At 41.5% G+C, this 72,089-nt stretch overlaps 1 protein-coding gene across 1 annotated transcript; it reads right to left on the reverse strand.

Annotated features, from left to right (window-relative positions):
- Positions 1–24,677: 24,677 nt before the first annotated feature.
- si:dkeyp-72h1.1 (uncharacterized protein LOC799956 homolog) lies at positions 24,678–37,877 on the reverse strand. The gene is made up of 4 exons (XM_059958759.1): positions 37,519–37,877; positions 36,066–36,153; positions 30,308–30,515; positions 24,678–28,247 (listed from the first exon to the last, which is right to left on the reverse strand). Exons 2-4 carry the CDS (start codon positions 36,150–36,152, stop codon positions 28,159–28,161), a joined length of 384 nt encoding a protein of 127 aa, XP_059814742.1. The 5' UTR covers position 36,153; positions 37,519–37,877; the 3' UTR covers positions 24,678–28,158.
- Positions 37,878–72,089: the final 34,212 nt, after the last annotated feature.

Below are 72,089 nucleotides of genomic sequence, written 5' to 3' on the forward strand. Positions count from 1 at the left end.
TAAACATTGGAACAGGTGGTGTGACTTTTGTAAGGTACCAGAGACACTGGAACATGTGATCATGGTGTGCCACAGGTATTCGTTAGACTGTTGAAAGTTGTTTAGGCAATTATTGGGTAGATCTGGAATGCATAAGTTGCAGGGTATTCTGGCACCTGAAGCAGGGAGAGTTAAGTTATGTTGAGCCCTAGTGAACTTTTAATTAAAACAGATTAGAGGAAGGATGTGATCCCTGTCTTGGCTCCTGTCATACTGTACTCTACATTACAGTAGGTGATGGTAATTCACCTTCTCGATAGGTGTGGGTCGCCATTAGCACAAAAGAAGAAGAAGGGGATTCAGTTCCTTAAGCTGCAGTAAACCTGAGGAAACTCTGGGAAGGTTAAAATGAGTAATGGCTGAGTGCGGGAGAGAATAGGATCCTGATCTTCTGATGTGATACTGGATAACTTAGTGTTTAGGATGGAGATTAGGAGCTGAGAGCACCGTGCAGGTTCATCATGAAGAGCCGGTGGCAAGGGGGGGTTAATAAGATCAATGGAAGGAGAGAGGCACCACAATATGAATAGTATGCAGCAGCATATTTAATGGTATCACATGCAATGTCACGAACAGTGAGAATATCAAAACATTCATTCTCCCAGCTGCACTACCAAACTCACACTGTGCTTCTTTTTATAAATCTTCTTTCAATTACAATCTTGTCCATCCCCATAAACACACACTTATCACCAGTCAATCAGTCACATACCTTCTCAGAGCAGCCACACAGCATAACATGCACATCTCCCGGACCTAACACAATACTCTCATTCATCTGCTTCCCTCTCTTGCAGACCTAATGACACGCAATGATAGTTGACAACAGCAGTCTAGCATCAGACAATTTCAGCTCCACCAGTTCAAAGGCCTCCAAGGCAGTGGTTTGCCCATTACTGGAGTGGCTGGAATAGAGACTGTGACTTATGGCATCACAGGCATTATTTGAAGATGTCAACTAACTTTTCAATTCATAATATCTGTAACCTACAAGGTGTAGACACAGTAAGCATGTCCAACTCCTGGGACTCTCCTTTCCTCTTCCCTTCGGTCTTACTCATAAGCCTCTAAAAGGACCCAGTTGCCTAGATCCCAGCTGCAGAGCCACAAGATGGTCAGAGGCTCATCCTAATACCTCTTGTCACTTGCAATCACTTCCCAGAGATGGCACAAACATGTTGTTGAGATAAGATTAGATGCCTGTCTTGTAGGTGGAGAGCCAAGAGGCCTCCAACCAGAGTAGAAGAGAAAGATAGGGCAGTTTAAGTGTTGTGGACAGACGGTGTTCATAGAAGAAGCTCTACAAGAGGCTCAGAATTCTGACCCCAGCCTGAAATCCTTTGTGGAATCTCACTGAGCAGCGGCTGGGAGCTGACCTGGATCCCCTTCAATTTGCCAGCCAGCACAGCAGATGTGACTTCTCCGGCTTTTCACTCTGTTCTGGACCATCTGGGCAACAGACTGAAACACCAGGCTGCTGTTCATCGACATGAGCTCTGAATTCAAGACAGGCACCATGGTAGGGCACCATTTGGCGCGGTGCTACCACAGCTTGGTGCGTTCGGTAGTTTGGAGTTCAATTCCAGTGCCGTTCTGTAAGGCTGTAAGGAGTTTCGGTGCGTCCTCCCTGTGGAATGCGTGGGTTTTCCCAGGGTGTTCCAGTTTCCTCCCAGGGTCCAAAGATGTACTGGGTATGCTAAATGGCCGTTGTATGTTGCCCTGTGAATAGGTTAGGATTAATCAGAGTTGTGTAGTTCCTAGGGCAATGTGTCGAGAAGGACCGGTTGGGCCTACACCACCCTCAATCACTAAATAAAATAAAAAAACAAACAATCCTGCTGCCCAAAATCAACATCAATCTTTAAGATTTGGGCTTCTGTACCTTCCTTTGCAACTGGGTATTGGACTTGCTCATCGGCAGACCTCAATCAGTGAGGATTGGTAACAACATCTCCTCCTTTCAGAACATCAATACCGGAGCATGCTTGCTCTCTCTCTATACACACATGACAGTGTGGCTCAGCAGAGCTCCAATGCCTTATATAAATTTGTGGATGGCATCAATGTTTTGGAATGAACTAGAGGTCACAGCCACAGGATAGGACACCTCACAACAACAATGTTTTGCTCAACATTAGTAAAACTAAGTAGCTGATTGCCGACTACAGGGAGGGGAAGGAGTACAGTCGTGAGCCTATCTAAACTAGGGAACTGGTGGTGGAGAGAGTCAGCAGTTTTGAATTCCTGGACTTTAGCAAACTCAAGGATCTGTCCTGGGCCCAGCACGCTGATGCAATCATAAGAAGGCATGACAGCTTTTTTACTTTTTTAGATTAAGGAAGTTTAAGTCATCTCTGAACAGTAACAAACAGATGTACTGTTGAAAGAATCCTGATTGGCTGTGTCCTGGTCTGGAATGGCAATTTGAAAGCTCAGGAATGTAAAAAGCTGCACGAGTTGTGGGCTCACCCTCCCCATCATCAGCAGTATCTACAGGAAGCACTGCCTCAAGAAAGTAGCATCTATCATCAAAGATCCGCACCATTTGAGCCATGCCATTTTATTACAGCTACCATCGAGCAGGAGGTACAGAATCTTGAAATCCCACACCAGCAGGTTCAAGAACAATTACTTCTCTTCAACAATTTGGTTTTTGAATTAACTAGCACAAACCGAGGCACAACAGCATGGCTACTTTGATCAGCTTGCACTAAGATAGACTTTTTTGTTCTAATTGTGTTGTTCTTATAAAAATTGTGTATAATTTATGTTTAATTTTGTTTTACTTGTGAATACTGCTTACTGAATACTACACACCTGTGGTGCTGCTATGTGTAAGTTTTTCATGGTACATATGTGCAGATCACAATAAACTTGACTTTGACTTCTATTCCAAATATGCACATTTTGGAACCCATCCACTCCAGGTGAGCATGTTGACCAAACACATTGGACACTGATGGACCAAATCGTACTGCTAGATAGCCAATCAGTCATCTTCTACTGCAGCCCAAATACCCAGGCTACCTGGATGCAAGGTTATTTAATGACTTCCTGAAGATTCATCCAGTCTTCCACAAGTTTCTCTCCAAATTTTGAGTGACTACTGCAGCAATGTGCAAAGGCACCTTGCAAAGAGGAGATAAAGGGATAATTTTGAACTATAAGTACTATATATGTTGGAATGTTGAGAAGTTGTGTTCGTCAGTTTTGTTCAAGCGATACTCAGATAATCACAGACAAGGAAAGGTTAAATGGAACTTGTAAAGCAGTAGGGAACTTAGTTTCTTTTCAGTTTTTATTCCCTTGTAGGAAATAGGCATTGTTGGCAGTTCAGAATCTGGTGGTCATCCCAGAGAGACCTTGAGAAGAACGCCCTTCTTTTTTGCCTAAGAGTGCTTGTAGCGAACATATTGCATGGTGCTACTTGATACAGAACTGTGGGATTTGAGTCAGGAACAAGGAAGAATTGCTGCTATATTTCCAAGTTTGAATGTTTTGTTACTTGGAATTAAGTTCAAAGATGGTTGTCTTCCAAACCTCGAGTTGCTATTGACCTACTTGATAATAAAGGATATTGGTTTTATATGTCAAAGATCAAAGTTCTCAGGTACAATAAAACCTGAAGATGCTGGAAATCCAAAGCAACATACACAAAATGCTGGAAGAACTCAGCAGGGCAGCCAGCATCTGTGGAAAAGGGCAAACAGTTGACCTTTTGAGGTGAGACTCTTCATCACGACTCCTGACAGAGATAGAGAGGGCCGAAGTATCGACTGTTCACCCTTCCCCGTAGATGCTGCCTGGCCTGCTGCATTCCTCCAGTGCTTTGTGACAGTTCTCAGGTGCAGCCCTCAAGAAGCCTAACCAGGAAGGGCTGTTCAAAGTTCAAAGTAAACTTATTGTCAAAGTACATATATGTCATCATATGCAACCCTGAGATTCATTTTCTTGCGAGCATTCATAGTAGATATAAGGAACACTATGGAATCAATGAAAGGCAGCACCCAACAGGATGTACACACAACCACTGTGCAAAAGACAATGAACTGTACAAATAAGGAAAGAAGAAAATAATAATAATAAATAAATAAGCTATAAATATCAAGAATATGAGATGAAGAGTCCTTAAAAGTGAGTCCATTGGTTGTAGAAACAGTTCATTGATTGGGTGTCAAGTTTTTTGAAGTTATCTACATGGTTCAAGAGCTTGACGTTTGAGGGGTAATAACTGATCCTGAACCTGCTAGCGTGGGTCTTGAGGGTCCTGTACCTTCTTCCTGATGGCAGCAGCGAGAAGAGAGCCTGGCCAAGGTGGCGAGAGTTCTTGATGATGGATGCTGCTTTCCTGTGATAGCACTCCATGTGGATGGGGAGGGATTTACCTGTGATGGACTGGACTATATCCATTACATTTTGCTGGCTTTCACATTCATGGGCACTGGTGTTTCCATTCCAGGCCTTGATGCAACTAGTCAAATTACTCTTCACCACACAACTATCGTAGTTTGTCAAAGTTTTAGATGACACATGCCAAATGTTTGAAAACTTTGCGAGGACAGGCACTGCCATGCTTTCTTCATCATGGCTCTTATGAGCTGGGCTAAAGACAGATCCTTTAAAGTCATAACACTGAGGAATTTAAATTTAATGACCCTTTCCACCTCTGCTCCCCCGATGAGGACTGCCTCACTAATCTCCAGTTTCCTTCTCCTGAGGTCAATAATTAATTTTTTAGTCTTGTTGACATTGAGCAAGCGGCTGTTATTATGACACCACTCAGCCAGAATTTCAATCTCCCTCCTATATGCTGATTTGTCACCATCTTTGATTCAGCCAATGACTGTGTTGTCATCAGCAAGCTTAAATATGGCATTGGAGCTGTGCTTAGCCTCACAGTCATGACTATAAAGTGGGCAAAGCAGGGGCTAAGCACACAACCTTGTGGTGCACCTCTGTTGATGGAGATTGTGGAGGAGATGTTGTTGCCAATCCAAACTGACTGGGGTCTGTAAGTGAGGAAATCAAGGATCCAGTTGCTCAAGAAGATATTGAGGTCAAGGACTTAATGCTTATTGATTAGTTTTGAAGGGATGATAGTATTAAATGCCAAGTATTCCGTCCCTAGTTAATGTGCTTTGTGCTGCAGTTAACAGCAGACTGTACCAGTGGTAGAGTGGGTGGTGAATTGGGTAGCAACAAGACAGTTGCTTCACTTTGAATGTCAAGTTTGTCAAGTGTTATTAGAACTGCTCCCAACCAAACACGCAGAGATTTCCCAAGATGTTACCCATAACAATTATTCAGGTGAGTGGAGTATTCCATTGTGCTATTAGTGTGCCATGTAGATTGGGGAAAGGCTTTGGGAAGTCAGGATTTGGGGTGTGATTGTAAAAGTAGGAGTTAGACTTACAACCATAGAGGTAGGATTGCTGCCAAGTGAGCTGTGGTGGACTTACCTGTGGGTGATATATATAAGGTATCAATCCTTGTAAGCAGATAGGAATAGTCAAAATTTTGAATTAAAAGGTAGTTGCACTTATGTCTGGTTTCTATCATGTTATAAAAATCTATAAATTTCAGCATATTTGGCTGTCTCAAAGGGTAAAATTTTAATGCAACATTAGAATCACTTATCTTTGCCAGTGATAAAGACTACCACATACCTACATCAGGCACGCAGGTAGATGAATCAGGGAGCATGAAAGTTATGTAAGTGTGTATGCATGCAAGAATTGCAAGAATTTAAAAAATGGCAAGTATACAAAATATTGCTAGAAGATTTTTTCTGTGATTCTTTGTGTATTGTGCACAAGATGCATCATTACAAATGGTCATCGTCATGTCCATTTTCTGGAGCTGCTAAGTGGCTGTTTGTCATGAATAAATTGTTGGAGATGTTCACCAGTGGGGGTGCAGGATAGGGTCCAGGCTTCATGTCCACAGCTGGCCACAAATCCCTACACTAACTTGAGGCTGCTGGGTAGGAACATAAGGACACAGCAAGCTGCCAAGGGAGTTGACCAGAGGTAACCATTCAGCTGGATTAATAAAACAAAATGGTAGTGCCTAGCCTCCACCTCAAGGTAAGTGCTGTGTGAGGTAGCTGTAATCCTAAACTCAAAAATGAAATAAATTCTTAACCTCTCGTTGCCCTGTTGTTCTGCTATCTACTTCAAACTACTTACGTCTGTTCTCAGCCCCTTTCTCTAAAGAATGTTTGACCAGTTTTGGCTTGTATTTGTCAGCAGCATCTTCTTCACTACCTTCATGGAGTCTGTTATGTTTACTCCAGCTCTGATTTCTCTTTTCTATTTCTAGCTGCACATTGAAGAAATGTTTACCACATGGGTCAAAAAAATATCCGGACAAAAGCACTCTCACTAGATTTGAGGCAGAGGTCTATCAGCACTATGAACAATGAATAGTTCTAGTGGAAACGGCACGGACTAGGAGGGCCGAGATCACCTGTTTCCGTGCTGTGATTGTTATATGGTTATATGGAAAGAATTTGAACTAATACATACAATGACTCCATCTTTTTCTCTCCACAGTTCATGCCTGACCTACCATATTTCTGGCCTTTTCCATCTTCATTTTGAAACTGTGAATGAGTTAAGTTTTCTCCATTTTAAATGATTTGATAGAATAGTCAAGAGTGGTTTTGAAGAAGAGCATTAACCTCAGCAATTATCTGCGGAATATTTTGTCTCCCATATTGTATTATTTCCCCATTCTGATCGCTGCTGATGAAAAGATAAATGTTCAAAGATAGTTCTACTTACTCTGCACTAGTGCCAGACATTTAGAATGACAAAGTAATATCATTTAAATTTCAAATGCTGTCCTAATTGCATTAAGTTGCATATAAAAGGCAGCAGATGTTTCTACAGTCGTTGCGGGGTGAAAATATTTGTTTACAGGGAAACTATAGGTAGTTACAACATCTTTTACCTCATCTCTGTTTGAAGCCAGAATGCATATGGAGATAAAAGTGACCATAGCTAATGCTGGAGTGTACACTAATATATGCGGAGATGCACATTCATCTGATAGTTCCATTGAGAAGCTTGCCTATTCATGATAAGAAGAATGAATGTCTGCTACATATTGAACAGCTGCACTAAGTTGTGCATAAACAAAACTCTAATTGCTTCAGTCTTATCAAAAGACAATCTAAATTTAGGTTTGAAATTTTAAAAAAATATCATTATCAGTTGGTATTGCCTCATGGTGAATTTATGCTCTTTAGAAAACCTGCACAGGCTTCTGACTCACTTGAGGCAGGTGATCGTCATGGCGACAATCTACAGACGTCATTGAGAGATTAAGGCATGCAAATGCACAAAAGTGAACAAAGCAGCTTGCTCTGAAGCTCTCAGTTGTGGGGTAATAAGCATATAAATAGTACTCTGTTGGCAAATCTTGAAGATTTTGCCTGGAAAATGTATCACAAAAATTTAAGTTTTTGATTTTAATATTGGGCACAGATCGAAGAATGTAATTAATGTTATATGTGCGGTGACTTTCCCAGTGACATTCATACGTTGAAGGGACTAATTTGAATGTTTCCTAGAAACCTTGTATATTATGCAAAGTATATCTCAATGTATCTAGTTATGTTACTTCATTTGAATGGATATTAAGTTTGATTTTGATATTAAATTTCAAAGTCAGATATGGTCAATGACAAGTACTTACATTTTAATAAATATGTAAGTAAGATAAAAATGAACTATCTGATCAGAAAGATTTTTTTCAGCTTGCTGTGCTTTTGGCGCTGTTTAAATATGTTATGCAGATAAATGTGACAGCCAATCAGCATTTGCCATTACACTAGATTTAAGCTTCCTTTAAAATTGCCTTGAATGCAAAAAAATATTCATTTTCCATCATCTGATACAATTTCATTTTGACTGGATACATGCAGGGAATATTCTTACAGATGTAAACCAGTGTAGAGTTTCTCTAAGACTGTTTTTGACAACATCAACCATGGTGAAATGATTTTAGATGGGTTCTAAATAAATGAGAGAACATAAACAGAATTTAGGTACCACTGCACCATTTCTTTACTTGAAAAGAAATGGCCCACAGCTTCCTGTAAGCAATCTCTCCCCAGAAATTGGTCTACTTGGCAGCCACTATCAGTGAAACACGCTGAAGTTGTTCCCTAAGATTTCATATTGAGTTTGATTATGAAATTTACTTCAACAATATTTGTTTGTTCTTGATTTTTTACAATTAAATTAGCAAAGGCACAGATGTACTCTAGGTGGGTGGCTTCAGTGTCCATCACCATGAATGGTTGGACAACACCACAGTACACCCACAAGTATGCTTATCCATTGTGTTAAGTCACTCAATAAATAGTCTCTGCAAATATAGTCTGGGTATTGAGTGACTTAGCACAAGAGATAAGCACACTTGTTCTCATCCTTATCAATCTACCTATGCTAGATACATCAGTACGTGTTAGCATTGGAGAAAGTGACCACTGCACCATCCTTGTGGAGATATACTGTAGTTGAGTTGGGCTAAATGGGGAAAACTGAGAACACATTTACTAGTTCAAAAGTGACCATTCTTGGAGGTACTGTGGGCCATCCACAACAGCTGAAGTATGTCCCACCACAACTTGTAACAATAATCCCTCATTCTATTATAACTGATGAGCCAGGAATCAACAATTGTTCCATGATAATGCATAAGGGCGTTCCCAAAAGCAAGATGCCAGCCTGGTGAAACTTAAGCATAGTTTGTCAACCATCAAATGCTGTATACATTGTACAGAGCTCTGCAGTCTCACAGTCAACAGACCAGATCTCAAACTGTAGTTCTGTATCATTTGGCCATAGATTATGGTGAAGAAGGCTCTAAGATTTTCCCATTCTCGACAATGGTGGGGCCCAACATGTGAACGCAAAAGGCAAGGCCAAAGCATTGTCTTTCAGCCAGAAGTGTCCTATAGATGATTAATTATGGCTTCCTTGTGAGATCCCAGCCATGCACTCATAGAGAGTAATAGAGTTTTACAGCACAGAAACAAGCCCTTCAGCCCACTACATCCATTCTGCCTTTTGTATATCTCTCTACATCAATCCCATTTACCCATGCTTGATCTTTAACTTTCCCAGTGGAATCAGAAGTGCCTAAGAACATTGGAAGCAGCAAAGGTCAAGGGACCAGTCCACCACCCAGCTGTAGTACCGAAGACCTGTCTAACAGAGCCTGTCATATCCCCGGCCAAATAGTTCCATGTAGCTGGAACACAGGCATCCACTGGCAACGTGAAAAATTGCCCAGGTGTGTCCTTTTCATAGCAAGTCAAACAAATCCCAATCAAGCAAATTGTCATTCGGTCAGTCTACTCTCTGTATTAACAGTGTTGGAAGATGTTGCAGATAGTACCATCAAGTGGCACTTACTCACCAAAAATCTAATCACTGATGTCCAGGTAGGAGTTCATCAGTATAGCTTTTCTCCAGGCCATTTCACAACCTCAATCCCAAAACGGGAAAATGAGCCAGAGGAGAGATGAAACTGACAGTTCTCAACACAATGCAGCTTTGACTAAGTAAGAGTTCAAGGAAATCTGTTGAAAGCAAAGTCGATGGGCAACAAGGAGGAAAAACATAAACATTGATGGTTAGATTTTAGAGCATCATTCATTCCAATTTCATGATATCATTGCAGGAGTTCCTCAAGGCAGTTTCCTGGGCCCAATTATGTTCAACTGCTTCATCAGTGGCTTCCCATCCAGCATGAGGCTAGAATGGGGGACACTGGCTGAGAATAGCACAATGTTTGATTCCATTTGCAATACATCATCAAGTGAAGTGGTCCATATCTGCATTCAGGCATGGGTTGTCAGTAACATTCACAGCACAAAAGCTCCAGCCCTGTCCAACGGGGAGAATATATTTATCTTCCATTAACACCAATGGCATTAACTTCACTGGGTTAACTATTAACCAGAAACTCAGTTGGACCAGCCTATAAATAATAATTACAATGGCATATCAAAGGCCTGAGTTTCCTTTTACATCCCAAATGTTTTCCACTGTCCACAAGAAATGTTAGGAATGTGATGCAACACTCTCTGACTACCTGCGTGAGTGTAGCTCCAACATTAGTCTTTAAGCTCGACACCATTCAGGATGAAGCAGCCTGGTTGTTTAGTATCTCTTTCCTCTTAAGAGTCACTCCTACCATTACTGACAACTGGGGGGTGCCATTTAAAAATTGTGCTGCAGTTACTCATGTGGTTTGGTGCAACAGCATCTGCAAATCTACCATTTCTACCACGAAGGAGAACACAGGCACCAGGTGCGTGGAAACGCCAGCAACTGCACGTCACACACTACTCAGACGGAGCTATTGTCTTCCGTCATGAAAAAGTCTAATGACCAGAAGTCATAGAGCATTAGAATCACAGAGCACAGGTGCAGGCCCTTCAGCCCAACTGGTCCATGCTGACCCCAGCCTTCTCCATGTTGGTCCCAGTTCCCGCCATTTGACTCATAATCTTCTGAGTCTCCCCCCCCCCCGTCCCCCATGTACCTATTCAAATGCCTCTTAGATGCTGCAATTGTGCCGGCCTCAGCCTCTTCCTCAGACAGTTCATTCCAGTTACTCACCACCCTCCGTGTGCCTCGTCTCTTTTAAATCTGTCCTCTCTCATCTTGTATCTGTAACCTCTAGTTTTGGACTCCCCAACCCAGGTGAAAAGACTACAGCATCCACCTAATTCATAACCTGCATGTTTTTATAAACTTCTATGATGTTTCCTTTTGTTCTGTGAGGCTCAAAATAAATCCTTTCTCATTAACAATGTGAGAGTACCTGCAAAAGGAGGACCTGAGCAGTTCATGAGTGTGGCTCATCACCAGTTTCTTCAGGGTAATTAGGGACTGATAACAACTCTGTTCTTGCCAAAATACATTAAAAATTAATTTCTTCAAACTTAGCAATAGAACCATATACAGTATGATTCCTGTTGAAAACAGAGGGTCTTTGTGTCAGTATTAGCATCTGGTAGACACATGATCTACAAGTTTCTTGTTGCTGAACTCTGCTGTGCCATATTTGAGACATTCTGTTGAAAGTGTTGTTTTCTCTTTATACCATGTGATTTCACACCCCGATTATTTTAAGTATTCTTGAAGAATTACAATCTTCCTCGTTCTCATGAATATGTAGATCATGTTGGTATCTTGGACAAAAACAGGAAAACAGAGAAGTAGCTAAATTCGTATCTGTACCTCCTCAAGCAAATGAATATATCTTCACTTAGAAAAGGAGGGACATCCCTCTTAAGACTTCAGATTTTTGAATTGAATTGACTTTATTTCTTATGTCCGTCACATACATGAGGAGTAAAAATCTTTATGTTACATCTCTGTCTAAATGTGCAATGTGCAATCATAATAATTTAAAATAATTTATAATAAATAGAACAGTCAGTGTAATATAGAGTACACTCAAATCAGTGTGTGTTAATCAGTCTGATGTCCTGGCGGAAGAAGCTGTCCCGGAACCTGTTGGTCCTGGCTTTTATGCTGTGGTTCCATTTTCTGGATGGTAACAGCTGGAATAGATTGTGGTTGGGATGGCTTGGGTCCCCAATGATCCTACGGGCCCTTTTCACACACCTGTCCTTGTAAATGTCCTGAATCATGGGAAGTTCACAACTACAGATGCACTGGGCTGTCTGCACCACTCTCTGCAGAATCCTGCGATTAAGGGAGGTACAATTCCCATACCAGGCAGTGATGCAGTCAGTCAGGATGTTCTCAATTGTGCCCCTGTAGAAAGTTCTTAGGATTTTGGGACCCATACTAAACTTCCTCAACCGTCTGAAGTGAAAGAGGCGCTGCTGTGCCTTTTTCACCACACAGCTGGTGTGCACAGACCATGAGGTCCTCGGTGATGTGGATGCTGAGCAACTTGAAGCCGTTTACTCTTTCAACCCCAGATCCATTGATGTCAGTAGAGGTTAGCCCGTCTCCATTCCTCCTGTAATCCACAACCAGCTCCTTTGTTTATGCGACTTTGAGGGAGAGGATGTTTTCTTCACTCTGCCCAAAGAAGGAATTATTAACTTCATTCTGATTGATGGCTCTTAGATGGCTCTTCCTGGGCCAAAGGGAAAAGCTATGCCCTCCCCTGACAATTTTCAGCTATACCCAAAAATTTAAATATTGTGAAGGTTAATTTACACTGTCTCCAAAGAAAAAAACATGAGGGTTGCTGGACATGATTAATTCTGGGCTTTTTACTTGAGGGCAGTCTATATTGCTTTAAAGGTTGATGAATTTTGGCTGTAAGAGCTGGGACCTCCTTTGAGAAGTAAGTTTGCATTGAGGTGCTTTGAGGAATTGCTGAATATGTCAGAAAGTAAGCAGCAAGGCTTTCTGAAATAACGATTAACTTGTTGGGGCAATATTGGAAAGAAGATGTATCTGGCGTTCACAGTGGTACAGAAGTGTTGTAGATATTCTCAGGGAACAATGATAGAGGGGAACAACAGACAAAGATGACAATATAATGTCTAGGATATTGATAAAATAGAGGAAGAAGTTTAACAATGTGACATGAGTTATCAAGGTGACCGCATTTTTCAAATGACAAACCTTCACAATTGCACCATCAGACTCAAACACTTCCTTAAACCACCTATCATCAATCTCTATCAATTTGTCCTGAACCCTATCATTCACATGCTTTACCTCACCCTCATGCACTTAACATTATTAGAATGTTCACACCTGGAACTCAGCAGCTTTCGTTCACTGGCAGCTATCCAAACACAAAGGCAAATCACAATGTTGTCCTTGCTTTTTTTTGAGGATCCACTGGTTGCCAGATTTTAGTCACAGTCTCTTCTGTGAATTGAAAGTATGGGATATATGGGACTTCACTGTGCAGGCTGGGCTGTCGCCAACCCTCCCCCCACATTTCCATTTCTAGCAGTTTGTAAAGAACATAAGTAATGAAGTAATGAATATCCACATGGATATTTGAACATACTCTGCCATCAATAAGATCATGGCAAGTTTAATGCATTATCCTCTATCACATTTTATCGCCATTTCCTCTCAGATGTCCAAAAATCTAACATCCCACACTGGAATATTGTTAGTTTCTGAGCTCCCACAGTTCCCTGAAGCAGAGAAATCTAGAGATCTGCACCACCAGACTGAAAAGAGGACTCCTTCTAAATAGGCAATATCTTATCCTGAGATCATGCTCCTGGTCCTATACCCTTAAGTCAGAGGAAGAAGCCTTTTAATCTTTATCTTATTGATCAACTGAGAGTCCAGTTTGCCTCAATGATATCATCTCTAATTGTTCATCAGCTTTACTTGATGTTTCTTAATCCTAGAAATATAATCAGTGAGTCTGCCTTGCAATGACTCCTAGGCAAGTATGTCTTTTCTAGCCTCTGCTCAGTGTTGTTTCTCTATATTTTCCTACTCATTACCAGAAGAAACATTTTCCCATGTTATAGTTAATGTTCTGCTTCTGAAAGCAGAAGTACCCAGAGAGTCAAAATCTCAAGAGTATTTAAAATTTAGCCAAGTTTGTTCAAAAAGAACATAGAATCTCACCAGCAGGCAAAAGAAATAACCAAGCCTATCGCCATACACCATGTTTCTGAATGAAGGTCCATGTTCTGTTTAATACTTTGCTCAGCTGTGTAAGGTTAAGGGCTGGATTTGAGGATGACAACTGGCCTCCAGTCAGAATTGCACACTGATTTGGATAATTATTTTGTTGCTCTGGCTGTTGCCAATCGGAGACACATAAACCATTCAACAAACTGATTTTCCACAAATCCTTTGAAGGATGTACACATATTGCTAAGTCATTTTTCACATCAGTGGCCAAGTAAAATCAAGTTAGACACCTCCGTGTTTCAGTACATGCTAATATTTTAGAAAGAAACAATTTACTTTTGCCACTTTAATTATCTGACTTGGTGTAATGCATATAATGAATGTTACTGCTTTCAAAATGCATTTATTCTTGCTCTTTCCAAGTTAACATAAATGTTACTCAATTGTTCAAGAATCTGAAGGTGACCTAGTGCATCATATGACTGGATTTATCATGAGTAATGTCAAAGTAATTTTCATTACTGCTTTGTCATTATGACTACGGGCCTGATTTGTATCAAATAGAATTTTTGATGGATTTTTAAAGCTGGATACAGTACAACTGGAGAGCACATATTTCAGCAGAAATGTTCTCCTTAGCCTCGATACCTCCTGGTGCAATTGGATCCTCAATTTCTTCACTTACAGACCACAGTCAGTTTGGATTGGCAACATCTCCTCCACAGTCTCCATTAGCACAGGAGCACCACAGGGCTGTGTGCTTAGCCCGCTGCTCTGCTCACTTTACACTTACAACTATGTGACCAAGCACAGATCCAAAGCCATATTCAAGTTTGCTGATGACACCACTGTTGTAGGCCAAGTCAAAGGTGGTGACCTTTATATAGGTGCTTATAGGAGGGAGACTGAAAATCTGGCCTTAACTACAACCTCTCACTCAATGTCAGCAAGATCAAGGAACAGATTATCAACATCAGCAGAAGGAAACAAAAGCCAGTCCTCATTGGCGTATCAGAGGTGGAGAGAGTCAGCAACTTTAAAGATCTCGGTGTTATCATTTCAGAGGACCTGTCCTGGGTTCAACACATGAGTGCAATTATGAAGAAAGCACAACAGCGCCTCTACTTCCTTAGGAGTTGTGTGAAAATTCGGCATAATATCTAAAACTTTAACAAACTTCTATAGATGTGTGGTGGAGAATATATTGGCTGCCTGCATTATAGCCTGGTATGGAAATACCAATACCCTTCAATGGTAAACCCTTCAAAAAGAAGTGGATATGGCCCAATCTGTCATGGCTAATGCCTCCTCACTACTGAGCGTATCTGCACAGAACAATGTTACAAGAAAGTAGCATCTATCATCAGGGAACCACACCACCCAGCCCATGTTCTCTTCTCGCTGCTGCCATCAGGAAGAATGTACAGGAGACTCAGGACCCACTCCACCAGTTTCAGGAACAGTAATTACCCTTCAAACATCTGACTCTTGAACTAGAGAGAATAACTTCACTCAACTTCACTTGCCCCATCACAGAATTGTTTCCACAACTCATGGACTAACTTTCAAGGACTCATCATCTCAGGTTCTCAAAATTTATTGCTGATATATTATTATTATTATTGTTATTATTTCTTTTTTTCTTTCTTTCTTTTTGTACTTACACAGTTTGTTGTCTTTTACACACTAATTGTCCACCCTGTTGGTGTGGTCTTTCATTGATCCTACAATGATCTTTGGATTTATTGAGGATGCCCGCAAGAAAATGAATCTCAGGGTTCTATATAGTGACATATATGTACTTTGATTATACATTTACTTTGAACTTTAATAATACAAAGACCTTAAAATTTCTGAAGGAAAATTGCACTACATCCTTTGATCAGTTCCCTTCAGGTGATCCAACATACAGTATTCAATGCATTTCTGAGCAGTTCAAGTTTAATAAGTATCATTAAGTATTTAAACAGTGGGCTAGTGCCCATTTCAAAATCCAAACAGCACAACTGGGCAGGACCCTTACAGTGCAGACCCTTACATGACACCCCACTGTAGTGCTGCCTCATTATGGTCCTTATAGAGCTTTGACCCGCAGCCAAATGGACATTGGAAGTTTGGAGAGGAGGGGGCTTCAATCAGGTCCACTGACTGAAGATAAAAATCAGGAATGGTTGGTCACATTGTGTGGTGATCTTAAGGCTGTAGTTCTTCGAGGCTTCACTCGGGGAAAACAAAGGAAAGAAAACCAAGTTTTTTCCTTCTCTTCCTTATATCTACTCAGCTCCGTAGAGCTAACAAGTAGGGTAAAACAATACTCCTCTTGTGGAATGGGAGAAAGCAGGGAGACCTCCATTATCCCTGACCACTACAACTGTGAGAAGTGCTTCCATCTGCAGCTTTTAACAAAGCTTGTTAAGGAGTTGGAGCTGGAACTGGATGAACTCCAGATCATTCGGGAAGCTGAAGGGGTGATAGGACATAAAGAGAGGTATTTACACCCAAGGTGCAGGACACAGGAGACTGGGTGACAGTCAGAAAGGGGATAGGGGTTAGGGAGCCAGTGCAGAGTACCCCTGTGGCCATCCCCTCATCAACAGGTATATCACTTTTGAGAGGAGGGGAATGACCTAACAAATGAAAGTCACAGTGGTCAGGTCTCTGGCACTGAATTTTTCTATGTGACTCAGAAGGGAAGGGAGAGAACAGGAATGCTGTGATGATAGCAAACTTGTTAGTTAGAAGGTTCTGTGGGTAAGAACGAGATTCCCAGATGATACGTTGCTTCCCAAGTGCCAGGGTCCGGGATATCTTGGATCAAGTCCTCCACATTCTCAAGTGGGAGGGTGCACAGCCAGAGGTCATGACGACATGGGGAGGACAAGTGATGAGGTTCTGCGTAGGAACTTCAGGGAGTAGCGGGGCCTCCAGGGTTGTGATCTCAGGATTGCTACCCGTTTCATGTGCTAGTGAGGCCAGAACTAGGAAGATTATATAGGTTAAAATGCGGCTAAGGAGTTGGTATAGGAGGGAAGGCACAAGAATTTGAATCATCGGTCTCTCTTCCAGGGAAGGTGGGACTGGCACAGAAGGAACAGTTTACACCCAAACTGGAGAGGAGCTAGTATCTTAGTGGGAAGATTTGTTAATATTGCATGGTGGGGTTTAAATTAGAGATGCAGGGGAATGAAACCAGAGTACCAGAACAGTTAATGGAGATGTTGTGGTGCCAAATGTAGGTAAGACCAAAGACAAAGTTAGGAATCAAAAGGTTGATCATGGCGCAACAAAATCGAAATACAGGATTGAAAGTGTTGTAAATGAATGTGTACACTATACAGAATAAGGTAGATGAACTTGTGGCACAGTTGCAGATTGGCAGGTAAGATGTTCTAGGCATCACTGAATCATGGCTGAAAGGTTATAACTGGGAGCTTAATGTCCAAGAATACAAATTGTATCGAAAGGTCAGGCAGGAAGGCAGAGAGGACGGCATTGCTCTGTTGGTAAAAAATGAAATCAAATCATTAGAAAGAGGTGACACGGGGTTGAGTGTTGAATCATTGTGAGTAGAGCTAAGGAAACGCAAGGGTAAAAAGACCCTGATGGGAGTTGTATACAGACCCCCAAACAGTAGCAAGGATGTTGCCTACAAATTATAATCGGCCAAAAGGACAATGTTACGATAATCATGCAGATAGATTGGGAAAATCAGGTTGATGCTGGATTACAGAAGAGGGAACTTCTAGATTGTTTTTAAGAGCAGCTCATGGTTGAGCCCACTAGGACATCAGCTGTTCTGGACTGGGTGTTGTGCAATGATCCAGAATTGATTAGAGAGCTTAAGATAAAAGAACCCTTAGGGGCAAGTGATCATAATATGATCAAATTCACCCTGAAATTTGAGAAGGAGAAGCTAAAGTCAGATGTATCAGTATTACAGTTGAGTAACGGGAATTACAGAGGCTTGAGAGAGGAGTTGGCCATAATTGATTGGTAAAGAACAATAGCAGGGTTGATGGCAGAGCAGCAATGGCTGGAATTTCTGGAAGCAATTCGGAAGGCACAGGATATATACATTCTGAAGAGGAAGAAGTACACTAAAGGAAAGATGACACATCCATGGCTAACAAGAGAAGGTAAAGCCAACATAAAAGCCAAAGAGTGGGCATATAATAGATCAAAAATAAGTGGGAAGTTAAAAAAGCTTTTAAAAACCAACTGAAGGCAACCATAAAAAGTAATTAAGAAGGTAAAGATGGAATATGAATGTAAGCTAGCTAATAATATAAAAAATGCAGGGCAGACTCAATGGGCCAAGTGGTGTAATTCTACTTCTGTACCTAATATCTTACAGTCTTATCAGGACCAATGCAGGCTTCTTCAAATGCAATTAGCAGTTTTCCTTTGACATTGTTGGACCTGGAGGAGGTATCGCAACAATTTCTTCTATTTCCCTCTTAACACTCCACTTACGCCAATTACACCCATGTGACCAATTAACCTATGAAACCGTACATCCTTGGAATGTAGAGCAATCAGAAGTGGAATCTTATGCCTCCACTCATCCTAAACAAGGGGTGGGACCAACTCAGCTCCCCAATCCCTGCACACAGCAGAGAAAGCTTCACCTTGACTCATTCCACATTCTGTAGCTCAGAGCTGGTCTGTTCATCAACGACAGCAGGCTGCTTGCCTTCATCCATACAGGAACCAATGTAATAAAAACTCCAGTCCTGACGTCCATCTCTTACGTGATCCGAAAACCAAACTTTTCAAAGGGAATGTTGTTTTGCTTATTCTGTCTGTGGATTTACAGGAATTTGTAGTGAAACTATTGGTGCAGCTCCCTCGTGCTTTGAAATGCTTCTCGCCTACCTGTACACTACTGAGAGGTTGTCCAAGTCTCAGGAGTATACAGGTAAGCAAGCATCACTGCTTCCCCATAGTCCATGAGCTTTGTGCCAGTTACATGGTCTTGTTTTCTGTAAGTTCTTTTGCTCAGCTGGCCAAAGACTGTTCTGGTGCATGAAAGGTGGGATATTGGAAGCGGACAGATCAAGAATGACTAGAAACTCAGACTCTAGACTATATATGCAAGGGTCAGCTGTACACTGTTGCTCAGTGATGAATTTTCCCTATTTCCCTATTTTCCTCATCAGTGCCATCAGCAGTACATGGCCTTAACACTGAATGACTGCAACGGACCATATGGTTTGCATGTCTGACTGCAGACCTCTGCAGCCTTTGGATGCTCAGTCATTGAGTATAGGCTACAATAAATAGATCCTTGGCATGAGACCAAGATGCAGGATCAAGCTTGATCTTGTTGAATAAGAGAGCAAGCTCAGGACTTGTGTCTGGCCTACACTTTCTCTTATTTGGTATGTTCATGACTTGAGAAACAAGTTGTTGCTTCATATTTCACTTTCATCATTGTCTCGTCGTCACATTACATTTAAGGTGTGATTGCACTAGAGGAGATCCACACTCTAAAGATGTATGAGTTTATAAGCTAATTACAGGGGCCCCCTCAAGAGTGTCCTGACCAGCTACATCTCCGTCTGGTAGGGGAAGGGCCTGTCATCTGAGTGCAAATCCCTTCAAAGGATTGTGAGGACTGCTGAGAGGGTCATTGGGTCTCCTTTCAACCATCAGAGGTATTTTCCAGGAGTGCTGTGTATGCAGGGCCCTTAGCATTGTCAGTGATACCTCCCATCCATCCAACAATCTCTTGACCCTCCCACCCCCACCATCAGGCAGGAGGTAAGATAGCATTGGGACAAGAACTGTTAGGATAAGAAACAGTTTCTTTCATAAAGTCGTAAGACTATTGAACTCCATGCCACCACCCAAGTCTCATCACATATGAAGCATCAGTTTACTTTTTAACTTGTGCTGTATATGAGCCCATAAGACCATAAGATATAAGAAAAGAATTAAGCTATTTGGCCCATCGAGTCTTCTCTGCCATTTTGTCATGGCTGATCCAATTTTCCTTTCATGCTCTGACCAATCAAGAATCTATCAACCTCTACCTTAAATTTACATAAAAACCTGGCCTCCATAGCTTCCTGTGGCAAAGAATTCCACAGATTCACCACTCTCTGGCTAAATAAATTCTTCCTCATCTCTGTTCTAAAAGAATGTCCCTCTATCTGAGGCTGTGTCCTCTGATCTTAGATTCTCCCACCACAGGAAAATTCTCTCCACATCCACTCTATCAAGGGCTTTCACTATTTTATAGGTTTCAATGAGATCACCCCTCATTCTTCTGAATTCTAGTGAATGCAGGCCCAGAGCCATGAAACACTCTTCATATGAGAAGCATTCAATCCTGGAAGCATTTTCTGAACCTCTTTTGACACTCTCCAGTTTCAGCACATCCTTTCTAAGATGAGGGGCCCAAAACTGCTCACAATACTCCAAGTGAGGCCTCGCCAGTCCTTTATAAAGTGTCAACATTATATCCTTGTTTTTATATTCTAGTCCACTTGAAAAGAATGGTAACATTGCACTAGCCTTCCTCACCACAGACTCAACCTACAAATAAACCTTTTGGGAATCCTACAGAAGGACTGCCAAGTCCACTTGCACCAGGAATTTTAAAATTTTCTTTCCATTTAGAAAATTGTCAACCCTTTCATTTCTTCTACCAAAGTGCATGAGCATACACTTCCAGACATGGTATTCCATCTGCCATTTCTTTGCCCATTCTCCTAATCTGTCTAAGTCCTTCTATAGACTCTCTACTTATTTAAGACTACCTGTCCATCCACCTATCTTCATATTGTCTGCAAATTTTGCAACAAAGCCAACAATTTCATCAACCAAATCATTACCATATAACATAAAAAGAATCGGTCTCATCACAGACTCCTGTGGAATACCGCTAGTCACTGGCAGCCAGCCAGAAAAGGCTCCCTTTATTCTCTCTCTTTGTCTCCTTTCAATCAGCCACTGCTTCATCCATGCTAGAATCTTTCCTGTAATACCATAGGCTCTTAGCTTGTTAAGCAGTCCCATGTCCCAGGCACCAGGTCAAAGGGCTTCTGAAAATCCAAGTATACAACATCAACCTATTCTCCTTTGCTTATCATGCTTGTTACTTCTTCAAAGAATTCCAACAGATTTGTCAGGCAAGGTTTTCCCTTAAGTAAGCCATGCTGACTATGGCCTATTTTATCATGTGCCTCCGAGTACCCTGAAACCTCTTCCTTAAAAATTGACTCCAACATCTTCCCAACCACTGAGGTCAAAGTAACTGGCCTATAGTTTACAGTTTTCCAGACCCATTTTGGAATCTAGTGATCCTTGAAAGTTTACTAATGCCTCCACGATCTCTTCAGCCATCTCTTTTAGAACCCGGGATGCATACCATCTGGTCCAAGTGACTTATTTACCTTCAGACCAATCAGTTTCTTAAGAACCTTCTCTCTAGTTATGGTAACTCTCTCTCTAGTATATGCTCCTTAATATTTGTTAATTGATTTGTGGTAATATTACTTTATGTGTTATGAATATGAGATATATATGAGTTCAAGGCATTGTGCACCTTGGTCCAGAGGAATATTGCCTCATTTGGTGCTTGAATGACAATAAACTTGAACTTGAAGTAGCCTCTGTAAATTACTCCTGGTGTGAGGCCAAATGATGAGCACTTGATGGGGAGATGTAGAAATAAAATGGTATTTGTGTAAATGGGTACTAGGTGGTCACCATGGCTGTAACATTTTATCACTGAATTAACTCTAAGACCATTACTGGAAAGTTGTAGCTATGAGAAAATGTTAGAAAATTAATTTTGTTTTCTCTGGAACAGAGGAAGCTGAGGGGAAGTTTAGCAGTGGTGTATAAAACTATGTATATCTTAGCTAGAACAATCAGAAAGAACATATTTCCCAAAATCTAGGGGCCATATATTTGAAGCATTTGATAATATCAGTTAAAACTCTCCCAGCATTGAATATGTCTACAGGGAGTTCTGTCACAGAAAAGCAGCGTCCATCATCAGGGATCCCCAATGTTCTCTTCTCACCGCTACCATCTGGAAGAAGGTACAGGAGTCTCAGGACTTTCACTACCAGTTCAGGAACAGTTATTATCCCTCAACCATCAGGCTCTTAAACCAGTGGGGATAACTTCACTCAACTTCACTCACCCCCTCACTGAACTGTTCCCACAACCTATGGATTCACTTTCAAGGACTCTTCATCTCATGTTCTCAGTGTTTACTGCTTATTTATTATTATTTGTTTTTAGCACTCACATTGACAGCGGTGAAATGCTTTCAGAGGTTGGTCATGACTAGGCTGGGCTCCTGCCTCAGCAAGGACTTGGACCCATTCCAATTTGCCTATCATCCCAATAGGTCAATGGCAGATGCAATCTCAATGGCTCTCCTCATGTCTTTAGACTACCTGGACAACACAAACACCTATGTAAGGATGCTTTTCATGGACTGTAGCTCAGCATTTAATACCATCATTCACACAATCCTGATTGAGAAGTTGCAGAACCTGGGCCTCTGTACCTCCCTCTGCAACTGGATCCTTGACTTCCTAACCAGAAGACCACAATCTGTGAGGATTGGTGATAACATATCCCCCTTGCCGACAATCAACACTGGCACACCTCAGGGGTGTGTGCTTAGCCCACTGCTCTATTCTCTGTATACCCATGTCTGTGTGGCTAGGCATAGCTCAAATACTATCTATATATTTGCTGACGATACAACCATTGTTGGTAGAATCTCAGGTGGTGACAAGAGGGCTTACAGGAGTGAGATATGCCAATTAGTGGAGTGGTGCCACAGCAACAACCTGGCACTCAACGTCAGTAAGACGAAAGAGCTGATTGTGGACTTCAGGAAGGGTAAGATGAAGGAACACATACCAATCCTCAAAGAGAGTTCAGAAGTGGAGAGAGTGAGCAGTTTCCTGGGTGTCAAGATCTCTGAGGATCTAACCTGGTCCCAACATATCAATGTAGTTATAAAGAAAGCAAGACAGTGACTATACTTCATTATGAGTTTGAAGAGATTTGGCATGTCAACAAATACACTCAAAAACTTCAATAAATGTACCATGGAGAGCATTCTGACAGGCTGCATCACTGTCTGGTATTGGGGGTGGGGGGGGGGGTGCACAGGACCGAAAGAATCTGCAGAAGGTTGTAAATCTAGTCAGCTCCATCTTGGATGCTAGCCTACAAAGTACCCAGGATATCTTCAGGGAGCTGTGTCTCAGAAAGGCAGCATCCATTATTAAGGACCTCCAGCACCCAGGGCATGCCCTTTACTCACTGTTACCATCAGGTAGGAGGTACAGAAGCCTGAAGACACACACTTAGCGATTCAGGAACAGCTTCTTCCCCTCTGCCATCCAATTCCTAAATGGACATTGAGCCGTTGGACACTACCTCACTTTTTTTTATAATGTACAGCATTTCTGATTTTTGCACATTTTTAATCTATTCAGTATACATATACTGTAATTGATTTACTTTTTTATTAATTATTTTATTTTATATTTTTTCTCTCTCTGCTAGATTATGTATTGCATTGAACTGCAGTTGCTAAGTTAACAAAGTTCACGTCACGTGCAGGTGATAATAAACCTGGTCCTGTGTTGTTTTTGCACATTGGTTGTTTGTTCACCCTGTTGGACGCAGCCTTTCACTGATTCTATTATGGGTCTTGGATTTTCTGCATGTGCCAAGAAGACAGCAAATCTCAGGGCTGTATATAGTGACATAGGTGTACTTTGATAAAACATTTATTTTGAACTTTGAATTTAAGTGATCGATCTTGAGGGAAATATTTCCATTCAGAGCATGTTAGGGGTCAAGGTCTCACTACCTGGAAGGTGGGTATAGGCTCAAACCTCATTTCATTTAATGCAAAGTTGGAGGAGTCATCTGAGGAGGAGCCATCACCTGTAGGGTTTTCATCCACGCTGGAGGGTGGCAGGGTGGAGATATATCTCTAACAAGGGAGGTGTAAGGTGCTCCTTCCCTTCTCTAGCCTGCAGGTTACGATCAACTGGTGCATATCTCTAATCCTTGGTTATGCAACCATTGACACCAGACTGACAATCTCTGAAGAGTATTGACAATGGCTGGGGTCCCCTGTCTTGTAAAGACACTGCCCAGAAGAAGGCAATGGCAAACTACTTCTGTAGAAAAATTTGCCTAGAACAATCATGGTCATGGTCATGTGACCATGATTGCCCACATTATACCAGATGGCATATCATGATGATAAACTGGAGAGTATGATTGGGCTGATTTATCATCTTTGATGGCACAGATACAAAGGACTGAATAACCTCATTTAGCATTGTACATTTTCAATGGGATGTGGTTCTCTTTATGTCTGTTCCAGTGGTCAGTTCTACCATCTTTTCAAATAATTGGGTGAGCATGCCCATCGAGTCAGGACCAACCATCAAGTGCATATTTTCAATTACTCTACTTTAATGCTAGTTTGTTCTCCCTATTTACCGTATCCACCCCCACAGTCTACTTTTGTCATATATTTGCTCTGTGCAGCTTATCCCCTATGGGTAGCCATGCTGCTGACTGCCCTGGGAGGTAACAAGGAAAGCATTTATTAAGTTATTGAAGGAATAACATAAAATAATGGACAATAGGATACATTATCAAAGAAAATCACAGACTTATAGGAAGAATACACTGAAAGAAAGAAAAGGCATCAGAATCACAAACAAAATCACAACTAAAGAATGGAATGGAAATAGCAGTCATTGGAAGAAAATAGCTATTTTTGCATGAGTAGTTTCATGAGGAAACTATCCAGCTATTATTCTACATTTTAATATAATCTTCAAACTGTACAATGATCACCTGGAGACTTTCTGTGCTGTACCTTGAAACTTTTCAACCATATTATCTCACCAGTGAAAGAAGAACGTTTATCAGATGTTAAAAAAAACATTTTTCCTTAAACTGGAGTTTTCATTTTTATGCTACATGCATTTATTTCATCTGAATGGAAACAATATTTAAGGCTGTGTTTTTCAATTCATTTTATTTTGAAACCATATGCACAAACAGTGTACTTTAATTACAGCTCAGCGGAGCATCAGAAACTTTGTTGAACCGTAGAAACAAGGAAGTGGCACATACACTTCTTGCTGAACAAACTACTAGAAACAAAGTCAGACCTGTCTTTTGCAGGTTACAGTATCACAAATGTGCATGCCTATTGTAAAGGCTGGTACTAAATAGGAAATGGTCACAGAATTGAGAACTGAGTTATATGCTCTGTTGCCATATGAAGTTCTATTGCTATAGCACAAACATGGTAAATGGATGAGCTCTTTGGAAACAGACAATGATTCAAACAGTGTCTTATTTTTAGACACTTACATTATTTCAAACATATGGAGACTATCCTATTACCTACATCGAATTTCATTGCTCTTCTCTGATCACTGCACAACACCAGTATTGTGTATTTTCAGTATGCAAATAAGTATCAGCCTTTGGAAAAACTTATGTAAATGTTTTGGTATGTCAGCAGAATTTTTACAGATATTTAACCACCAAAGGTATACGGCTCACATATTCAATATCTTCACCTTCCTTTTAATTCTACATTTGTAAACATGATGGTAACCTTGCCCCAACAAAGACAGTGTACGGTGAACTATGAACAGTTCACAAACAAGAGTTGAACTGTGGAAATTATTCTTCCTTCTGACTATATACCTGCAATGTTTAGCACAAGGAAAAGCTGTAAGTCTTTGGCGACTGCTGGCATTTTGCAGAAGGGAGAAAACCTATCATTGTGATATCTTAATTACACTTTTTGAAGGTACCAATCTAAAACTGATTATGTTTTGTTGTAAGCTGTAGTAAATTCAAATTCCACAAATTGAAAGGATTGAAAACAGCATTATGAAAATGTAAACTCAGGATATGTTTAAGAAAATGCTGAATTATGTTTGATTATAAAATTGATCACCATGACATAGAAATGGAATCAAATAAGTAGAATAAATGTAGCCATTGTACACATCAGCAATATGTTGGTTGATCACTGTCTTGCCAAAAGAGGGACAGGGTTCAGCTTCTTGCCCATCTTCTGGTCAAAGTTATTAAGTCAGTCATGTACATATTTTGAACAGACACCTCCACCATTTTGGCACACTGGAGTACTCAACAGGGAGTGGGCAAGAATTTACTGTGGTACTGAGCAGCAGTCTGATAAAGCCAAATAAAAACAAATGAAGGATTTCAAGGTGAATTTCCAGACCTTTAGAAAACAAATTATTTTGAAGTGAGAGGGTCCTGAAATTAAATCCACCATTTTTCTAAGAGGGATGGTAGCATATCTGATGTTTGGAGAGAGAGGGAGAGGAGAGAAGTTCATGCTGACTTACCAAGTGATTTACAACCACAGGAACAAGGGACAAAACCCAGATTGAACAAGCTTCTGCTAAAGATTTGTGCCAGAGTCACTCTTAGTTTGTGTGGTTCCCATTTCCACTTTGCACAAGGTATGTGGAAATCTGATGCTTTGAGGAATCTTCCAACGCAAATATAAACAGCAGCAGACTTCCTTTAATTCAGCTCATTCAAAACTCGTAGATTTGGACAATTCAATGAGATCGCTGGAGATGCAAGTTATCCAGAATTATACAAGTCTTCCTCTGGTGCACTGCACAGATTTGAATCATTTCCATCTGTATTCATCGATTACTGAATATTATATTTCAAGCTTTCCAAATTTAATCCTTAATAAATGATGCACATAAAAGGTCAATTAATGAATGTTAATAAATATATTGGTCAAAGTTTAAATATTGTGGATTCGATTGACACACCAATTATCTTGTTGCTTTTATAATGCATTCATCATGTCAGTTAAATCAATTGTTATTCTGCTGTGCCAATGCCATCAAATCAAAGCAAAGTGCCGGAAAGAATAGTGTAATTCGGTAAAGGGATCTTTTAACGTTATTTTTTCCCCTTTTCAATCAAGAAACCAAATAACATATTTTTTTCCCAAGAGATCTGAAAAATCATTTTGGAATCCTGATTTGTTTGTAGTTGAAACAGAAATCTGCTATGGATAGGCAATGCTGGTTTTCTGAATGTAAGAGAAAGAACTTCAAATTAAAACATTATCTGTCAAAGAATTAACAAAGTATGAGCGCAGAGGTGAATAGCTGTTTCACTGACAGTAAAGTTCAAATTTTTAAACTGAAATGATGAGATTGGAGATGTAACTCACTCCTCGGTTCCCTCAATGTGACTCAATTGGCGCTGCTTCTCTGAATCTCCAGCAATGCTTAAAATGGATATCCGTATCCTCTACCAGTCCATAACATGCCCAATAATTTTGAATAATTTTTAAATTTTGAATAATTCATCCCTAGACTTTTTCATGACACATACGTTTCTCTGCCTTTTATAATATCATACATATATTGTATATCTTTCTGATGACATCTGTTATCCCACCCTGTTAATTCTTTAAGATGAATATAGCAAAGAATTAGAAGAATGAAAGTCTGTCCATTTTTCATCAGTGCTCTGCAAATAAACTGACATTTAAACTTAAGATTTTAATAGTGGCAGCAGTGAAAAAGATCGAAGGCTTTTGACTTCAAAATGAACCCTCATATAAACAGAAAAGACACGTCCCATATAAAATATCACAAATAATATGTGAAGGTTTAGGCAGAGTTTGGCCTTGTAGTACTTTTCCGCTGCTCACTCTATTGATCTCAGTCCTATTCATTTCTTCTGTTGCCTGGGAACAGGCTCTGTACTGTGCCAACTTGCCAGGTTTAAAATAACAAGACCTCAAACTTACATTTTTTCCCTTAAATTACTAATTGATTTCTATCCAGGTTGCCTCAGCTTTATAAATCACAGTGTTAAACAATTGTCGCTTTCCAGAAACCAATATCCTGGCCTACAGATAGCCTCTGGCATTCCAAAGCTGCAAACTCCTCCAAGTTTCCTGCACCAGTGAAAAAATACTAGTGGGTGTTCTTACAGCAGGATTAGTTTAGATTACCTTTTCTTATTCTTAATTGACATTTACACTAATATGCCCGAATACTTGTGAATACTTCATTACAATGACTATTTTAGTCCAATTTAATTAATATTTGGATCAGGTGTGGTGATTGAATTTTAAGAAGAGTTAAAGCAGCTACTACCTCTGTAGCTATGTATACAACTAAATACATTGTTGATCAAATGTGGACATAAAACTTAAATATATACCTCATCCTTGAGGTTTAAGACACAGACAATATAGAAACAATAAATACTATCTCTACGTAACATCAACCACCACATATATAAATAATTGTCAGAAATTCAAGTAACTGCAAAACATTCAGATGAAGCCTTTTGACAAACATGTCTGTTGACTCAGAATTCCTTTTGAGGTTCTCTATCAAATTCCAGTCTGTGACCAAACATTCACAGTGGGGTTCCAGTCAGGTCATGTTTGCTTTTAGCTGCTGTCATTTGAGCTTTCTGATGTTCTTTGACCAGAATAGTTCATTTCGATTTCTGGTATCTGACTGGGTTGTGATGATATATCTAGAATGAACAGAATTAACATTACTGGCTTGGCCGCTAGACAACGGAACACCGTCATTGTCATCAGACAGGCATTTATTGAAAGTGTGAGGCAAAGTTATCACAGTTTTTCTCACCAGTGAAACGAAAGTCAGTCAAAGTGTTTTGCTACATGGCATTTTACTGAATATAGTTTGTATCATGCTTTTTAAGCATAAAACAAACATTATTTACATGGAAAATTGTGACAAAATAGAGCCAAACATGGGGCTCATATAACATTTATCCTCTGCTGATCACTGGCAGGTTCAGCTGCTGCCCCTTCTTCTTCACTATTCCATTTGTTTCCCCCTCTGGAGCTTACTGCTGTAATGATGAGTCCAACTACAAAACAGAAATACTAAAAGAGCAGTCATACACATACGATTATTCCAGCAAATCCCTATTCCTGTGAAAATCCTCAAACACTAACTGCTGCCATTTTGAAATTATTTTTGTTTGTGTTGTTATATTCTCATGTTAAATTCATGTAAGAAGCAGCTTGCTTTCAGACCCCTGCAGAGATTCATTTGAGCTAGTTAATGTGAGGAGAAGTGGATGTCAGCATAAATTATGCTCCGTATTACCCCCACTCTGGAGGAATTGTTCACAAGATAACTGTCTTAGGTGAAAAGTCTACTAGGACAAAAAATGATGTTGAAGTTGTGGCATGGCTAGGGCTGTTGTTATTTAGACACGAATGGTGTAGCAACTTCAAGCAATGGCAGATGGACAACTAAATGGGAAAATGTCCAAGGTGTACTTCTTTCCAGTTAGCTTCATGAGAACAGTACTTGATTGTTTACTCCTCTAGTGAAATTCATTGAACAGCAGTAATTATGATAAGTACAATCTACGGTCTTTTCCATATTATTTGTGTCTCAGGTACCTGGTTTCACTTCAGTAATATTTTCAGCTCATTCTATCTATAGAAATTAAAAACTTTAATATGCAGGGTCAAGTCTAGTTGTTATTGTTACATGCATTCTTCCAACATGTCATACCCCATTATGTAGTAATAACCATAACTGAGTCCAGTTCATATTGCATGAGTACTTCTCCTCAAGAGTACAGTCGGAAAATTGTGCATGTGACTATAGTTAACTACAGAATAGTTGGGTAAGATTTCTAATTCTGATCCAACATTGTGAGAGTTTCAGGAAATTGTTCATGGGTATCAGATGAGAACAGATTGAGTTCTTCTCTTGGGACACATTTGAAAAACTACCAATTAAGAAAATTGGGTGAAGCAGGGAGAGAACTCAAAGGAGGAAATGTGATAAATCAGATGCGTGAATTAAAATAGCATCATTATCAGCTTCCACAGTTCTATTAGCTATACCAAGGCCAAAACAAATTGATTGTAACTTTAATTATAAGCTGTCAGTCAGTTGAGCCAGGATTAACACATAGGATTTAAAGTTATGTTTCCTTCATTATCACTGCACTGTTCCTGAGCACAACTTCCAGTTAGAAGCTGTTCTTCAACTTAACATATGGAAAACCCAATCCAATATATGGTTAGTTAGCTACTCCTTCCATTCAGAAAGAGCAACACACTTCTGAATTGGAATCAAAGAAGTTAAACATTTCTCATTGACGGTTTTCAGTTTCTGAATGAATGTTAATTGACATCCATCAGAATGTGATGAAAAATTTGGCAAATTGATTATTTTTGAAAATGTTTTAAACTGCTAAACAAATTAATATCATATTCATTAGGATTTTGTTGTAATAAAGCAAGTATGTTATCAAGACATGCTATGATATGAATGTAACAACACAGATGATTAAATCTGCCTTTATGTTTACAGATCTACAGCTTACCTTCATTTGAATTCAGTAATTAAGGATGCCAGTATCAGCATTAAATGTATGTAAAATTTATTGTGTTTCAAAGTATTGATTAAAAGCCACAGTTAGATTATATAGAGGAATAGATGACATCTTGTGACATCAGGTTTACTTCATTTGCAATGGAATTCAATTTCGCAAGGTACACTTCGATCTCAGCTGTCCACCAAAAGAAAAGCATGTGTTACCTTCTTCCTCATCTTCCAGTATTTTTGGTTTAGTTGTTAATTCACTTTGGTGACGCCCTTCATCTTCCAGCAGGTTCATTTCATCCGGCGGCCATCGCAGCTCCCCACTCTCAACCTCACCACTCTCAGTTGGTTCAACGACTATTGATGGCAGCCTTTTTGTCATCTTAGGATACCTTTCTGATTTTTCATGGGGATCAGGAAATATCTATTGCAAAAATAAATTATTTCCCATTGGTAATCTTCAATTCTTACTACAGATTTACTTGTAATGTCAAAAAAAAGCTACATGTTGTATTGAATCATGACGGTTTTCAGGATATTGATTACATCAGGAGATGTTATTGTTTGGGATGATCTGTGGTGATTGTACCAACTGGTAGTAGAACTTAGGTTTGAAATCATAATTCTTCACAAAGCAAATATGATTAGGGAAGAAAATGTTCCAAAGTTCTACTGGCAGAGAATGGTCACTGTTAAATTCCTCACATATAAACAATGGTACACAGAATGAAGGGAAACTGAAGGGGAAAAACTCCAAAGGTTGCCTGATATGATGCTGTACAGTTAACTAGGTAATTTTAATTAATATTGAGGTTGGATTTTAATTTATTGTGGCACTGTTGGTTGAAGCTCTTAAATAAATTAAACCTTCAGTTTGATTTATGCTAAATCAGATTTGATACATTTTTAGAGAGAAAAAAAGCCAATAACCAAATGCTATAAATTGCCAATAATGATATGTTCTTCATTGATACAAATCAACAGTTCTGGCTGATGCGTTAGACTTAACATCAGCAGAGTTTATTAAAACCCCAAAAGATGTTATTACATGTTGGAAGCATTAATCTCAATACTTTGACTGCTGGCAGACATAGATTAACAGCAGCTTTCCAAGACTACTGGTCTTTATAATGTTCATCCAAAATATGGTATAAAAGGTGTACCAACTAAATAATGTTTATTGATATGCTTGACTGACTAGTGCTGTATCCCTGAGCACTGATAATATCAATCGTGTTTTATCACAATCAATGTTTACTAAGAAGTACTCTACTAACTATTCATCTGAAATTAACCAGGTTGACAGAGATTGGTAATTCAATACAGTCCTTCTATGATCTGCATGAGTGAACTGCATTCTGACTTTATTCAAGAAACTTTCTAATTCAGTCCTATAAGTGAAAGACTACTATTCCTTAATTCATTTTATGGTACATTATGTATAAAAACAGACATGCTTTAAAAGTACCATAGAGGAACAAAGGAGGAGAGCATATGGGAGATAAACAAAACAATACCAGATACCTGTAACATCTTCCTCCTTACGTACCAACAATTTAATGCAATCATATTTTGTGGTCTATGTTCTAAAGCAGTGAAAAATAGAGTCATCTTTATTTTGCATATATCAACAGCAGATAATGATTGTTAGAACAGTTATATTTATGATGTATGAAGTGTGATTTTTCCCTCTTTATCTCCCCACACAAAGACGTTGTTAGACTATCACGTTTTATAGCTGAATAATCTGCCTTAGGGGCTTGCTCACTCTCCAGCATCAAGTATCCTTCCCCACTCAGTATAGAAATGGAACAAAATGTGGGAAATTCCCTTGGCTGGATGGTACAGCATTCCAGCATATAACTATAACTATAGCATATTTACAGTGGTTATTTTCTGTGTAAAATCTTTATTTAATTCAATTCCATTTTACATTGAATGGAAGATGAGCTTGATATACTATCATGAATAAAAGAGAAAAAAATGATCATTGCTGTATAGTAGAAAAGAGATGAACTATTAAGCAGCTGTGTGCCTTGATTTAATGAATTCCATTGTGGAGTTTAAGGGTGAGTCCGTATTAGCTGCATTTGGAGCTTTCCTTATAATTTACAATCAAACTGTGAACAACATAAAAGCAAAATTATGTTTGACAAATTTGCTAAAGTTCATTGAGTATATAACAAGCAGAGGTGATAGTGGAGGGCCTGTGGATGTAGTGTAAATTTTGAGTAAGCATTCAAAACCGTGTCATATGAAAGGCTAGTGCACAAAGCAAAAGCTTATGGAATTGGGGGGAGTCTGTTCACATAGACGGAGACAGGTTATCACAAAGAAGACAAAGAGTCAAAGAGTTAGACGGACCAGATGTATCCTACTGGAGCCCCCTAGGGAGTAGTCCTTAGTTACTTACTATCTATATTAATGATTTGGAGCGGGGACAGAATATAATTAATCTAAGTTTGCTGATGATACAAAGATAGTTTGGAGGGCAGGCTGTGATGAGAATATTTGGACGGCAAAAAGATATACAGTAGGTTAAATGAACAGCTAAAAACCTGGCAGATGATATTTAATATAGGAAAGTGTGAGGTCATGCACTTCGGTAGAAGGAAACAAAAGGCAGTCTATAGCTAAATGGAGAGAGATTGCAAGCCGCTGGTGCGGTTATTGTGTGAATGAAACACAAAAAGTTAACATGTACGTAGATGAAGCAAGTAATTAAAAAGGTAAATGGTAAAAGGTAAATTAAAAAGGTAAATTGGTCTTTGGAGTTTAAAATTAGAGAAGCTTTATTAAACTTGCATTAGATGTTGGTAAGCTGCATTTTTACTGTGCTGTTTTGGTCCCCTTATTGAAGAAAGGAAACACTGCATTGAAGACAGTTCAAATGAGATTTAAGGGGCTAATTCCTGGTAAAAGGGCCATCTCATTAAAATAGCTAAAACATTTAGGCCTATGTTCTTCGGAGTTTAGAAGAATGAGGGGCAATCTTATTGAAAAATACATAATCTTAAGTGAATATAACAAGATAGATGTTGAAATGCCTCCACTAGTGGAAGAGTCTCAGACACAAGGGCATCATTTAGAAGGTAAAGGGGTAGTCTATTAAAACAGATGTGTAAAGGAATTTCTTCTCACAGTGGGTAATGCCTCTCTGGAATTCTCAAACTAGGGGGATGAGGAAGCTTAGTCGAAGGAATTTTAAAGAGTTTAAACAATTCTTTGAGTGCTGTGTGGAATTTTCACATAGAAATGAAGACAAGGCCTGAGACAGATCAGCCACGATCAAATAGAACGGCACTGCAGGTTTGAGAGGCCAGGTGGTCTACTCCTGTTCCCATGTTCTTGGGTATATTCTGTGTGCTTCTTAGCTTGACTAGCACACTTTGTAATTTCAGCAAGTCAAATTCCAGCATGCAGCGTAGCTTTCTTCTATGTTCCCCACGTACAAGATCTTGTTAGACCATCCTTCCTTTACAGCTGAACTACATGGTGGTAATCTTACTAACAGCTTGATCACTCCACAGCAATGAAAACACCAGAAATTCTAAATTCCTTTCCCGCTCAATGTAGGATTTGAACAAAACTGGGAAATATATTCGATTGGTGCATTATATAGTCATATTAATATATTCCTACAGTACATTTACTGTAATTAGATTCTGCTTATTCAGTCCAGTTCCATTTTACATTGAACAGAAGATGAGCTTATTTAATTGTCATGAATATTTAAAAAAAAGCTTAACTGTTGACTATAGTTATACAACAGAAGAAAGGTGAGTCGTTAGCATCTGTGTGACTTCCCTTAAAGAGTTCATTTGTGCTATGGAGCGGTAGATCTCTCAATTGGTACATATCAGTATTGGCTGTATTTAGAGCCTCCACTGTATAATTTGACTAGCAGGCTGTGTAATTTGAATGAGTCAATGTCCTCATCTTCCTCTTAAACATGGAGAAGGTAACACAATGGCTTTTCTATCCACGTTACACTGATTTATCTAAAGTATGAGATTTAGTGAAGGAATATACATTGCACATTGAACCTACGTGAGTGCACTTTATGTGAGCTTCTCAGTAACTTTCTTCCCAAAACTTCCACTCTTCTTTCTTACTTTAGACCCTACAGTCCAAGCTAATTAAAATGTTTTTGCCATCTGCTGTTATCTTCACTACTATAAGTCCTCTCTTCTCCACTCTGAAACTGCATATAAATTTCCTATGCATCAGTCACACCATCCTACCCCTGCTCTCAATACAGACAAGGTTTTCTCCAAACACTTCACTAATCATATTCCTTCCCCTCCTTTAGTGCCAGCTACTTCTGCGTCCATCTCCAGAGGAGAAACAAACTCCCACCTTCGCCATCTTTCTTACAATCCAATCATGATGTATTTTACGTGCCTGTATCCTACCTTTTAAAAGCCAGTACAGTGAATTTGAGCTTAGCAAATGAACTCCAGCATAGCCTTCCAATATTACTTCACATATTATGCCAAAATGGATCCTTGAGGATCTTCTTGATGAGAAACACTCATCTCCTCTACTACAAACTTCCTCTTCACACCTTCCATTGTCTGCATTAACAGATGGCAGGAACTACTTCTCATCTTCAAAATAGGGACCATCTACAGATACTTCTGTGGCTTTTGTCTCTGCTTGCACTTGAATTGAGGGAAACGTATGATGTAGAATGACGTTATTGTGTCCATGCCAGTCAAAAAAAATACTACCCTCCCTATTCTCAGCTCCCAGTCTGCAGCCTTGCAGATCATAACTTTTCAAGTACCTTTTAAATATGTTGAAGATAGCTTCCTCTGGAAATTTTTCTGTCAGTGAGTTCCCAGTCCCTACAATGTTCTGGTGGAAAGATCTTTGCTCACTACCCCCAACCCCCTAAGTCCCCTTATGCATTATATTTACATCAGTGACTTGTCCAACCTAATCTTTTGCTTTGACTACATCAAGTTTTGCCCAGTCTCTTCTCATGGCTTCTCCAAACTAATTCCATTCATGATCTCCAAGTTATGCTCCCGTATCCTCAAACACAATAAACTCCTGGCCATTCGACAGATTTTCACACATGCAGTTAATGGATTTCCTCCTCAATCTGTTGGCTTTCTTTTAATAGATAACTTCCATCACCCCCTCCATAAAAACACCAGTCCTTCACTCATTAATTGCTATCCCCTCATCTACCACTTTTCTCCCAAACCTTGGAAGTGGTAACATCTTGAAGATGACCAGCCACGTCCCTGACAGATGTTGTGCAACCATCTCCAGATGGTTTTCCATCCCTTCCTACATGAGCAAAAACGTCCGAGAATCTGTAAGGTCATAAATTACATCTTCTGTGGCTGGAACGGAAGTGTATTATCCATCCTTGGCCTCTGCAGATCCAGACACAGGTCAGCACATGATCCTCCTCCTCCCTCAATTCCTTTCATATTTCCAGTTCATCTAGTGACTGCAACCATTTTGTAAAGTATGTAACTGTGATCTAATCTGGGGAATGTGGAGACTAACCATTCTTGGCACAGATGTGTCTGCATTTCCCTTTCCAGGTGGAATGGTATGAATAATCCTGGCAAATATCTTTCCTGTTTAAGTAAGTGAGTATAGGATGCTTCACATCCCTATAACTTACTTGGTTTTATTGGGCTGATGAACATACATTGCTAAAATAATTCTTCACACCAGGTGACTGATACCAGGGACAAAAATAAATTCAGCAAACAACACAAGTGATAAAACTTCCATCAGGGTATTATCCTCAGTACAGCAGGGTTTGTCTCCATTAGGAACTGTAAAGCACTTTGGGACTACAGAGTTAGGAAAGGAGCTATATAATTGTTTTTTTCTTAATAGAGAACTTATGCGGCACTGCCAACACGGCAGATTGTGACCATGAAGCAGAATAGAGTTCTAAGCATTTACTCTTCATGGATTTTATCTTAACACAAACATACATTACCTGGAAAGGTAGTTTCCCTTCCTCTGAAGTCGGGTTTAAAGTAAAATCCTCCATTACAGGCTCGCAGCTACTCATCACTTCTGTCATTCTGAAACACAAAGTACTGAACGAGTTTGGCAAATTCTACAGGCAAACGTACCATTTTACTAACATCGTGTGCCTACAGTGGAGTTTAGTGGAATGGGGAGTCTGAACATTAGGAAACCAAATAACCATGCAGAAAAGACATTCGGAAAGCGATCCCCTTCCTTCTTTTGGGCAGGAACACAGATACACTGTCACCGAACAAACAGGTTTGGGTAGATTTAATGGAACATCAGTCCGTTGGTTGGAATTTTCATACCAGAAGAGGAACAAAGATGTTATTCAATAGGGTGACGAGAACGTGGAGCGCGATCATTGACAAGCGGGACGGCCACTCGCACTCTATACAATCCAATCCCATAGGTTCCGACAAGAAAACATACAGCGAAATTTTGGCTGCAAAGGAATTTGTTGGCAATAAAATGACATTCCAAAACTTCACGCTTCCTAATTGTTTCTGTGCATTATATTTCAAATACCGCCAAGCCTCGGCATTAGCCACCCTGACAACAGGAACGCTGTCGTTGATTCAATCAATCAATCGGTTTGTTTTAAACCGATGGATGAGAGAGGAACGAGAAAATGTTTATGTTTGTTAGGCTCGTTCGCTACAGGGCTGCCACTCTACACCTCTTTGTTGCTGTCGTTATAGCAAAGCATTGGGACTGAACACAGCCACCATTCCTACCTTCAGAGGAGAAATTCACCTGGATGCCGCCCGCGCCTTGAGCTTGTTCCTGTGTCTGGGATGTGGGAAGCTGCTGGAGGTTAATTCGCGCCGAATGGTCTCTGGTTGCCGACTTTGAAGGGTGGCAGCTCCGCGTTAGCTACGGAAGACCTCAGCTCACAGGACGCGGTGAGTGTGAGCCGCCCCAGGAAAAACCACGGCAATTGTCCATACAGCCACAGAGGGAGGGAGGGAGGGAGGGAGAGAGGCTTTCTCACCATATCCACATCATCAGTGAACAGGCATTCTGAGGGAGAGCCGCTGCCGGCCACTTATGACAGGAGGGGCTGGAGGTCTCAGCCCGCCGGTTCGATCGGCAGGATCTTTGAAGGGGGCTGTAAATGTTGGGAAGGGGGTGGCGACGGGAGGAGGGAGAGAGATTAGATCAAAGGAACCCTGATTAAAATATATTATTTATCATTAGGTAGGAATATATGCTCACAAATTATGGTAATCCTCATATCTGAATCAATTGCTCTGCTCTGACATTATTTTGGATTTAAAAAGGCGGCTCATTTACATCCCCCTTTCCCAAAGGTGCCGTGAGTACCTTGATTTGATCTAAAATTGATCAGCAGCTGTTTATAGGGGAGATAGATCGCAGCCGTAAGTTTCCGGTGGCGCGAATGTATAACCACCTACCTTCTAACAAACAGCCTGACATTTAACCACACCAGTGTTTCGGCCGCGTCCTGTTGGCTATGACGCTTTCGGAACTTGCAGTGTCCATGTACTGGACTCTTATTGCATTCGGGTGGGGGTGGGGGTGGTTGCGGCTGATCACTACAACAAAACAATGAAATCGGTTCTCAGAAACGACGAAGAATCTTTTTCGTTCTCCGAAGAGGTTAAAAGATTAAATCGAGTGCGGTGGCTGTGACGTCTTAATGCATCTCTCTCCAGATTTGCCCTTTTTAAAGTTTAAAATATTCACCAGTGTAAGAATTAGACCGATGTGGCGAGGGGAGCTATTTGAGACTAGCATTCAACATGTCATCATCTGACTATCAGCAAGGTTCGAACATGAATCCTCACATAAATATTAACCGATCTGATTTCTACAAGGTTATATTAAAAACAAATGGATGTCACGATACTAGGAATCGTTTGCCTTATTCCCTGCTTGTTTAAAGTATCTATGCATCAGACTATCAATGCAGATAGTTGATAGAGAATATAAATATGAATTGTTTCTTGATGGAGGAGTAAATGCTTATTTCCAGGCTGAAAGCGTCGTCTCTCAGTAATAAACACAGCTGAGAATTTTCAGTTTTATTTGTTTTCAGCTTTTCTCGCTGTCACTGTAACGGCAAGCAGTTGTGGTAAATTAACCCTGCCAAGTGGCCGACACAATGGCTCAGAGACGAGGGTGGCATTAGATGAGGAAAAGAAACTTGAAGAATTGTGCTTAATATTAGGGGTGGGGTTAGACTGAGAAAGAGAGAGAGAGAAAGCATGTTTCTACTGCTAAGATGAGATGTAGTTGTCGGCAAAGGGTGAATAACGATAACATTGCTTCAAGGACGAGCAGCTGTGTTTTCCGCTGGGAATATTACCAGCATATGTTGATGTTATTGCTAATGCCAGAAATAAAACCAATCCAGAGAAGGCAGTGAAAATATCCGCTTCACACTTCAGACGCAACACCAGGGGAATGAAGGGAACCTAACTGCAAGATATTCTCATCTAAACTATGCTTTGAACCTGGAAAGCAGCGCTGTGTTGTCCTCAGATGGACGGCACACAGAAGTGAGCTGATCCTCGGATGTGTAGAAGATGGCTGAGCTCTCAGGACAATTCTCAATGGACGCACGTAGGAGGTGACTTGGCCCGTATTGTCAGCCCATGCTGACCCAGTCTGAGCACACACTCTAAAGAGCACCCGCATTCCATATTACTGCACCTTCAGAACAGCATGTCACAATGAGCTGGGCGGATACTTGTCGCCTTTCATCCGGCGGCCTGTGGGTGGACTGTCTTTTCAGCTGGCCGATGATGTAAATGCGAGGAACGATGAATTTATATAGTAGGATCGCATTAACATTTTAAGGTTGGAAATTTCATTACACCCATTTTTTGATGCAGTAAAACATGGATGGTTTAGCGTTAGCGCCTATCCTCAACAAAATCGCGGGAACACCGAAACCCATTTCGAAACTGCTTCAAAATAGTTTGCAGGTGAAAATAAAAAGTGAACCAGCAACTGCAGAATCTCCAACAGGAGTTCAACCAACTCAACGCATCTCCCTACTACTTCCTGGCTAACACTTTAAGGGCATCGATCCTTCAGGGGATTGGAGGAAACAGGAGGCAGGGAGACCAAAAGACCTGAGGATCTAGGAGAAGAGCTAGGCCGTTTGGTCCATCGAATCTTCTCCGACATTTTATCGTGCCTGATCCTTTTCCTTCTCATCCCCATTTTCAAATGTTAATGTAACATTCACTCAGAGGGAAATTGAGAGCCCATTCAACCAACTTGCCTTCCAAGAGGAAACTCCCAGTAGATAAAGGAAATTATATCAGCCAGGCCCACCATAAAAGTGCTTTGTCTGTAGTCTCCCTCACCAGTAAGAAATAGGTAAAATGGAGCAATACTGATGGAAAATTTCTTACTCCCACAAGAGATCCAAAGTGAACTGCATACCACTGATCTCAGACACACAGTGGAGAACATCACTAAATTTTTATGAGTTCTTTAAATGAGATACAATTCATCTGGAAAAGATAGCAATGTAGTAAGAAGCCATTAAAGTATTAGGAGCAAGGATTTATTCACTTATGAATAAGTGACCTGATAGAGGTGTATAAAATGATCAGAGGCATTGATCGTGCGGATAGTCAGAGGCTTTTTCCCAGGGCTGAAATGGCTAGCACGAGAGGGCAAGTTTTAAGGCGCTTGGAAGTAGATACAGAGGAGATGTCAGGGGTAAGTTTTATATGCAGAGAGTGGGGAGTGCATGGAATGGGCTGCCAGCAATGGTGGTGGAGGCGGATATGGTTGGGTCTTTTAAGAGATTCCTGGATAGGTACATGGAGCTTAGAAAACTAGAGGGCTATGGGAAACCATGGGTAATTCCTAAGGTAAGGACATGTTTGGCAGAACTTTGTGGGCCGAAGGGCCTGTATTGTGCTGCAGGTTTTCTATGTTTCTATGAATGTGTCATATACAGAGCAGCTGGATCTACATGTCACGATGTGTGGGATTGTATGCATCATATGGCCTATCCTGACTAACTATGTTTGCCTTAAGGTTTGTCATATGGAGACCTTTTGAGAATTTGATGTAAAATGTTTCTCTATCATGGAGTCCTTGTTGCCTATGTAGTGAAAGCCTGCCTTCTCCATTCAGGCGGGAGTTGAGGCTGCATGAACAGAGCTGAAATAACCTCCCAGTAGTGACCTTCTTCCTCTTGTTCCTGCTGTTCTTCAGGCTCCACCTGATGGCCCTTGGGACTTTCAACCCCTCTGCTGCTTTCCTATGTTGGTGCTGGAATGTGTGGTGCCACGCAGGCTGCCCCAGCATATCCTTGGACTGTGTTGGTTGTTAATGCAAACAACACATTCCACTATAAGTTTTGCTGTACCTGTGATTAATAAGTAAATCTAATCTAATTGTCCTGGGTTTGCAAGAGTATGCAGAATGCAGGCCACCAGTATGAAGATTCCACAGCAGCTTGGTGTATACTGTTGGGTACTCTAGACTGTGGCAAGCTGTAGAAGTTCACCTCTAGGATACCCACTTTGATAGCCATTACCACACTGCTAGTTGCATAGCTCTTTCAATAATCCTGTTCAGGGCTGCAGTTGGAGGTTGCATTGAGGTGAGTAACCATGAAAGGAGAACGTAGTTCTTATCACACTGCATCCATCTCTGAAAATTCCCCGAGGATTCCTCACACTTACAAAGAGGAAAATTCCTCTGATGATGTACAACCATCCGGACTTTGAGGGACTAGAAGCTTTACTGTTGAGGAAAAGATTGAGTTATTAGTAGTTACAAGAGATTGCAGATGCTGGAAATCTGAGCAACAAACACTAAATGCAGGAGGAAGGTGAAGGTGAAGGTGATAAACAGGACTGAGGAAAGAGGAGGATAAAGGCATGAGAGATAAGGGAAAACAAAGAAGTGGGGGACAGACGTGACTGCTTACTAGAAGTAAGAGAAAACAAAGTTGACGCTGGCAAGTCAAAGTCTACCGAGATGGGATATTAGGTGTGGCTCCTCCAATCTCTGTCTGGCCTCAGAGTGGTAGTAGAGGAGGCCATGATCAGACTTGACTGTGTGGGAATGGGAAGTGGAATTAAAAACGCTCGCCACTGGGAGATCCTGGCTGTCGCGATGGACAGAGCGAAAGCTGTTTGACAAAGCCTTCCCCCAGTTTGCATGGGATCTCACCAATGAGAAGGACTGCAGGACATAGTAAATGGTTGTTAAGAGCAACTACCTGTACTCCTGGGAGCTCAACAATGCTGACAAATCCCAATGTCCAAGATGCTACTATTCCTTCTGGTTATCATAGCAAGTGAAATAATTTCTTCAGGTAAATAGGGCCTGGGTTGTTCCCAGTAATGCAGATATCAGGTGCCACAGCAGAAAGTCAAGGTGACCTGGACTTCCATAGAGAAAGACTCCGATCTGAGAGTGTGGTGAGAGGTTTTTCCATGTGTAATATATCTCAGCTTGGTAAATCTGCGCCTGTGAATACATTACTCATCACTGAGATCAGTTTGCTGAAGACCTTGAGAGAATATACACTTCACTCATGGCGTACATTTTCTCTCCTGCCCTGAATAGCCAGCCTTAGCCATAACTGTTTTTGAATTTTTTCCTAAGCTACTGGACAAAAAAACATTTCCTGTAATTCAAACTAAGAGCAAGGGTGCTTAATTTAATAAAAGAAGAGCTTACTATGTCAAGATTGTGGAGTTCTTCCATGGTAATTTATGGCAAGATCCACAATACATGATGTTGCAACCTGGAGAGTAATCAGCTACTCAACACAATTCCGAAGTGTTACAGCATTACAGCAGCAATAATAGTGCAGAGTAATGTATAACACTGTATGCAGTGCAGGTAACCAATAAAGAGCAGGCTCATAATGATGCAGATTGTCATGCCAAGACTCCATCTTATAGAACTAAGGAACAACTTAATAGTCTTATAACAGTAGGGTTAAAGTTGTCCTTTGGCCCGTTGATATGTATTTTCAGGGTTTTTTATCTTCCGCCTGATAGAAGAGGAGGGAAGAGAGAATGTCTGGGTGTGGGATCTTTGATTATTCTGACTGCTTTACTGAGGTAGAGAGAAGTGTAGACACAGTCCATGGAGAGGAGGTTAGATTCCGTGATACCTTGAGCGATGTCTACAACTTTCTGCAGTTCCTTGCAGTCACATGTAGAGCAGTTGCCATTTCAAACCATTATACATCCAAATAGGATACCTTCTATGATCTTTAGCCTCCTGAAGAATTAGATGCAGTGATGGACTTTCTTGGCTGTGGCATCTATGTGACTGGATGAGGACAGGCTACTGGTGATATTCATTCACTCCTAGGAACGTAAACCTCTCGCCCTTCTCAACCTCAACCGTTGATGTAAACAGGGGCATATACACTGCTCACTTTCCTGAAGTCAATGACCAGCCCTTTTGTGTTGCTGACATTGAGGGACCTCTGCATAGCCTCAGATGTAGCGCAGACCAGGCCCTCGTGCTGCGGAGTTGCCTGCAGCTGCCGTCCAACGGAGGTGGTCTGGCACAGGAGGTATCCGTGCTGGCCCCTCATGTCGGTGCTGCTCTCCAGCGTTCGCTCGGTGGAAGTCTAGCTGGATTACATTTGACTGCGGCTGCACTGGCACATGATAAGGAATAGAGAGGACTACTGCAGAGCTGCTCTTGAAGAAACATGCCTCCAAGACAACACCCATTCACCATCAATCTACAGGCCATGGCACTCAGGAACTTGAGCAATATTATTATCATTAATTTTGTAATTGTATGGTTTCTGCCATTGTAATCATACATGCTGGATATGCCTTGTGCTGTGTGAGACTGAATGTACTGTGTTCTACACCTTGGACCCAGAGGAACGCTGTTTCATTTGGCTGAATGACAATTAGACTTGAACTTGAGTTAGAGCAGAAAAACCCACGGTTGTGTATTTCAGGAAGGGAAATCGGTAAAACAGACATCTCATTAAGGGGCTGGCGGTGGAAAGAGTGAGCTGCTTGAAATTCATGGGTGTCAAAACCTTGGAGGCTCTATCAGAGCCCTATGCATTGATGCAATCATGAAGACGCTATACCTTATTAGGAGATTGAGGGAGTTCCTCATGTCACCAAACATCCTTGAAAATTTCCACACGTGCACAGTGGAGAACATTCTGAGTGGTTGCATCACAGCCTCGGGCGGAGGTTCTAATGCACAGAATTGCAAGGAGCTGTAGACTCGACCAGCCCCATCACAGTCACAACACTCTCCACCATTGAGGGGCATCTTCAAGAGGTGATGATTCAAGAAGGTGGTATTTCTCCCTAAGGGCTGGGATAAGCCATTATCTCATTACTACTGTTGGGGGTAGGTACAAGAGCCTGAAGATCCACTCTCTGATTCAGGAACTGTTTCTTCTCCTCCACTATAAGATTTCAGAATGGTCTATGAACCCATATCACTACCTTATTATTCCCTTTTTTTTAAAACTTATAGTAATTTTATGTCCTTCCACTAATGCAAAACAACATATTTCCCATTATTTAAGTCAGTGATAACAAATCATTCTGTTTCTAATGTTATATATGAAATATGTGTTAGAATAATGAAGTATTGCCAGTGGTGGAATCATCAAGGAACCTATTGAAAGAGTATTTCAGCAAACATTTCTTAACATTTCAATGACATGCACTATTTATAACATATTCAATGGATACAATCAGCAACATCATTCTTCGCATTCATTGTACCATTAAATTAATAAATTCTATTACAACACATAAATGTTAACACATAACATCGCTCACCCATGAGGAATTTAAGGGACTATTGCACAGGGTCCAGCCAAATGCCAGAACAGGAACTCCTCAGCTTATGATCGTTTGACTTGTGTGCAACATAAGTATGTGCAGTCCATACTTGTGAATGATCATTTAGAATCTAATCAGGTGAATTTGTCAGCTGCTCCAGGGCAGGCATCTTCTGTCAAGTGGGAGCCGCATTTCCAACCCACTGACCGTTCAGGTTACGGGTAGTTCGAGGAATGGGACCCTGCCACATCAAGAATACCGACCCACATGAGTCCCCACATATTCTGATGATTCTATAACCTCAGACTCTGATGCCATTCAGGAATGCATCAAGAGGTGTCTGGTCCAGACGGCGTATCTGGCTAAGTACTAAAGATCTGAGCTAAACTACAGTAGACTGTCTTTTTGTTCTAATTGTGAAAACGCTGTTTCCTGTAAAAGTTATGTATAATTTGTTTAATTCTGTTTTCTTTGTGAATGTCGCTTATCTGACCCTACATACCCATGATGCTGCTGCAATTTTTTCATTGTGCCCGTGCATATGACAATAAACTCAACTTTGACTTTGACTTGTAAAGCACTCTCTTTTTGCTATAGAATAGTCTGCAGATTATGGCAAGTGTTTGCACAATCAGTTGTGAAGATGCCCAATCAGGTCTCCTGATGTCAGCAGAGTATCCTTTTAAATAGGAAAAATAAATAACCAGCTCTCCTTCTACTGAGACTCAGGGTATTCAAGCTCTGGAGATCTCTGCACGGGCAGAAGCAGGCATTATGCACACTATGATGTCATTCGGCTTGCACTTAATGCAGTTAAAACATAAAGCATGTTAATGTGAACACTGCACCCAAGGACATTTTCAGGATTGATGCAATTTTAGCCGGAATTGATCTCCCGCACCACCTTCCCTAGTAAAGCTTGAGAAATCTGGTATTCAAAAACGGGCTCCAGGTTTATGTGTGAGCTCTTTGAATTCTAACAGCTTGCTGATTGGGATGGAGAGACAGGAGACATTGGAGGTGCTGGAATCTGGAGTAACACAAAGTAAATTGTGGAGGAACTCAGCAGGACAAACAGTATCTAGTGCTGACATTTCAAGTCGAGACCTATCAACAGGACTGGAAAGAAAGAGGAGAGATGGCAGTGTAAAAAGGAGGGGAGAAGAGGTGGGGGGATAGGCAGGTGAGGGAATGGGAGAGTGGTAACGATGTAAGAAACTGTGAGGTGATAATGGAAGTGACAAAGGGCTGAAGAAGATGGAATCATATAGCAGAGAACAGTGGACCATGGAATAAAGAAACGGTGGTGAGGAGGGGAAATGAAGGAGGAATGTGTGGGCGGTGGGCAAATCGAGAGGACATGTGAGGGGAAAGACATGGGTTGACAGGGTTGTTGGGAAAAGGACAGAGGTTATTGGAAGTAGGAGAAATTGATGTTCATGCTGTCAGGTTGGAGACTACCAAGGCAGAAGATAAAGTGTTGCTTCTCTAATCTGTGTTTAGTAATACAGCATATCAATGTGGGAATGGGAAGAGGAATTAAATGGCTGGCTACCAGGAGATCCTGGGTAGTAAGAGGACAGAGTGAACGTTCTCAACGAAGTGATCCTCCGATCTGTCTCATGTCTCACAAATGTAGATGAGTCCATGCCAGGCGCAGCAGATGTAATAAGTGACACTAATGCATTCACATGTGAAAGTCTACCTTACCTAGAAGGATGGTTAAGGGCCCCGAGTGGCGGTGAGGGAGGACATATAACACTAACTGCAATGGCAGGGATAGGTCACAAACAAGATGCTGGAAATCTGAGCAACACACTCAAAATACTGGAGGAACTCAGCATGCCAGGCAGCGATAATGGGGAAGTAAGTACAGTCAACATTTTGTCCAGAGATGCTGCCTGGCCTGCTGAGTTCCTCCAGCATTTTGTGTGTGTTTCAGGGATAACTGCTTGGAGTGTCATTGGTCGGGCGGGATGATCGGATAAGGGAATCACGTTGAGAGTGATTCCTATGGAAAGTGAAAACTGAATGCAGCTGACAATGTTGATAAAATTGCAGTTCTATCTTAAAAGGAAAGGGTCGAAGTAATGGGAGTGAAATTGAGGAGTTATTTTCAGCTGGCTGGATCTCCTCTGCAGTAGATGGAAGGAACTGAAGCTTTTAATGCTCGTTACACAAATAACACAATGACTTTTCAATCGAATGAGATGAAAGGTCACTGGCCTGAAACATTACTAGTTTTTCTTTCCATACAGTTTGCTCAACCTGCTGAGTATTTTCAGTATTTTGTTCTTTATTTCAAGTGTCCAGTACTGGCAGCATTTTACCATCACAGATTATTTTGTGCTGTTGGCTTTTCCCAAGGAGAATCAACAACTCCGTTTTCTGAAATCTGACCAAAGGGCAGTAAATGCTGAAAACATTCAGCAGATCAGATGCCCCTATGTGAAAGGAAATTGAAAAATACATATTAATTCTGTTTATTTTTGTACAGATAGACCCTGGCCATCTGAATACCCTTATCAATTTCTGTTTTCACTACAAGTAGAGGATTTCTTTAACTGCTACTGGATAGAACTTGTTGCTTCAACTGCCTAGATACTCTGGCTGGGTGGAGGTTGTAATATTAGGGTCCTGCCGATATGATTTGACACAACTTTGCTTTTGTCTGCCTGATGATAGAACCATAGAACCATAGAACATTACAGCACAGAAACAGACCTTTTGGCCCTTCTTGGCTGTGCCAAACCATTTTTCTGCCGTCCCACTGACCTGCACCTGCTCCGTATCCCTCCATACACCTCTCATCCATGTACCTGTCCAAGTTTTTCTTAAATGTTAAAAGTGAGCCTGCATTTACCACTTCATCAGGCAGTTCATTCCACACTCCCCCACTCTCTATGTGAAAAAGACCCCCCTAATGTTTTCTTTAAACTTTTCCCCCTTCACCCTTAACCCATGTCCGCTGGTTTTTTTCTCCCCTAGCCTCAGTGGAAAAAGCCTGCTTGCATTCTCTCTATCTATACCCATCATAATTTTATACACCTCTATCAAGTCTCCCCTCATTCTTCTACACTCCAGGGAATAAAGTCCTACCCTATTCAACCTTTCTCGGTAACTCAGTTTCTCAAGTCCCAGGAACACCCTTGTAAACCTTCTCTGCACTCTTTCAATCTTATTAATATCCTTCCTGTAATCCGGTGACCAAAACTGAACACAAGCCTCTAAATTCGGCCTCACCAATGCCTTATACAACCTCACCATAACATTTCAACTCTTATACTCAATACTTTGATTTATTAAGGCCAATGTACCAAAAGCTCTCTTTACTACCCTATCTACCTGTGACACCACTTTTAGGGAATCTTGTATCTGTATTCCTAGATCCCTCTGTTCTACTGCACTCCTCAGTGCCCTACTATTTACTTTGTATATTTACCTTGGTTTTTTCTTCCAAAGTGCAATACCTCACACTTGTCTGCATTAAACTCCATCTGCCATTTTTCAGCCCATTTTTCCAGCTGGTCCAGATCCCTCTGCAAGCTTTGAAAACCTTCCTCACTGTCCACTACACCTCTAATCTTTGTATCATCAGCAAATTTACTGATCCAAATGATGTTTAGATCTCAGGTCAAAAGGATGATCATGTTAATGATGCAGTTTTCTCAAGTTTCATTCCACTGCCATTCTGTTTATATCTAAAACTGGAATAGGAAGAGATGACAGTTTTCTTATTACAAATTACTGAACTAAATGTACATTCTGGATTGATAAACTATTGTGGTAAATATTGTCTCACCAACATCTGCAATATGTCTTGATCTCATATAATAATCACCATAACAATTACACATAGATTAACTGCACACAGCTCCTCTTTCACTGGTAATTGCAAAAAATTGAAATAAACAACTTCACCGTCCAATTATGTCTATTGTCTTTAAATTAAGTGTGGTTAACTCAAAGGAATAGTTGTCAATTCAGTCGTGACTATAAATTGCAAATTATTCATGTTGGCAAATTAAGTCGTAAAATTTCAGTTTTTACAGTTACAATTGAAGCCACTTCCACAAGCTAGATGCCCAAGAAGGACCCATCCCTGCAAAGCACCAACGTTGCATTTTATGACATTCAGCCTTGCTTGTTAGCATTAATCTGTAACTGATTTTTAAAGGTATACATAAAAAACAAGTAAAAGAGGAATATTTGCAAGAATGGTCAGTCATAAAACTAATGATTTACCATCTTTATACCAAATAAGTAATAAATGTATAAAGGCTGCAGCTTACATTTGTTGGGAGCTGAGCCAAGTAAAGATGGTAGATTCCAGCAGGAACCACTAGTGCACCATCTGTGGTGTTTATCTTCTTTCAATATTCATGGCCTAGGCCAAAATTGTTGTGGTTGCCAGTGGAGGGATCAATGAATTTAGTGTTCGGAAATAAGTAGAGGAATTTTCATTTTCAAAGTCAATAGGTCCAGAAGTCAAGGCTCCATGTTGGCGTGTCTGGAAGTTGGAGGCCCGACATTTGTGAGTCCACAAGTTTGGGCCAGGGATAACCAACACACACTACCCTCCCTCCCGCCCCAGGTCAATGAATCCTGGGCCTAGACTCCTGTGCAGTTCCAGAGTTTGAGGCCTGGAGTTCAAAGTCCTGTGACCAGCAATTCATGGGTTGATCGAAAGATCGAAGCCCGACATACAAAGCCCCAGGGTCAGTGAGTCTGGAATAAGAAGGTCCAGCGTCTGCTGGTCTGTGAGACTGGGCTGAGACCTGGAGGCTGGAAGTCCACTGTCCTGGGGTTGGAGTGTGTGTGTGTGTGTGTGTGTGTGTGTGTGTGTGTGTGTGTGTGTGTGTGTGTGTGTGTGTGTGTGTGTGTGTGTGTGTGTGTGTGTGTGTGTGTGTGTGTGTGTGTGTGAGAGAGAGAGAGAGAGAGAGAGAGAGAGAGTGGTAGGGAGAGAAGGAGCTTGTTTTGCGGTTGTTGCCCTGTCTTGTTGCCGCTGTTGTGTTGTTTTAGTTCTTGCTTGTTTTGTTTCGCTCAACATTATGGGTGTGCCATGTTAGTACCAGAACGTGTGGCAACATTTGCGGGGGCTGGCTCCAGCACGTCCTCATGCTGGGTTGGTTGCCAACGCACACACGAATTTCACTGAATACTCCCAGATGTGTGCAATAAATAAATGAATCGGAATCTGAGGCAACATCTCTCCCATATTGGTGATGCGCTTGAAGTGTTTCTCAGCTAAAAGTCACTCTTCCAAAAGCAGTTCATTTACCGAATTCAATACCCATGGAAGTATCTATTTCCTCAAGCAAAATAACAGCAGTGTGGTGAGTCATTAACAACCCTTTAATTGGCCTTACTAAGTCAGTGCCAATTTAGCACCAGAACTTAAGTGCAAACAAATACAGTTTTGACAGTGGAAGAGGCAGGAAATGGTAGTTATGTTGCATCTCATATTGATCCTGCATTTTCCCAGCTTCTTCTCCCCTTTTAACACTTACCTGCTTCATGCTGATAGTTGACTCCATAGACCAGGTATAAAGTAACTGAGAAACAGTTTTGGCTTCATATTCTTGTGAATGTGGCAGCACGGTTTGATAATGAATGCTTAGCTTCCAACAAAACAAAGTGTGATACCCCCCATGGAGGCCACCATACATTATTCGACATTGCATTTTACAGCAGTCTAGTTTAATGACGCATCTCAAAAGTCCTCAGATTACACAGGCACATTACTAGCTTAGCAGACGATGTCATCATTATTTAGGAAGGTAAATTTCTTGCCCACAACACCCCAAAAATATAAGAACTCTACAATGATATGGTGCTACCTGCAAGGTACAGTATTGGAGAGAAACGTACAAAAGTTACAAAACTAGAAACAAAGTAAAAAATAATGATGTGAGGTTTAAGAAGCAAACAGAAATCTCACAACACACCTGATGGTTTTAAGCTATGGAGAAAGTCACAGGCCTAGAGTTATCCTGTACTCCTTTGACATCAGTATAATTTCTCTATACATTTAGTGAACTCAGGACCCCCATCACTGAGAAGGTCAGGACAGCAGATGTATGGAAACACTACACCTGCAGACTTGCTCCAAGTCAAGCACCAACCTGGAAATGCGTCCCCACCAGTGCCATGTCTAAAACTTACAACTTTTTTCTCAAAACTATGGTTGTACCTTCACTAAAAAGACTGCAGCAGTTCAAGAGGTGAATCTACGTTCCTTCTCAAGGGAAATAAATGCTGAACTTACTCAGATCCAGAGACTCTAATATGAAGAAAACCACTTTAAGTGTGTAAATCAGCTCGATGAGATTTCCAGTGAAAGTGTGGTGTAGAACAGGAGCCGTGATGGAGAAACTTACTGTTGCAATATGGTGGTGCAGCAGTTAGTGCTGCTGGCTCTCTGCCAGGCATTTAGGTCCAACCTTGTCCTTGGGTGCTGCCTCTGGGGAATTGGCATGTTCTCTCTGTGACTGCATGGATTTCCTCTATGCACCCCAGATATCTCCTTATTTCCAAGATGTGATGGGAGATTAATTGACTGCTGTATATGATTCCTTTAACCACCCTGGGTTATGAACTCCCAATTTACGGACATCTGTACATATGAACAAGTTCTCATAATATTGAATTCATTAGTCATATGTACATAAGTTCTCTCCTACAAATGGCCTTTCCACTTTTAGTAATTGTTCTTGCTTATCAGCTTCATGTATTTTTGATACTGTTCATTACGTCTCTGAGGACGTATTGTCACCATACCCACTGATTTTCCAACTATGGGCAAAATCAACTTACAAACATATGTAGAAACAGAACCCGTTCGTTATCCTGTTCATGGTAAAAGGGGATGGAGGGTTATAAGCATGTGTGAGAGAGAGTAAGTTGCAGGGGGACAAAGAGAGGAAAACTGAGACTAGTGGGAGATGGCATAAAGTGCATAAGCCAAATGGCTTCTTTGTGTTGTTATGAGAATTCTGCATTGACCACAATGATTCATGTGCTACAGGCATGCAATCCATGGAATGTGTTTATATAGTTGTACTGATACCCTACTTCAGTGGAAGTGAAATGTAAAACATATGGGTTTGATATTTTTGCTGTAAAAGTTCCTCTGGCACAATTTGTACCTTGAGTTTGTCCAAAAAACACCAAATGTTAAGTGAGTCTGCTGTGCTTTCCTGATTTAAGCAGGTAATTGGTGTTCTGTTTTTTAAGGCTAACAAATTTGAAATGTTGTCTGCAAATGCCAATAGCCAGCAGGAAAGGGAGGTAGGTTTTAAATCAGTTATAGTTGTCCCCTTACTGATGGCTACATGGACCATTTTTCCTTCTGCAGATTCTATGTGGTCTGCTAGATGAACAAAAATACCGAACATATTCACCTGCTGTGTGATCACCATTAGAGCCCTGCACAAAAGGCAGTGGCCTCAAGGAGGTGGCATTCTTCATTAAGGACCCCTACCATCTGGGGCCTGTCCTCTTCTCATTACTACCATTGGGAGGAGGTACAGGTACAAGGCTCATACTCAACACTTTAGGAACAGTTTCTTCCCCTCTGCCACCAGATTTCTGAGTTTTCCGTGAGCACTACCTCACTATTCACTTTTTCACTTTTCTTTTTGAAATTTATAGTAATTTTTAATTCTTGCACCATACTGCTGCTACGAAACAAGACATTTCATGACATGATAATAATAAACCTGATTCTGATTCTCTTTGCTGATATTCCTACACATTTGCTAGTTTTAACATACATTGCTCAATCCCTCACTCTTTGGCCCAACTGAGAGGCACGCATGCGGTATTTATGCTGCACACAACACCTTGCTAAAATCCTCCCTTCCATGGTGCTTCCAGAGCCTTCAGTGAAATAACCATTGAACAACTCAAAGAACATATATAGACCAAAATTTCAAATTTACATCACCGTGTACAACCCTGAGACTCATCTTCATGTAGGCATACTTAGTAAAACCAAGAATAATAACAGAATCAATGAAAGACCACGCCCAAAGGGTTGAACAAACAACAAAGGGCAAATGCAAAAGAGAAAAAAAGTAATAATAATAAATAAATAAGCAATAAATAACAAGAACATGAGATGCAGAGTCTGAAAGTGAGTCAATAGACAATAGACAATAGGTGCAGGAGTAGGCCATTCGACCCTTCGAGCCAGCCCCGCCATTCACTGTGATCATGGCTGATCATCCACAATCAGTACCCCGTTCCTGCCCTCTCCCCATATCCTTTGACTCCGCTATCTTTAAGAGCTCTATCTAACTCTTTCTTGAAAGCATCCAGAGAATTGGCCTCCACTGCCTTCTGAGGCAGAGCATTCCACAGATCCACAACTCTCTGGGTGAAAAGGTTTTTCCTGAACATTCTAAATGGCCTACCCCATATTCTTAAACTGTGGCCTCTGGTTCTGGACTCCCCCAACATTGGGAACATGTTTCCTGCCTCCAGAGTGTCCAATCCCTTAATAATCTTATATGTTTCAATCAGATCCTCTCTCATCCTTCTAAATTGCAGTGTATACAAGCCCAGTTGCTCCAGTCTTTCAACATATGATAGTCCCGCCATCCCGGGAATCAACCTCGTGGTTAATAGGTTGTGGGAACATTTCAGTGATGAGGCAAGTGAAGTTGAGTTAAGTTATCCCCACTGGTTCAAGAACCTGAAGGGGTAAAAACTGTTCCTGAACCTGCTAGTGTGAGTCCTGAAGCCTCCTGATGGCAGCAGTGAGAAGAGAGCATGACCTGGGTGGTGAGGGTCCTGAATGATGGATGCTGATTTCCTGCACAGCACTCCAGATAGATGTGCTCAGTGGTGGGGAGGGCTTTACCTGTGTTGGACTGGGCCGTCTCCACTACTATTTGTAGGATTTTCCAATAATGGGCATTAGTGTTTTCATACCAGGCAACCATTCCATATACTCTCCACCACACATCCATAGAGGTTTGTCAAAATATTAAGTGTTATGCTGAATCTTCACAAACTTCTAAAGAAGTAAAGGCCCTGCTGTGCTTTCTTCATATTTGCACTTGCACGCTGGGCCCAGGACAGGTCCTCTGAAAGGATAACACTGAGGAATTTAAAGTTGCTGACCCTTTCCACCTTTGATTCCCCCAATGAGGACTCATTGGCTTATGGACCTCCAGCAGCTTCCATCTCCTGAAATCTATAATAGCTCCCTGGACTTGTTGATACGGAGTGAGAGGTTGTTATTGTGGCAGCACTCAGACAAATTTTCAATCTTCCTCCTATATGCTGATATACTGATTCGGCCAACAAAAATGAAGTTGTCAGCAAACTTAAATAAGGCATTGGAACTGTGCTTAGCCAAGTCATAAGTGTAAAGTGAGTAGACCAGGGAGCTGAGCACATAGCCCTGTGGTGTACCTGTGCTAATGGAGCTAGTGGAAGAGATGTTATTGCCAATCAGAACTGATAGTGCTCTGCAAAGTAAGGAAATTGAGGATCCAATTGAACAAGGAATTATTGAGCCATGGTCTTGAAGCTTATTGGTTAGTTTTGAGGGGTGATAGTATTGAATGCCAAGCTGCAGTCGATAAACAGCACCCTGATATACAAATCTTTGCTGTCCTGATGTTCTAGGGTTGAGTGCACGTCTGGATGGTTTTTTCACTGTTGCTCCCATAACGTCTCACCAATTTGATCATCTGCTGCTTCTTCGTGAGTTTGGTGTCCAACAGGAACAACAAGTGAAACCTGCCACCAAATAGACTTCCTGTCATTTGATGAGGTATGATCGGCGACAGTGAGAGAGGATCTGCAGCTGAGGGGTGTACCTCCTCCAGGTTCTTCTGCAAACACCTTTCAACATCTGGCAATCATTGATAATCACTCAACACTCAGTGGCAATAATGATAAAACTATGCTTCCAATGCTATGACTATTGAATGGATAATGCCGCAGTATTAAACTAATATTGTCACCTATGGGCTTTTGTAAATGGTGTTTCCTTACTCTAGAGTTCCTACAGTGGATTTTTATGTTACAACACAACACAGGGTTATGAAGGCAGCTGATGTTCAGATGAGACCAGTTCAGAAGTTTTAGGAGCTTGGTCTTAAGGGTTTCCACTTCTTGACTGCATCACTTCAGCCTCTAGCAGCCATCTCGTCCTGCTGACTTATTGATATAAAACAGCCTTTGGTTGATAGGCTGGTTATGGAGGAGATATGCCATAATCCTGAAAGGAGCAGTATGCTTCATTCTCGTTGCACAGCACTTCTTTTGTATCTGTGCTGTGGAAGAAACACCATGAGAGAGCCCTGCCCGAGCTGAAATTCAGTGCAAAGCATTTTCCTCCCTGTCTGAAGGCAGTGCTGGAGGAGGAATAACACCAACTGAAACATTGATGGAAGCTTGCGGAGTTGGTGATGAAAGGCGCAGGCAGCGAGGGGAGGGATTGGAGGGAGCTGATAATGATGCACAATTAATTTGTACTGAATGATTGCAATGCATGCAGCATGCAAACTTCCTTCTGCCTGCTAATTTAAATGACTGGCACATTTAAGCAGCATTTTCTGCACCGTGGAGTGACTGCAAGCCTCAGCAGGTGGGCACAATCATAAACAATTAGCTCTATTTAAAGCTAAAGCCTGCTTTACTTGAACCAGCCAGCACCTCAGAGAGTGGGGTACATTGCAGTTGCAATAGCAGGGAAAATAAATTTGCCAAAAGAGATTGAACGGTACAGGAGAGGATGGGCTTGACTGATTCTTAAATGCTACGCTGGAGACTTCGGTGATATAAATAACTCCTGATGTTGGAGAGGTTAGGCAGCACACAGCTGACTACCAAGCATCTAAAAATGCTGGGTGCCACTGATACCCTGGCAAAGGAAGCCTAGTTTGAGTGCACTCATGCCCCGTTCTATCATCTTTCATGTGCTGACTGTAATGACTCATTAGTCACGTCAATCAATAACCACCCTATGGTTTTGTTATGGCAACTCAGATTCATGTGGCTCAGTGGCCTGCTGTGTTGTCACTCAGGCAGGTCAGAGGAATTAACCGATCTTCACTGCAGTGGGAGTCCCTCTTGGCTCCATTGTGGTTCAGAATGGATCCTGGGCCTCAGGGATGCTTCGAATCATTGCAAAGTCATATGCTCCCCCCCCCCCCCCCATCTGCTGCTTGCTGGCTTGGAAGTCATATGGTGTCTGAACTTTCAGTGGGTCTCTGATCCCCTGGTGAAAACAGAGTGTGAGATATGACAGTTATCCTCAGCTCTAGTCTGAAAGGGGGCTGGCACATGAACGTTTGTTTACAGGTACTGTCACTTCGATCACCACTGCCTATGTAGTACTTATCCATTCCACAGGGAGGAGTTGCACTTTGAGCAATGGCCAGATTTCACGGAGGAGCACCTAAAATGAATTGTTCCCCTCAGAGATTCAGCTGCAAGGATCAATCCCTCATCACCCTTCTGCTTCCTCCCTTTGTCCTCAGTCCGTTAGCTGCTGCCAAACGTGCTGCCACCTTTGAGATGAACCAGCTTGTGCAAAAGCTTTGCTCCAAATTCCATCAGCACCTATCACACCTTCTACTGCAGAATTTGCCATTCGAGGATGTACCAACCATGTGTGCAGTGGCTGCAGTTATCGGTAGAAATCAATCATTAACCAACCTGCAAGGTTGGCAATTTCTTTAATAGTAATGATGAGAGGTCCATCCGTTGTTCAGTGCAATGCGTAACAATCTCCACAAGCACATTAGTTAGAGGCATCAGTGAAACACGTGCCACAGATAAATGCACATGTCAATGGTGCTGCTTTGCAACAACATTAAACCTAAGTGTAATACCCTCTGAATTCTTGTACAGAGAATGCATCTGCCATGTCGACAGAGGTGAGCATGTGATCCATGGTGTACTGCAGGGTTGAAAAGGAGATTGTTCCTATTTTGGAATGCAAGAACACTTCACAGAGGAAGGAGAGACTTTCCAATTGCTGTCAGGTTGAAGGTGAAGCTGCTTGTGAGGTAACAGCGATATGTGTGTGTGAGAATGGTTTGAAAAGGTGGCACAGTGCAGTGCCCACTTTTAACTGTAGAGGGAGCATGTGAGCCGGCCTAGAGGGGCCCGGTTGGTTAGTGCTGTGCTGACCCTCACTGTGGAGATACGTGACATCCGGGTCATCCTTGCTGTCTAGGGAAGGTCCCTGAAGACCCTGTGGTGCTGAACACACACCCAGCCAAAGATGTCTGGGAGGAAAAGAACCTGCCCAGTGCCTTCAAACTCTGAAACTGCACCTCAAAACCCAGGCTGAGATATATTTAACATAGAAGCATAGAAAACCTACAGCACAATACCGGCCCTTCGGCCCACAAAGTTGTGCCGAACATGTCCCTACCTTAGATATTACTAGGGTTTCCCACAGCTTTTTCTAAGCTCCATGTACCTATCCAGAAGTTTCTTAAAAGACCCTATCATTCCGCTTCCACCACCGTTGCTGGCAGCCCATTCCACACAGTCACCACCCTGCATAAAAAACTTACCCCTGATATCTCCTCTGTACCTACTTCCCAGCACCTTAAACCTGTGTCCTCAACCATTTCAGCCGTGGGAAAAAGCCTCTGACTATCCACACGATCAATGCCTCTCATCATCTTATACACCTCTATCAGGTCACCTCTCATACCAGCACCAGCACATCTCTTCAAAGATGAAGAGCCCAAAACCGTCCACAACCCACAAGGCAATGCCCCACCAGTGCCCCACAAAGCATCAGCATCACATCCCTGCTCCTGCATCTATTACAATGCCCCAAATATTGGCAAAATTTTTTTAAAAACTGAAGTGACTTGCCACCTTAAAAGGTACATGCACCTTAACAACTGGGTGGGCTGCACAACACCAGAAAGAACGTAAATAAAACCCCACAAGGCTTCAGGCAGAAGATGGTGTGTAGCTGGTCTCCTAATCAATTCCCCGAGCTAAAATACATCCTCATCTAATGCTTCAAAAGGAAAAATGATTTGTGGAATGTAAACAAAAGGTAATAATGGTGCTTCATTGTTTAAAGATGGGAATTCCCTTTTCATTGATTGAAAAAATTATTTTTATTTGATATTTATATTATTTTTCTGTGTGCTTTGAATTGTCAATGAACTTAAAGTACTGTAACATCTATGTTCACTTTTTCATCTTGATAAATTCTAGTGATTCAATTTATCTGTCTCATTATGATCTTGCTCTTTACTGTTCACCTGAACTGTCTCTGTAGCTGTTACACTTTATTTTGTATGGTTATTGTTATTGTTTTATCTTGTTCTACCTCATTGCACTCTGTAATTATTTGATCATACGAATAATTTGTAAGACAAGCTTTTTGCTGTTTCTTGGTACTTGTGACCATAATAAACCAATACCAATCCAGATTACTGACGTTTATGAAACAACCTTTTATCTTTGTAACTCAGATCCTCTCAGTGATTGTGTAGCAGGTGTTATGCTGATTGTCATAAAATCTTTTGACGTCGAATATCCTGTCAAGACATACCATCTTGTTTCAAAAAAAAATGTTAGATAGATCATTTTCAACTTTTATCTTATTCCCAATACTTTGAATTACTACACGCACAGTGTTATGTATTCGTGTATATTTTGACCTTATGGGCTGGTGTCAGGCTTTCCTGTGTGTTACATACTGAACACCATGTGAGAGGGCATTCTGGGTAAATGAGTTATAAGTAAAATAAATAACAACTTGTTTGTTTCTCAATGTAATGTATGGATATACTTCTTTTAGAGAAATGGCTCCCCTTAGCACTAGTGATGGACTGAAAACTTACCTATGCGGCTTGATCTATTGTCTGCGTTTGCGCACTGATCAGCTCTCTCTCTCTCTCTTTCTTCCGCTACAATATAAATACAGTGTTAAAGCCATCTCCCGCGTGTGTGCTTTTATTTAATTGATATGTAGTTGTACAGGCCCAACACTCATCTGTGTGGTATTCATGGTCGGCGGGCTTCCCAGCACCACAAACATCAGCTAGCGATGAGGTGACAAGCCCTCGCGTGCTATTCATTGCTCTATTCCCTTCAACAAGGAAAGTCTGCGTGCACCGCAGTGTGATGTGGGTAAGCAAACAAACGGTGCTGCCTGCCATGTGAAAACGGCTAAGGAAGTGTGCTGAGTGAAGAATCTGAGGGGAGAGAATGAGAACTGGATGGTCAGGTAAAACAAATAAGAAAGGGAGATGGAGACGGATAAGATAGTTAACTTTTCTGGAGGTGACTGTGTTTCAAAGTGGGGGCAATATTCGGATGTTTGGGTCCATATGACAAAATGACGGAGCAATGGATTTCATATACTGAGACATTTGACGATTTTGCTCTGGCAAGTCAAATTTTGGATGATATTCTTGTTCCAACTGTTCTGACTGTGATGGGTGCAAAAACATTTAATTTATTACACAGTCTAGAGCAACCTGCTAAACCTGGCGACAAGCCCAATAAGGAATACCAGTCTTAAAGGACTGTTATTCAAAATCCAAGTTTCAACTACATTTATGATCAAAGAATGTATAAATTATACAACCTTGTAATTTGTTTCCTCACAGGTAGCTACAAAGCAGGAAAATTTAAAAAAGTAAAGAAATAAAAGAATAAAAAATAAAAAAATAAAAACAAAACACCAACACCTGATCCGCAAGAGAATCAAAAACACAAATGAAGGAAACAACAACATTCCAAACCAAAGCTGAGTCCTTTCAGCAATTTGGACTAGGCCCAAAATCTCACTTATCAGTTCATCATACTAGTGGGCACAAAGCACAGCAGCTGGAGCAGTATTCATAGCCTCAGCGCCATGGAGAGAGGAGTGACCATTACAGAAAATGAGCAAAATTAAACCTGATTTATACTTCAGTATCGCATCTATGCCATAGGTACCACATACCCTATGCCGTAGGGCGACGTGCACCTCCCCAAAAAGGTAACTCAGGCGTCACGGTGACGCAGACCACAGCAACTGTGATTGGTCCGCTTGGTAGCATCTCATTTCCTCCTACGCATTTCCGGTTGCTTCTTCTCCACCATGTCTGTACACCGATGCAAAATAGATGAACCAAATCATCAAATCTACCTGCCGACATGTGAAAATGTTTGAAATGCATTTCCTTGTCAACGTCTCTCACGAAGAAACTCAACACGGTGGCAAAGAAACCCCACCGCCAACTAGCATTTTGGCGCATACCAAAACATGTTCAGTACGGCGTAGAGCGACGCAGAAGTGAAAATCAGGGTTACGGCGTAGGCTACAGTGTAGCCCGTACGCACAAGTATAAATCAGCCTTTAGCTCTCACCCACAATCTCAACACCCAGTCTATCCCACCACCAAGCACATCTTTCCCTCCCCCCCTTTCTGCTTTCTGCAGGGATCGCTCTCTACGCGACTCCTTTGTCCATTCATCCCCCCATCCCTTCCCACCGATCTCCCTCCTGGAACTTATCCTTGTAAGCGGAACAAGTGCTACACCTGCCCTTACACTTCCTCCCTCACCACCATTCAGGGCCCCAGACAGTCCTTCCAGGTGAGGCGACACTTCACCTGTGAGTCGGCTGGTGTGGTATACTGCGTTCGGTGCTCCCGGTGTGGCCTTTTATATATTGGTGAGATCCGATGCAGACTGGGAGACTGTTTCGCTGAACACCTACGCTCTGTCCGGCAGAGAAAGCAGGATCTCCCAGTGGCCACACATTTTAATTCCATATCCCATTCCCATTCTAGTATGTCTATCCATGGCCTCCTCTACTGTCAAAATGAAGCCACACTCAGGTTGTAGGAACAACAACTTATATACCGTCTGGGTAGCCTTCAACTTGATGGCATGAACATTGACTTCTCTAACTTCCATTAATGTCCCTCCACCTCTTCTTACCCCATCCCTGATTTATTTATTTATTAATTATTCTTCCCCCCCCCCCCCCCCCAAGTTTTCTCCTTTCTCTCTCTGTCCCTCTCAAATCACTCCTTGCCTGTTCTCCATCTCCCTCTGGTGCTCCCCTCCCCCTTTCTTTCTCCCTAGGCCTCCCGTCCCATGATCCTTTCCCTTCTCCAGCTCTGTATCCCTTTTGCCAATCACCTTTCCAGCTCTTAACTTCATCCCACCCTCTCTGGTCTTCTCCTATCATTCTGGATCTCCCCTCCCCCTCCCACTTTCAATTCTCTTACTATCTCTTCTTCCAGTTAGTCCTGACGAAGGGTCTCGGCCCAAAACGTCGACTATACTTCTTCCTATAGATACTGCCTGGACTGCTGCATTCCACCAGTATTTTGTGTGTGTTGCTTGAATTTCCAGCGTCTGTAGATTTCCTTATGTTTGCCCAGTCTAGCTGGGCCAGTAGTTATTCTGACCAAACAATGGAACTGCAAAAGGCTCCTGTACCCTGGAGAGAGGAGTGAATATCATGGAGAGCTAGCAAAATTGGTTCTTGCCTCCGATCTGGGTCAGTGTTTAAGTTGTCTAAACAGTGAATTGTGCTTCGTATTAGGACCTGACTGCAGAAAAAGGCTCCAACCCCTAACCATACTGCCTGTTGACTCATTCCGGGCCCAGATTTTGCCATCCAGCCCAAAGCTGCTCTCAAGCTCTTCAAATCAGCTTGTGCCCAGAGCAATGCAACCCAGCACCCTGGCCAGTTGTACTGGCAATGAGTCTCCTCTGCTCAGGCCGAGGAGAATATTGAACTCACTTGTAAGATTAAAAGGACACTGTCAACCAAAGACACTGTAATAAAGAAACATGACTTTTGGAAAAAACATAAAGAAACATGTGAACAAGATGGAGAAAACTGAGGATGGACTGAGTGACTCACTCTGTGGTTGAAGAAGCTTTGTATGTTTTATCTGTTTCGGGACACAAAGACGGTTATTGGATGACCCTGTGATTGGATGGGGCCACAGAGAGGATGCAGGTAGACACTGGTGTCAGAGATATTTTATAAGGAGAAATTGTAGCATCTCAGCCCAGAATGGACAAGGTTTACTTGAAAGACTTACACTGGTGAGGTTTTTCCGGTGTACATGTTACAGTGGAGATTAACAAACAGAGAAAAAAGCTTCCACTGTACGTTGCTTCTGGGCCACTTGTGGTAGGACCAGCTCAAATTCAACTGGCACGAAGTGCACTTGATTGATAAGAGCACTGGGTTACAAAAGATCTACAAGAAACATGCAGAAGTATTTAAAGGAGATCTTGGCAGTATGAAAGGAATCACTGTTGATCTGCCTGTTAAGCCCAACACGACACCCAATTAGCTGAAGGCAAGATCTGTTCCATACGCTCTCAAGCCACAGGTAGAGGCTGTCCTGGAAAGACTGGTCCAGAGAAACATGTTGGAACCAGGGAGTGTAAGCCATTGGGCAACTCCACTGGTTCCTGTCCTTAAAAGAGATGGGTCTTTAAGGCCTTTTGAAGACTTCAAGGTAAACATTAACCTTAATTCCTACAGCTGAACAACATCCTCTTCCCCTCATTGATGGCCTTTTTGCAGGACTGGCCACACATTCAGCAGGATTGCCTCGTGGAGACATCTCTTTCACCCTTGTTAGAGAGAGAGCGAGAACCTGTGGTATGTCAAACACTGGGTGCACGTGTCATCTTTGCAGTGCCGCAAGTCTGTGTCTTTGCTGTTGCTTTTGCTGCATGCTTGAGCACTTGGTGGTGGGTGCTGATGCTTTCTTTTTGCCATGGGGGGGATTGTTGCTTCCTGCCGCTTACGTGTGGGATGGAGGGGAGCTGGCGGGACTTTGGGGTTCTAACATTAAACTGTCGTTCATTCTTTAGGGCACTCCTCTGTTTCCATGGATGGTTGTGAAGAAGAGGAATTTCAGGATGTATATTGTATACATTTCTCTAATATTAAATGTACCTTTGAAACCTTTGGTTCAGAGCCACCAGAGTTTTTTTTTAACAAACATACAAAACTTCATTCAAATACAAAAGACATCCAAAGGTTAGGGGTTACAATATAGTCAGCGAATTCAAATTAAAATACAGTATTATCATCCTTAGCGCACTCAATTCCCTTGGGGGCCTACCATTCCTGAAAACACCCCACCCTAGCCATAAAGGTTGCATGGTCTCTCTTCAAGGACATCCTGGCAGGAACGTAGCCCTGAACGAAGGGCGGACAAACCAGAAGTCAATGTTCATGCCATCAGGAGAATCAGGAGGGTAGCCTCCAACCTGATGGCATGAACATTGACTTCTCTAACTTCAGTTAATGCCCCTCCTCCATTTCTTACCCCATCCCTGATTTATTTATTTTCCCCCCTCCCCTTTTTGTTCCCTCTCTGCCCATCACTCTGCCTGTTCTCCATCTCCCTCTAGTGGTCCCCTCCCCCTTTCTTTCTCCCGAGGCCTCCCGTCCCATGATCCTTTCCCTTCTCTAGCCGTGTATTCCATTTGCCTATCATCTTTCCAGCTATTAGCTTCACCCCACCCCCTCCGGTCTTCTCCTATCATTTCGCATTTCCCCTTCCCCCTCCCACTTTCAAATCTCTTACTATCTTTTCTTTCAGTTAGTCCTGATGAAGGGTCTCGGCCTGAAACGTCGACAGTGCTTCTTCCTATAGATGCTGCCTGGCCTGCTGCATTCCACCAGCATTTTGTGTGTGTCACAGATCATGTTGCTGGGTGAAGAGCAACCGATTAATTTCACATCAAGCACATTAAGTTAAGACAGAAAGCCACTAAGCCCAGATAGAGCAGCATACACTCGCAATTGTCTTTAGAGTAAGAAAATCCATCACTTTGGTCAATGATTGACAGTACCGGCAGATCATTGGTCCTTGATTCAATCTTTGGTCCACATGTGGGCTTTCCTTCCCTGGCTGCTAGTGAAATGCAATGTTGGGCCCTGTTACTATCAACACATCAGTTATAGGAGGTCTAAGCACCAAACGAATGGACTGTCCAGATTTCCTTAGCGGTTACTGCTCCAGAGCCACCCCGAAAGAGAGCTTTTACCTCCAGGAAGTATCTACAGCTCTGGTAACTAGCGCACGTCCAAAGCACATATGTACTGACCCTATTCTATCTACAGTGGCAGACATGGTAACTCACAGAATATTCCTTAGTTTGCTCCTTTGCTTCCATGGGAATGGCCTGCAGAACGATGGCAGATGATGAACATAGATTTTGCAGAACATGAGGAAGGCCGCTTGTTCTTGGTCATAGGAGACACGCAGAGCAAGTGGCCTGAGGTTGCCATCATGAAGGGCACTACATATGAAAAATGTATTGAGGAGCTACATTTCATCTTTAGCTGTTTTGGGCTCTCTCAACAGTGTGTAAGTGACAATGGCCCACAATTCCTGTCTGAAGATTTCAAGGAAGCAAACGGTGTACAGCACATCAAGTCAGCACCATATCATCCAGCTGCTAATGGCCTAGCTCAGGGGTGGGCAAACTTTTTGACTTGTGGGCCACAGAGGGTTCTAAAATTTGACAGGGGGGCCGGACCAGGAGCAGATGTACGGAGTGTTTTGGTAATACACCTCATAAAAGAAAATAAAATATCATGCGATATGTAGAAAACATGTGCTTTAATTTCGATTGAAAATGAACAAATGCATTACAACAAAATATCTGTCTTTGAAGTCCCATGGTATTTAGCTATTTATTGAAATGACTTTTAAAACACTGAAAATTAAATGAATAAAATACAGCTTTTTTTTAATAGTAACAGTTATTATTTTAAAGCACTGAAAATTCTGTTATCCTTCAAGATATTATCATCATCACTCTCCACCTGACTGTCTTTATTTCAAAAACGGTAAGAGATGCAGGTTTACTTGTCCTGCTCCTTCTTATTCAATTGTCCCCTGTGCCAAAACTCAACAACGACCAGCACAAAGACAGAACAGTGACAGCGCGCCAGTATGCAGAGCACGTTATTTGATCTGGAGCGCATTTTTTATTTTGAGAACGTACGTGTACCTGCGCACTACTCATGTCCATCACTTAACAGAAATGACATGTAACATGTAAGGCTTATTGAAAAAAAATATTTTCAAATGCATTTTTTACATAACACAAGGAAGAAACTTATTTTTAATTTCAATGCGAACAGTGTTGTGGGTCTCCCTTTTTAGCCAGCGCATCAAAGTCTGGATTTAGTTTCGTTGTGGCGATTCTCAGGATGGATCTGAGGTGTTGGTCAGTTAACTTGGATCTGTGGCTGGCTTTGTTGATGTTCATGACGCTGAACGCCTGTTCACACAAATAGGTCGAGCCGAACAAAGAGTAAAGCGCAAATGTGGAGTAATATGCTGCACCTCAACAATGGTCAATGTAGATAGAGTGCGTCATCTATTGGGAAAACGCCAGAATTGCGGGGAAAAAACGTTAACAAGGTTTATTAATATAATTTCATCAAGTTCTGCGGGCCGGATTAAAAAGCTTAACGGGCCGCATATGGCTTCCGGGCCGTAGTTTGCCCTTGCCTGGCCTAGCTAAACAACAAAGAAACGAGCCCTCAAGGCATCGGTGGGAATTTGATCTCTCTATCAGCATCGTAGCGCTTTCTTGCTGACATGCTGCAACACACCTCATGCCCCTATCAAAATGGCTCCAGCCACTGCACTGATGAAGACAGCTTTGCATCAAGCTTGATCTGCGTAGATCCCCAAACACAAAACAGATTGTGCTAAATCAATCGAAAACCCAAGCAGGGAGAGGTTCCGAAGAGCAGTATAGCAATTTCACAGCAAGAGAGAGGGGGCTTGCTTGGAACAACATGTCCAGACAAAGTGGCTACCTGTGATGGTGGTGGCACAAACTAGCCCTGTGTCATACACAGTGAAACTGGCAACCACAGCATCTGGAGAAGGCAGGGTGATCAGCTGCTTCCACTTCTGATGCTCCTGAAAACCAGCACAAACTGACCAATCCAGATCCAGTTGTAGAAATGGTATAGTATTCTGAGACAGTAACTGTAGAATCTCTGTTGAGGTCAAATTACTCAGCCAATGCTCCCCCATTAACGGTACTTTATGACTAAGCAGTGCCCAAACCAAGATCTATACATACACCTCCAAAGATAAAATGTAGTGACTAACCCTCTGCACATGGGGCAAATTATTCCCAGTGATATGTCTGAAACACAGGCAGTCTTCCCTCTTTCCCTAGTTTAGGAAAAAAATATTTTTTGATGTTGGTTGAATTTGATGATTACTCCATCGAATGTTAATAGTTCAGTTACTGGTCTGTGTATGGGAAGGGGGAGAAACCTTTAAGATAAGGGGGAGGGAGGGATATGTTATGTATTCAATACCTTTTGACCCTTACGGGTTGCCGTTAAGCTTCCCTGAACATGCTGAATGCAACGTGAGAGGGCATTCTGGATAAGTGATTTACAAGCAAAATAAATAGCAGCACTTTTATTCCTCATTTCTCCGTCTCTAATGTGTGTTACTTCTGGCCACACGGCTTCCCAGTGCCACAAGCATAACTCACAGATAGCCTGTTCAATGATTTTATTTCAAAGGGGTGGATTTCCTCTCTGGTTTCCAACAAGGAGTATTTAGTTATTGCTAGTTTCCTGCCTCTAACCACAAGACTCGCCCGCCCCCACCAAATCCACCCCACCCCACCCATCCTCCTGGCACATAGTATCAGAGGCCACAGAATTTCTAACCACAGGACCTTTCCACTTCCTTTCTGGGAAGTAGTCAGGAAATGACTGTGGGTAAAAGATTCAGATTTAAGAAGGGCCTTCTGGAGAACAGGTACATCAAAGCGTAACACACAACGTTGCTTCACATCCTTACTTACAATATGACTCAAGTTTATTATTAAGTTTCCCTGGTGCTATACAGTACATTCAATTGATATGAAAATATGCCAGCACTGAGGAAAGTAGATCACACAATATCGCCAAGTACAAGGAAATGTTACCGAAGCTCCTCATGGGAGGATGGGAAGGAAAGAATGGTGCATCTAGTCTTTCCTGTGGTGGTGCAGACACCACCGTCCTCCTCAAGCTGGCCTTCACTTGGCTGTTGCCTTCTCCATTCACACTGGCTAAAACCGTCACCATGGTCAGATTATGTTTTAGGATGCCAATCGGTGTAGTTGAGGTGAGATCAACTGCAGTAAGTGGACCAAGCCAAAATCTCACATCAAACTAGAAATGGTGCACAATGAAATGGCCGTATAACTCTTAGGACACTAAACACTGAGGGATAGATAAAATTAAAAGCCCCAATAGATCTGAAAAAATAATTTTATAAAAATATGTTCAGGTTGTTCTCAACATATTTAATTCTTTCTTCTAATTTGCATTCTCAATTTTTAAAAAATAATGATTTGATGGGATGAGATGTGTCTGCAGCTTTGATGTACTGTACCTGTTTTCTAAAAGGTTCTGCTTAAATGTGAATCTTTTGAATACTAATCAGTCTTTGCCGCTTTCAAACTGCACATACTTAAAACCATAAAACACCAACAATTATATCTTGTCAGCTGTGCCTTTGAATCTTAAAATAGAACAAATGCAGTACTTAGAATCACAGACTTTGTATTAATGTAAAAATCAGTTAAGTTCTACAATAGACCTCAAAGGATCTTGCTGATAGACAATTAACGAAAAATATTTAATGTTGATTACTCTCCAAAATGATCATTATTCAGGAACTATTTATTCTTGTTCTTTCAAAGTATTCCATTAGAAACTCATATCAAACCACTCATTCTTAGATCTTTATTTTATTAAAAAGTCTTTTTAAAATTAATTATCAGCCTTCATTTTAGATGATCAATTCCTGTAATAAAACAGAAATTGCTGGAAACACTCAATAGATCAGAAAGTATCTGAAGAAGAATTTTTATCAGATGAAAAGGTTTCTACTTGAAAAGATAAATTTTGCTTCTCTTTCCACAGATGCTTTGTGATCTGCTGAATTTTGCTAGAGTTGTTTTTGATATTTGGGGATAATGTCAAGAGCACACTGACACACCTGCCTCGCAGGACACTCAAACCAACTGTATTGCTAACACTGCTTGAACAACATGTGAACTCCTCCCATGTGGGGGTGGCATAGGAATAACACTATTAACTACTGTTAAATCACCAACCTTCTTGCAAAAAACAGGAAAAAAAAAACTAGGTATGTACTTCTTGTCTGCAGAACTGCATTGAAAATATAGTCACCGAAATAGAACATAGAGCATGGGAATCTACAGCACATTACAGGCCCTTCGGCCCACAATGTTGTGCCGACCATGTAACCTATTCTAGAAACTGCCTAGAATTTCTCTGTCGTATAGCCCTCTATTTTTCTAAGCTCCATGTACCTACCCAAGAGTCTCTTAAAAGACCCTATCATATCCGCCTCTACCACCTTCACTGGCAGAGCATTCCACTCACCCACCATTCTCTGTGTGAAAAACTGACCTCTGACATCTCCCTGTACCTACTTCCAAGCACCTTAAAACTGTGTCTCCTCATATTAGCCATTTCAGCCCTGGGAAAATGCATCTGGCTATCCACATGAACAATAACTCTCATCATCTTATATACCTCTATCAGGTCACCTTTCATCCTCTGTTGCTCCAAGGAGAAAAGGCCAAGTTCACTCAACCTATTTTCATAAGGCATGCTCCCCAAACCAGGCAACATCCTTGTAAATCTCCTCTGCACTCTCTTTATAGTATTCACATTCTTCCTTTAGTGAGGTGACCATAATTGAACACAGAACAAGTGGGGTCTAACCAAGGTCTTATACAACTGTAACATTATCTCACGGCTCTTGAACACAATCCCACTATTGATGATGGGCAACATACCTTAACAACACTGTCAACCTGCGTGGCAACTTGGAGTATCCTATGGACATGGACTCCAAGATGTCTCTGACCATCCACACTGCCAAGAGTCTTACCATTAATATTATATTCTGTCTTCAAATTTGACTTACCAAAATTAACCACTTCACATTTAACTGGGTTGAACTCCATCTGCCACTTCTCAGCCCAGTTCTGCAGCCTATTGATGTTCCACTGTAACCTCTAACAACCTTCCATACTATCCACAACACCCCCAACGTTTATGTCATCAGCAAACTTACTAATACACCCTTCAACTTCCTCATTCAGGTCATTTATAAAAATCACTAAGAGGAGGGGTCCTAGAACAGATCCCCTCGGAACACCACTGGTCACTGGCCTCCATGCAGAATATGAACCTTCTACAACCATCCTTTACCTTCTGTGGTCAAGCCAATTCTGGATCCACAAAGCAAGGGCTCCTTGGATCCCATGCCTCCTTACTTTCTGAATGAGCCTGGCATGGGGAACCTCATCAAATGCCTTACTGAAATCCTTATACACTACATCCACTGCTGTACCTTCATCGATGTGTTTTGTTACATCCTCAAAGAATTCAATCAGGTTCGTAAGGCATGACAAAGCCATGGTGCCTATCCCTAATCAGGGTATATCTCTCCAAATGCTCATAAATCCTGCCTCTCAGAATCTTCTCCAAGAACTTACACACTATTGAAGTAAGACTCATTGGTCTATAATTTCCTAGGTTATCTTTACTTCCTTTCTTGAACAAGGGAATAGCATTTGCAGCCCTCCAATTCTCCGTTACTTCTCCCATCCCTGTTGATGATGCAAAGATCATTGCCAGAGGCTCAGCAATCTCCTCCCATGCTTCCCACAGTAGCCTGGATTATATCTCATCTGGTCCTGGCAACTCATCTAACTTAATGCTTTTCAAAAGCTCCAGCACATCCCTTGTCTTAATGTCTATGTGCTCAAGTGTTTCAGTCCACTGTAAGTCATCCCCACAGCTGCCAAGGTCCTTTTCCCTGGTCAATACTGAAACAAAGTATTTGTTAAGTTCCTCCGACTCCATTCAAGTTCACTTTACCCATAGCACGTAACTTATGCTCCTTACATAAGCATGAAAAAGAATTGCCATCATTATAACTGTCTTACTCTTGGTTTTTAACTGTTTGTTAAGAACAGCCTCATTTTATAAAAGCACTAAATCCTAATGGAGGTCAGGATAGACTACCTGAACACTCTGGCAAAGTGAGAGGATGATTCTGCCTCTTTAGTCACTTGCCCTAAGCTAGTAGGCTATGGAGTGTATCTCTGTGGTGGGACAGATAAACAACCGTATCTGGCATAGGTTCCTGGAAGTGCTAGAGATTCTTGAACTGGTGCGTCCACCTCATATAAGTGGTTCTCATCATAAGGATCAGGTCACTGTATTTCTTTCTCTACCTTTCATGGACTTTGAAGGCACGGGAATGCATTTTTGTTCTGCCTGACTTCCCCTTGTCATGTTCTGATCACAAACGATGGTGGTGGATATTGCCAGACTGTAGGGGTCTTTTCCCTTCAGTAAGAACTTTTTAAGTGTTTGCTCTGCTCTTCCCCCACCCACCATACTCACCACATTCTACAAAAGTTGTATTGAGAGCATCCTGAGCAGCTGCATCACTGCCTGGTTCGGAAACTGCACCATCTCAGATTGCAAGACCCTACAGCGGATAGTGAGGTCAGCTGAGAAGATCATCGGGGTCTCTCTTCCCGCCGTTACAGACATTCACACTACATGCTGCATCCGCAAAGCAAACAGCATTATGAAGGACCCCATGCACCCCTCATACAATCTCTTCTCCCTCCTGCCATCTGGGAAAAGGCACCGAAGCACCTGGGCTCTCACGACCAGACTATGTAACAGTTTTTTCCCCCCAAGTCATCATACTCCTCAATACCCAGAGCCTGGACTGACACCAACTTACTGCCCTCTACTGTGCCTGTTGTCTTGTTTATTATTTATTGTGATGCCTGCACTGTTTTATGCACTTTATGCAGTCCTGTGTAGGTCTGTAGTCTAGTGTAGTTTTTGTGTTGTTTTACATAGTTCAGTGTAGTTTTTGTATTGTTTCATGTAGCACCATGGTCCTGAAAAACGTTGTCTCGTTTTTACTGTGTACTGTACCAGCAGTTATGGTCAAAATGACAATAAAAAGTGACTTAATTCCATTTGTCTGTGGGTACTGTGGACTGCTTGTCTGGTAATTGAATTCATAATCCCTAGCAAAGGTCTTGAATTCTGAGCAGCTGAATTGTGGACCATTGTCTGGTACAAGTGGCTCTGGCATTCCATGGTGAGTGAATATAGCTTTCAGGTGCTGTATAACTGTTGCTGAGGACAGCTTGGATATCTCAACAATCTGTGAGTAGTAATCCATAGTGAGAAGATACTTGTTTCTTTTCAGCTTTAAGATGTCTGTGCCTACAATTTGACACGGAATATCTGGGAATCCTGTGGGGCAGAGAGGTTCAGCATGGTTTTTGTGCAGTTTTCTGAATGCTTCACATTGCTTTTCATAATCTCCCAGCTGTGTGCTCACAACACAGATAGCCTAGCTCTTAGGCGGCATTTGCCTTGATGCCCTTGGTGGACTTGACTGATGATTTTGGTGTGCATAGAAGTAGGAATGATGAGTCCAGATTCCTTTGCAAAAACCATCAAGAATGGTGAGTGTGTCTCTTTCAAGCCAGTAAAGTCTGAGTTCGTGAGCTCATTTTGGAACAGCTGGCCATCCATGCTCACAGTATTGCTGCAGTTTAGGTCCTTTTTCAACTCAGCACAAATTTTGTCCATTTTATTCTGTGATGCAGAAAAGCTTTCATGTATCTGAGCTAAGTAGATGTCGATATCTTACACGAGGGCAAAGTGAGCTTCCATCCACTCACTTTTGCATGGCATCATTGACAGAGTGTCTGGTGTTGTGAAAGATTTGCTGGGAGCATGTTCAATTCCAAGCAGTATCGCATAAGCCTCATTCTGAATCTTTGCAGCCGTGGAGGTAAGTCATCCAAGTGTTTCGAGCAGGGGAGGCTGACAAGTTATTGTGGTCTGTTTCAGGCCTATGAAGTAGCAGCTGAATGTTCACAAGCCCACACCAGAGCCAGTGGCTCCTTTCCACTGTTCAGTAGGAGCCAGTTCTCTTAATGCAAATGCCACTGGTTTCCATACACCATTGCAACTTTGCATGAGCACTCCCCCTAAGCCAAAGGCAGAGGTGCCTGCTCTAACCTTGGTTGCTTTGTTCAGATCAAAGAATGCCAGCGTTGGTGGAGAGATAAGTCCTGCTTTAACTGTTGTGAATGACTTCTCCTGTGGTGTGTACCAGGACCAAACATCTCTCTGAGAGAGGTGGTGCCAAAGTGGCTTTGTTTTCTCCATCAAATCTGGAAATGAATTTTCCCAGCTGATTTATCATGCCAAGGAAAATGCCAATCTCTGATATACTGTATTAATGGGTTGTTCCATGTTCCATGTTCTGAACTCCTGCCAGTTTGTTGGAATCTAGTTGCACTCCTTCTGAGGGCAGTTGGCAGCCTAAGATCTTTACCTCCAACTTTTTCACATTTCTTTTTGTTCAGGGTGATTCCAGCCTGTCTCGGTTTCTCCAATACAGCTTCCACTCTTTTGTCATGTTCCTCACTTGAGCGTGAGTATATCATCTATGTGGCAGACTACTCCTTCCATTCCCTCCAAAATTTGGTTCATCCTCATCTGAAAGAATTCAGCAGCTGATGAGATGCCAAAAGGGAGTCTCTTGAAGGTATAGAATCCATATGGTGTGATAAATGTTCTCCTACTGTGTCTCAGGAAATAAACGGATCTGCCAGAGCCCTGAGTTTGCATTTAGTTTGGTGAAGAACACTGCTTCACCCAGCATACCCAATGTGTGTTCAACAGAGGGTAGAATAAACTTCTCCCACTTCAGTGCATTATTCAATTTTGTTAGATCAACACAGGTATTCACTGTGCCATCTTGCTTGGGAAATAAGATTTTCATTTCCTCAGACAGCAGCATGACCAGTCTGAAAGCCATTCTCCAGCAGGTAGCTGAGCACTTGTGGGACAGGTGAGGTGAATCGGAGGTACATCAGAAGCTTACTTTCTTTACAATGATTCCTTCGTAACAGCTTTTAGCTGCTGTTACTTGGATCAGGCTTATGCTCAATGGTCAACATTAGAAAAAAATCAAAAGTAAATTTCAGTTTGATATTTATCTTCATGATAATTCAGAAATGAAAATCACACAAAGGCAACAGTGAAGAGAGGAAGTAAAACATTAAGACAAAGATTAATGGTT

This window comes from Hypanus sabinus, chromosome 2 (assembly GCF_030144855.1).
Source record: "Hypanus sabinus isolate sHypSab1 chromosome 2, sHypSab1.hap1, whole genome shotgun sequence".
Lineage (NCBI taxonomy): Eukaryota > Metazoa > Chordata > Chondrichthyes > Myliobatiformes > Dasyatidae > Hypanus > Hypanus sabinus.

Coding starts and splice junctions, on each gene's coding strand:
- si:dkeyp-72h1.1 (XM_059958759.1), bottom strand. CDS start 36,152: ATGACAGAAGTGATGAGTAGCTGCGAGCCTGTAATGGAGGATTTTACT. Junction 30,516..36,065: donor AAGGGAAACTACCTTTCCAG/GTAATGTATGTT, acceptor TTTTTGCAATAG/ATATTTCCTGATCCCCATGA. Junction 28,248..30,307: donor ACTGGAAGATGAGGAAGAAG/GTAACACATGCT, acceptor TGTTCATTCTAG/ATATATCATCACAACCCAGT.